At 50.0% G+C, this 68810-nt stretch overlaps 1 protein-coding gene, 1 long non-coding RNA gene and 1 other non-coding gene across 4 annotated transcripts; 1 reads left to right on the top strand and 2 right to left on the bottom strand.

The window, feature by feature from the left end:
* Positions 1-10057: 10057 nt before the first annotated feature.
* AACS (acetoacetyl-CoA synthetase) lies at positions 10058-68011 on the top strand. Of its 2 annotated transcripts, XM_055549889.1 has the most exons (18): positions 10062-12481; positions 20169-20272; positions 21645-21765; positions 23278-23391; positions 29948-30045; positions 40161-40275; positions 40481-40562; positions 44338-44485; positions 48793-48873; positions 49987-50111; positions 55024-55088; positions 55213-55335; positions 56983-57096; positions 57775-57900; positions 60605-60674; positions 61230-61288; positions 62088-62290; positions 66772-68011. In XM_055549889.1, the coding sequence occupies exons 1-18, from the start codon at positions 12349-12351 to the stop codon at positions 66907-66909; spliced, it is 2019 nt and encodes a 672-aa protein (XP_055405864.1). In that variant the 5' UTR covers positions 10062-12348; the 3' UTR covers positions 66910-68011. The 2 variants fall into 2 exon arrangements, with proteins under 2 accessions (XP_055405865.1, XP_055405864.1); XM_055549890.1 differs by lacking the exon at positions 62088-62290 and having other exon boundaries at positions 10058-12481.
* Positions 12493-13459, bottom strand: LOC129629709 (uncharacterized). Its single transcript, XR_008703318.1, has 2 exons — positions 13324-13459; positions 12493-12878 (listed from the first exon to the last, which is right to left on the bottom strand). It is a non-coding gene; the product is annotated as an uncharacterized LOC129629709 (long non-coding RNA).
* Positions 66635-66707, bottom strand: TRNAG-CCC (transfer RNA glycine (anticodon CCC)). Its single transcript has one exon. It is a non-coding gene; the product is annotated as a tRNA-Gly (tRNA).
* Positions 68012-68810: the final 799 nt, after the last annotated feature.

The following is a 68810-nucleotide window of genomic DNA, read 5'->3' as shown; positions in this document are numbered from 1 at the left end:
ATATGAGGTTATTGATATTTCTGAATCTTGATTCCAGCTTGTGCTTCATCCAGCCCGACATTTCACATGATGTACTCTGCATATAAGTTAAATAGTTAGGGTGACAATATACAGCCTTGACATACTCCTTTCCCGATTCTGAACCAGTCTCTTGTTCCTTGTCCAGTTCTAACTGTTGCTTCTTGACCTACATACAGATTTCTCAGGAGGCAGGTAAGGTGGTCTGGTATTCCCACCTCTTTCAGAATTTTCCACAGTTTGTTGTGATCCACACAGTAAAGCTTTGGCATAGTCAAAGCAGAAGTAGATGTTTTTCTGGAACTCTCTTGCTTTCTTGATGATCCAACAGATGTTGGCAATTTGATCTCTGGTTCCTCTGCTTTTTCTAAATCCAGCTTGAGCATCTGAAAGTTCATGGTTCACATACTGTTGAAGCCTGGCTTGGAGAATTTTGGGCATTACTTTGCTAATGTGTGAGATGAATGCAATTGTGCAGTAGTTTGAGCATTCTTTGGTATTGCTTTTCTTTGGGATTGAAATGAAAACTGACCTTTTCCAGTCCTGTGGCCACTGCTGAGTTTTCCAAATTTGCTGGCATATTGAGTGCAGCACTTTCACAGTGTTATCTTCCAGGATTTGAAATAGCTCAACTGGAATTCCATCACCTCCAATAGCATTGCTTGTAGTGATGCTTCCTAAGGCCCACTTGACTTTGCATTCCAGGATGTCTAGCTCTAGGTGGGTGATCACACCATCGTGGTTATCTGGGTCATGAAGATATTTTTTTTGTATAAGTTCTTCTGTGTATTCTTGCCACCTCTTTTTAATACCCTCTGCTTCTGTTAGGTCCGTACCATTTCTGTCCTTTATTGTGCCCATGTTCACATGAAATGTTCCTTTAGTATCTTGAATTTTCTTAAAGAGATCTCTAGTCTTTCCCATTCTATTGTTTTCTTCTATTTCTTCTTCAAAATGTACGTCAAATTCAACGTCTCCATGAAAGCTTTCAGTTCTGAAGGAAATCATGAAAAAAGTGCTTACCTGGCACTTTTACATGAGGAAAATACTGCAAAATAATATTACCAATTTCTTAAAAATGTGTCCTTCATCTGATATTATTCACAGTTTCTGTGGTCATTTTCAGAATAGTGATTTAATCCAACTACAATGCAGTTTAATAAAAATATTTAGAAAAAATTTTTTTGAAATTTAGGAATAGTTATGTAAGTTCCTAATAAATAGCAATGTATTATTTTAAAAATCAGTAATCATAGCAAATAATCATTCTTTGCATGAAGATTTAATTTTCTGGGAATGGAAAATTGTTATGAAAATTTGTAACGAATAAAAAGTGATCAAGATCTTAAAAAAAATCAAACAAACAGATTTTATGGCTTCATCTTCCTTTCCTAAAAAATACTTATTTATTTGGCTGCACTGGGCCTTAGTTGCAGCACACAGGATCTTTAGTTGTGGCACGTGGGATCTAGTTTCCTAAGCAGGGATCGAACCTGGGTCCCCAGCACTGGGAGTGAGGAGTCTTAGCCACTGGACCACGAGGGAAGTCCTAGTCTTCATGTTCTTTTTTTTTTTTTGGCAATATAAATACATTTATTTATTTCTTGAAAGTGAAAGTGAAGTCGCTCAGTCGTGTCCGACTCTTTGCTAATCCATGGACAGGTTCCTCTGTCCATGGGATTTCCCAGGCAAGAATACTGGAGTGGGTTGCCATTTCCTTCTCCAGTCTTCATGTTCTTGAATTAGCTTCAGTGAGTAAGAATATAGTCTTCTGATTTTTCCTTGAATATAGAAAAAATGCTTCATGAACATATTTTCATTTAGTCTATTGAGGAACATCCAGCCAGAGAAACTTGAGTGTTAGCCTTGAGGTTCCTCATCTCATTCTAGCCCCTGAGTCTTGTGTCAGGGGTGCTGGGATATGCTGTGATTGCCCTGTTCAGTATCTTCGCTCCTGGCCCATCCCATTCTAGGCTTTTGTGTGGGTCAAAACCAGTTTGTAGAAGACCTAATTCCATGTCCAATTGTGCCAGTGGAAATCTTCCTTTCTAGGCTGCGGGAAAGAGAAGGCTTGAACTGGAGGGTTCTGCACATGGATGGACATTTGGAATGGACATTTACATACACTATGATCCTTCATATATTTATTCTGTGTATCTTTATGGAGCATCCTCAGGGTGCCAGGTTATGATACTGAACAAATCTGACAAAGACCCTGACCTTGTGGAGCGAAGATTCTCAAGGGGAGCCAGATCATGGATGGGTAAACAAAGATGGTAAGGCTTTGTTTCTTTTTTTTTTTTTTTTGCCACGTCATGCAGCATGTGGAATCCTAGTTCCCTGACCAGGGATCAAACCCATGCCCCCTGCACTGGAAGTGTGGAGTCTCAATCACTGGACTTCCAGGTAATTTCCAAAGATGATACATTTTAACACTGCAAGCAATAACTGAATACATTCTCCCTATTAAAAGAGGAACACAGGAGACAAGATTACAGCGTCTTTCAACATCTCTTCTGTGGATTCCATCAGGTGACTTTCTCACTATTTACTTAGTCCTTTATCTGGTGAGAATCTTGGACTATGGCCACATCTTCTTCTCTCCTCTCTCCTGGGTGCTGGAGAGGAGGTAGAGAGGTTGAACTTTGGGTGATCATGTAAGGCACATCTGGGTACCATTTACCTGATTTCCACAGACCCATGGGTGGGTGGGGATGGTTGAGGCAATCACGCCATGGAGGCCTGAACAAGAACTCCCTTGGCCTGGTAAACTCTGCAAACTTGGCTGAGTCCCCATTTGGAATCATGCTTTCACCTCTTTTCTGGAGCAGCCTGGAAGGACCTGCTTTGCAGTAGTCGCTGGAAATGGAAATGTGCCAGCCTCTCAGGCCAGAAGGTATTCTTTTTTCTTCTTTGAGTCTTACTTCATGACTCCTTTGGTTAGGACTTGGGGAAAACCAGTTTCCTGTTAGACAGCTTGTTTTCATCTTCTCTGGGCTCCAAGGACTGCGTTAATTTTTTTTTTTAATCAGAATTAAAGCTCTTAATGAGACGTATGGACCATCTTCTTTTATTTATTTATGGCCACTCCACACAGCATTTGGGATCTTAGTTCCCCAGCCAGGGATCGAACCTGCACCCTCTTGCACTGGAAGCACAGACTCTTAATCACTGGACCTGCAGGGAAGTTCCTAATCCAGCAACACATCCCCTTGGTTCTTCCAAAATAGCTCTATGCATACAGACATTTCAGTTCAGTTCAGTCACTCAGTTGTGTCCGACTCTTTGTGACCTCATGGACTGCAGCACGCCAGACCTCCCTGCCCATCATCAACTCCCAGAGTTTACTGAAACTCATGTCCTTTGAGTAGGTGTTGCCATCCAACCATCTCATCCTCTGTCGTCCCCTTCTCCTGCCTTCAATCTTTCCCAGCATCAGAGTTTTTTCAAATGAGTCAGTTCTTTGCATCAGGTGGCCAAAGTATTGGAGTTTCAGCTTCAGCATCAGTCTTTCCAATGAATATTCAGGACTGATTTCCTTTAGGATGGACTGGTTTGATCTCCTTGCTGTCCAAGGGATTCTCAAGAGTCTTCTCCAACACGACTGTTCAAAAGCGTCAATTCTTTGGTGCTCAGCTTCCTTTATAGTCCAACCATCACATCCATACATGACTGCTGGAAAAACCATAGATTTGACTAGACGGACCTTTGTCGGCAAAGTAATGTCTCTGCTTTTTAATATCCTGTCTAGGTTAGTCATAACTTTTTTCCAAGGAGCAAGCATCTTTTAATTTCATGGCTGCAGTCACCATCTGCAGTGATTTTGGAGCCCAAAAAATAAAGTTTGACACTGTTTCCACTGTTTCCCCATCTTTTTGCCATGAAGTGATGGGACCGGATGCCATGATCTTAGTTTTCAAATGTTGAGCTTTAAGCCAACTTTTTCACTTTCTTCTTCCACTTTCATCAAGAGGCTCTTTAGCTCTTCTTTTTCTGCCATAAAGGTGGTATCATCTGCGTATCTGAGGTTATTGATATTTCTCTAGACAGTCTTGATTCCAGCTTGTGCTTCATCCATCCCAGTATTTCTCATGATGTACTCTCTTCATAAAAGTTAAATAAACAGGGTGACAATAGACAGCCTTGCTGTACTCCTTTCCCTATTTGGAACCAATCTGTTGTTCTTTTTTTTTTTTTTCTCCATGGACTGTAGCCCACCAGGCTCCTCTGTCCATGGGATTTCCTAGGCAAGAATACTGGAGTGGGTTGCCATTTCCTTCTCCACAGTCTGTTGTTCTTTGTCCAGTTCTAACTGTTGCTTCCTGACCAGGATACAGATTTCTCAATTGGCAGGTCAGGTGATCTGGTATTCACATCTCTTTAAGAATATAGACATGTAGGACACTTATTGAGCGACTTCACTTTTACTTTTCACTTTCATGCATTGGAGAAGGAAATGGCAACCCACTCCAGTGTTCTTGCCTGGAGAATCCCAGGGACAGCGGAGCCTGGTGGGCTGCCGTCTATGGGGACACACAGAGTTGCACAAGACTGAAGTGACTTAGCAGCAGCAGCAGCAGCAGAGGTGTATACACATTTAGAGATGTATATCTACCGATGCCGATATTTATATAGAAGTATATAGACCTCCGGGACTTCCCTGGTGGCTCAGGTGGTAAAGAATCCACCTGCAATGCAGGAGACTTGGGTTTAATCCCTGGGTCAGGAAGATCCCCTGGAGAAGGGAAAGGCATCCTACTCCATATATATATGGGCTTCCCAAGTGGCACTAGCGGTAATGGCACCATCTGCCAATGTAGAACACATAAGAGATCCAGGTTGTGGGTTCAATCCATGGGTCAGGAAAATCCCCTGGAGGAAGGCATGGCAACCCCCTCCAGTATGCTTGCCTGGAGAATCCCATGGACAGAGGAGCCTGGTAGACTACAGTCCATGGGGTCACGTCGAGTTGGGCACGACTGAAGTGAGTTATCAGGCATGCAGCACATACACACATATATATGAATAGAGACAAGTAAATGACGAGATAGTCATCCAGTGGAATCCATGGAGGAGATGTCAAAAGATGCTGTAATATTGTCTGCTGGGTTCCTATCCATGATATGTATATACAGTCTCCCCTTTTTTCAGCAGCTCCATGTTTCCACCAATATCTGTCTAACAGGTTTCTCTGCTTGCACTCCATCCTGCCCTCCCAAACCCAACCCTATTCACGCTATGACCACAGAACAGCTAGAATAATCCTTTGGAAATGTAGATCCCTATCCTACTCAGCACTTTCCAAGTGGCTTCTGATTGCACTTTGAATGAAATCTGAAGTCCTTACCCTAGAGCCCACCAAGGCCCTATACAGTCACTACCTTTTGACTGTGCCAAGCATGCCTCAGGGCCTTTGCACTTGTTAAGCCCTCTGGGAGGTTCTTCCCGAACATCATCAGGTGAAGAATCTTCAGTTCTCATTCTCTTTGTCCTTGTGGAATCCTGAGACACAGGAGCTGTGACAGAGGGTGTCCTGACTTGGGGATCTTTCCTTAGTTATTGCTGATGGCTTCATATGGTCTAGACTAGGGGGTCCCCAGCTTCTGGTGATCTGAGGTAGAACTTATGTAATAATAGAAATAAAGTACATAATATATGCAATGCGCTTGAATCATCCTATAGCCACTCCCCCGACATTTCACCATCCATGGAAAAATGGTCTTCCATGAAACCGGTCCCTGGTGCCAAAAAGGTTGGGGTCCCCTGGTCTAGACTATTGCACATGGGTGATGGAAGTACCAAAATGAACAGAAACCTTTCAGAGTGAAAAGTGAAAGTGATAAGAGAAACATGAAATTCATGTTTCAAAAATATATGCACTTTCCTCTGATAATCTTGGCTCCTATGTCAAGTGTGGATGCCACTTCTCTTCCAGATCATCGGGGTTTTTTGCAAATGCTCATGCCTTTCACATGAAACTGCTTTCAACATATTCCAGAGGACTCAACATAACTTATTCTATCGGTTAAAGGTCAAGCATTTAATAGTGAGAACTTTGAAACATGGAAAATCTACTTGAACACATTCCACAGTGGGAAAAATAAAAATGAACACAGGTGAAGTTAAGGGGAGACATAGGGAAAATTCCAAAGCAGTGACTGGAAGGTCAGCCCTCTGATAATAAGATAAGTGCATTTCGTCTGGCAAATGTCTATATTCTTTCACTTTTTTTTTTTTTAAAGCAGCTAGACTAGCCTGGAGAAGCACAGGTCAGGTGAGTGGTGTATAAATAGTATCCATCTGAATCCTTAAATCAAACATATGCAACTGATGGGACTTCCCTGGTGGTCCAGTGGTTAAGAACCCACCTGCCAACGCAGAGGACACGGGTTGGCTTCCTGGCCCAGAAAACTAAGATTCTACATGCCACTGGGCAACTAAACCCACGTGCCACAACTACTGAGCCTGAGACCTAGAGTCTGTGTTCTGCAACAAGAGAAGCCACCGCAATGAGATGTCCTCGCACCACAACTAGAGAGAAGGCCCTGCTCACCCGAACTAGAGAAAGTCCGCACATAGCAACCATGAGCCAGTGCAGCCGAAAAAGAAAAAAGAAAGCAACTGGTAAGATGGGGAAGATGGGAATTTCAGAGACCTAAGAGGGGTTACCCACAGAAAGTTTAAGATTCTTGGTAAAGGAAAGTCCTTCCAGCTCTGCTCCCGTTTTATTTATTTTTTAACTTAATTTTTATTTTACATTGAAGTATAGCTGGACTTACGATGTTGTGATTCAGCTAGTGGTTCAGTTATACATATACGTATATTCCTTCTTTTTCAGATTCTTTTCCCATATAGGTTGTTACAAATATTGAGCAGAGTTCCCTGGGCTCTACAGTAGGTCCTTGTTGATTTTCTATTTTCTATATAGTAGTGTGTATACGTTAATCCCAAATGCCTAATTTATCCCTCTCCTTGCTGTTCCCATTTTAGATGGGAAGAACTTTCTTGAATCTCTTCATTTCCCCCACTCCCTCCTAAGCTTGTTAAGAAGCTTCCCTGGCGGTTCAGTGGTTAAGACCCTGTGCTTCCAATGCAGGGGAGCAGGGTCGATCCCTGGTAGGTGAACTAATCCCACATACTACATGGTGTGGCCAAAAAATAAAAATATAAATAAATAAATTTTTAAAATTAAAAAAAGAAGACTATGAGGCAGCAAGGAGGGGCCTGAAAAGGCACAACCAAGGTGTGTCTGGGAGACAGTCAAGGGGTGAGGACAAATAGCCAGTTATTTTGACTGTAGCTTACTTCTCCCTTGGCTTCCCCTACAGGTCCTGTGCCTCTATGGGGGTGGGGGTGGGGGGCTCTGAGCTGAAAGAAATAAGAATGAACCAAGTAGCTGTCAGGTGTATCAAGCCAGCACCCCCTCTGGCTTCATGACAAATGGTCAACCTATGTGTTCAGTTCAGTTTAGTCGCTCGGTCGTGTCTGACTCTTTGCGACCCCATGAATCTCAGCACGTCAGGCCTCCCGGTCCATCACCAACTCCCGGAGTTCACTCAGACTCATGTCCATCGAGTCGGTGATGCCATCCAGCCATCTCATCCTCTGTCGTTCCCTTCTCCTCCTGCCCCCAGTCCCTCCCAGCATCAGAGTCTTTTCTGATGAGTCAACTCTTCGCATGAGGTGGCCAAAGTACTGGAGTTTTACCTTTAGCATCATTCCTTCCAAAGAAATCCCAGGGCTGATCTCCTTCAGAATGGACTGGTTGGATCTCCTTGCAGTCCAAGGGACTCTCAAGAGTCTTCTCCAACACCACAGTTCAAAAGAATCAATTCTTTGGCGCTCAGCTTTCTTCACAGTCCAACTCTCACATTCATACATGACCACAGGAAAAACCATAGCCTTGACTAGATGGACCTTTGTTGGCAAAGTAATGTCTCTGCTTTCCAATATGCTATCTAGGTGGTCATAACTTTTCTTCCAAGGAGTACGCGTCGTTTAATTTCATGGCTGCAATCCATCTGCAGTGATTTTGGAGCCCCCAAAAATAAAGTCTGACACTGTTTCCACTGTTTCCCCATCTATCTGCCATGAAGTGATGGGACCAGATGCCATGATCTTAGCTTTCTGAATGTTGAGCTTTAAGCCAAGTTTTTCACTCTCCACTTTCACTTTCATCAAGAGGCTTTTTAGTTCCTCTTCTCTTTCTGCCATAAGGGTGGTGTCATCTGCATATCTGAGGTTATTGATATTTCTCCCGGCAATCTTGATCCCAGCTTGTGCTTCTTCCAGCCCAGCGTTTCTCATGATGTACTCTGCATATAAGTTAAATAAGCAGGGTGACAATATACAGCCTTGACGTACTCCTTTTCCTATTTGGAACCAGTCTGTTGTTCCATGTCCAGTTCTAACTGTTGCTTCCTGACCTGCATATAGGTTTCTCAAGAGGCAGATCAGGTGTTTTGGTATTCCCATCTCTTTCAGAATTTTCCACAGTTTATTGTGATCCACACAGTCAAAGGCTTTGGCATAGTCAATAAAGCAGAAATAGATGTTTTTCTGGAACTCTCTTGCTTTTTCCATGATCCAGTGGATGTTGGCAATTTGATTTCTGGTTCCTCTGCCTTTTCTAAAACCAGCTTGAACATCAGGAAGTTCACGGTTCATGTATTGCTGAAGCCTGGCTTTGAGAATTTTGAGCATTACTTTACTAGTGTGTGCTGCTGCTGCTGCTGCTAAGTCGCTTCAGTCGTGTCTGACTCTGTGTGACCCCATAGATGGCAGCCCACCAGGCTCCCCCATCCCTGGGATTCTCCAGGCAAGAACACTGGAGTGGGTTGCCATTTCCTTCTCCAATGCATGAAAGTAAAAAAATAAAGTGAAGTCGCTCAGTTGTGTCTGACTCCTAGAGACCCCATGGACTGCAGCCCACCAGGCCCCTCCATCCATGGGATTTTCCAGGCAAGAGTACTGGAGTGGGATGCCATTGCCCTCTCCGTACTAGCATGTGAGATGAGTTCAATTGTGCGGTAGTTTGAGCATTCTTTGGCATTGCCTTTCTTTGGGATTGGAATGAAAACTGACCTTTTCCAGCAGTGACCACTGCTGAGTTTTCCAAATTTGCTGGCATATTGAGTGCAGCACTTTCACAGCACCATCTTTCAGGATTTGAAATAGCTCAACTGGAATTCCATCACCTCCACTAGCTTTGTTCGTAGTGATGCTTTCTAAGGCCCACTTGACTTCACGTTCCAGGATGTCTGGTTCTAGATGAGTGACCATACCATCGTGATTATCTGGGTTGTGAAGATCTTTTTTGTACAGTTCTTCTGTGTATTCTTGCCACCTCTTCTTAGTATCTTCTGCTTCTGTTAGATCCATACCATTTCTGTCCTTTATCGAGCCCATCTTTGCATGAAATGTTCCCTTGGTATCTCTAATTTTCTTGAAGAGATTTCTAGTCTTTCCCATTCTGTTGTTTTCCTCTATTTCTTTGCATTGATCGCTGAGGAAGGCTTTCTTATCTCTCCTTGCTATTCTTTGGAACTCTACATTCAGATGTCTCTATCTTTCCTTTTCTCCTTTGCTTTTCACTTCAACCTATGTGTAAAGCTCTGGAATTCCACTCCCCTAGAGGGCTGTGTGCATGCTAGATGGCTTCAGTCTTGTCTGACTCATTGTGATCCTATGGACTGTAGACCACCAGGCTCCTCTGTCCATGGGATTCTCCAGGCAAGAATACTGGAGTGGGTAGCCATCTCATACTCTAGGGTATCTTCCCAACCCAGGGATTGAACCTGCATCTCTTATGTCTCCTTCATTGTCAGGCAGACTTTACCACTAGCACCATCTGGGAAACCCCCATAAGGGCTGCTGCTGCTGCTGCTGCTAAGTCGCGTCAGTCGTGTCCGACTCTGTGTGACCCCATAGATGGCAGCCCACCAGGCTCCTCCATCCCTGGGATTCTCCAGGCAAGAATACTGGAGTGGGTTGCCATTGCCTTCTCCGCCCATAAGGGCTAGGTCTATGCTTTACACAGTGACCCCCCAACCCCCGCCCTTGCTAGCCAACACCAGTTACTTGCTGGACATTTCTGAATGAATGAATGAACATTTCTTAAGCTCCTACTATGGCTCAGGCTCTGGGGACCCTGTGGAGACCAGTTAGACAAGGAGTTTGCTCCCGTGGGATCTGCAGTCCAGTGTTAAAGGGATGAACATATAAACAAGAGTCCCTCCAAGATGAGCCTTCTGAGTTGAGATGGACTCCTACCCTTCTCTGGGCTTCCCTGGTAGCTCAGATGGTAAAGAATCCACCTGCAATATGGGAGACCTGGGTTGAATCCCTGGGTTGGGAAGATCCCCTGGAAAAGGGAATGGCAACCCACTCTAGTATTCTCACCTGGGAAATCCCCGGACAGAGGATCCTGGTGGGCTACAGTCTATAGGGTCACAAAGAGTTGGACATGACTCAGGTGACTTAGCACGGATGCAGCCGCTTTCACAAAGGAGGTGACTTGTGGACAGAGCTAGAATTGCCCCAGAACTTGGAGGTCAGGGGAAGGGGAAATTCTGGAAGTTGTGTTAACACAGTAAGCACTCTGTTCTAAGCTAGCACCTATGTTTATTTGTCGTGACTGGGAGATGGGAGCTATTTAAGATTAAGTGGTGGAGGGAGGGGGTTGCTTCCTAAAATGCCAGCACTGCAAAAAACTGTTACTTGGGAGAAGCTGACTGAGTTGCTGTCAGAATAAATAATGAGGAATATAGGAAGGTCCCCAGAACAGTGCCAAGGTGCAGTAAGAGTACAGCAAGTGAGACTTCAAAATAACTCCCATTGCAGGTTTCCCTGGCAGTCCAGTGGTTGAGGGCCGGCCTTGCAATGCAGGGGACATGAGTTCCAAAGCAGGTGGTGGTGGGAGGGCAGGATCCCATTGCAGGGCAAGTAGGCCTGCGCACCACAACTACTGAAGCCCACACGCCCTGCAGCCTGTGCTCCACAAGAGAAACCACTGAAATGAGAAGATCTCATGCTAGAGAGAGCCCACGGGCAGCAACGAAGGCCCAGTGCAGTAAAAACAAAAACAAAACCAAAACCAGATCCTATGGCAGTTTCCTCTCCATCTCCATAGCAATCATCATCTCTGGAAACATCACCTTAATCAGTCCTCCGGCTTATACCTTTGCTTCCTGAAGACTATTCTCAATGCTGCAGCCAGAGTGACTCCTTTGACAGTTATAGTCAAGAGTATGTCCCTCAGCTGACAACCTTGCAGTGGTCTCGTGTCACCCAAGGTAAAAGCCAAAATCTTCACTGGTCTCCAGGAACCCACCTGAGCTTCCCCCTCTTCCTTCATTGACCTTGTCTTCTACTCTAGGTCTCAAGTGAAAAGACACTGGCCTCTCAGCTAGCTCAGTAACCACATCCAACACTCTCCTGCCTCAGGACCTTAGCACCTGCTGTTCCCTCTGCCCGGAAACTTTCCTCCAGGTTACTAAGTAGCTCACTCCTACCTCAAGTTATTGATATAATTACCTTTTTAATGGGACCTTCCCTGACAACCTTTTTCAAATAGAAACACTCCTCCCATGTTTTCTACCCTTCCCTGATTTTTCATAGCACTTATTACCTTTTATTACGTGAATAATATTATATTACTTTTTTATGTATGATACTCATTGGTATACTGTTTTTTATTGTACGTATTCTACTATGTATGACATTTATATAATGTATTTGTTGATTGACCCCGCTCCTCCCCACACCTGTCCCCTACCCCTTATCTCCTGTTGACTGAGGGCAGGAATTACGCTTCGCTCGGTGATGTATCTGCAAAGCCTGCACGGTGCCCGGTACCCAGCAGGTGCTCAGTAAATACGGGTAGGACCAAAAGAAAAAAAAAAGAAAAAAAAATCAATCCTGAACGAAACAATACATGAACGAGCCTGCGGTCTCTACCTCGACTTCCGGCCCTGGTTTAACCCCTTCGCGCTCCAGGTGAGGCTGGGGAGCCGAGCCCAACGCGCCTGCGCAGCACCACCGGGTGGGCGTGCGCAGGTTGTAGTCCCGGAGCAGCGGCAGCACTCCTTTTCGAGGCGCAGCACCCGCGGAGGGTTACATTCGGGAGAGGCGGGGCCTTCGCAGGCCCGGAGATTTGGGGGGCGGGACTCACTGGGAGTCCGGGCGGGGCGGCTGCTCCGCGTGCAGTTGCTCCACGTCTGCCTCGCCGCTCGCCCGGGGTCCCGCTCCCCGGCCTCTGCCGCCGCCCCCGGCTCCGTCCCCGGCCTACTCCCGGTCCTCCGCGCAGCCCCGGCCTTCCCCGCCGCAGCCATGTCCAAGGAGCCGCGGGCCGGGCGGGAGGAGATCCTGGAGTGCCAGGTGATGTGGGAGCCTGACAGCAAGAAGAACACGCAGATGGACCGCTTCCGGGCGGCAGTGGGCGCCGCCTGCGGCCTGGCACTGGGTGAGTGCGGGGTGAGCGTCCCGGGGGGCTCCCCGGCCACCTCTTGGCTGGACCAGGGGCTTTCAGAAATCGGGCTCCTCCCTTGGCCATCCGAGGGGCCACTTGGCAGAGGGACATTGCTTCTGGAGTCCCGGGAGCCCCCTTTTCCTGGACGTTGGCGTCAGGGCCCATCTTAGTTGTTGGAATGGTCTCCTGATTTTCATCTTCCCGCCTCTGGGGGTTGGAGGAGCCACTGGACAGGGGGGGCCCCTCCCTAGTGGGTGGGACAACTTCTGACTGTGGGGTTTTGCCCGCGTGTCTGTGCGGGGTGTCACTTCCTTTCTTTTTGGGGAGCCAGTCTCCTCTTCTCTGCAGTATCCATCTCTCTGGTAGGGTAGCCCCTCTGGTCTTGGAACCCCTGTGGACCGAGAGATCCCTTGTTAGCCATTCCTACCTGTGAGGAGTTCTCCCTGGAGTCTTGCCCTCCCATCCCGGGGGCTTCTGTCTCTCTGACCCAGGTCTTCTTTGACCCTTAGCTCTTCCCTTCTGTTGAGGGGTGGGTCACTTGGCAGCCACATTACCTGGTGCTGACCCCTCACTGCGCCCCCCCCCCCCTCCCCCCACCCCCTGCAGGCTGACTCTGGTAGAGGCCAGCCTGGATTCTGGGCATCAAGGGGATGGATGATGCTCAGGCAGGAGACTGTCTCTGGGATTGGGGTGGAACTCCTTCCCCTTATGTGTTTACACTCCCAGCCCCAAACAGAACCTAGCCCAGTACCCCCCTTCCAGCTCCCTCCCTGTCCTCAGGAGCCACCTGGGTGAGATGGCCCTTTTCTGAGTGAGAAGCTTTCCCCCAGCTCTACCTGGCTGTCCACCTACTTCCTGCATCCTCCCTTCAGCGATTTTTCATCTCATTGTGACCCTTTCCCCCTCGTCTCGCCCCTCTGCCAGCTACGGAGACTCCTGTGTTTCTGTTGGTGGCATCACTGTCCTCAGGGAGCCCCACAGGAATGGAGACTTGGGTCGTCTGCCTTCCAGAATGGTCCCCTTTCCACCCCAGTGCCCGCATCTCCCTGGGGGCCCTGGTTTCCTCTTCCCTGAACACTGGCTGGTTTTCCTCCTTCCTGCTTCTCTTCTCTTTAGTACCTGCTGCCTGCGGGCTTTGCCTGAGCAGCCTTGAAGCGAAGGTCTGGTTGGTCACACCTGGGCTCTGAGACTCACAATGGCTCCTTGTTGACTGTGGATTTGCACATCCTGCCACCTGGCAGCTTCCATGTCCTCCACAGCACAGTGGGCGTCATAGCTTCCACAGGTAGCCCCTTCCCTTGCTCACCCAGCTCCCTCCCTCTCCCAGCTGCCTGCTCCCTGGAGACAGGTGTGGCTTATTACTCCCTAGGCCTTTTTTTTAGGTAATAGTTGCTAAGTTAATGTGTGTTGGATTGGGGGACAGAGTTGTTTCTTTTTGGCTACACCGCACGGCTTCTGGGATCTTAGTTCCCCCACCAGGGATTGAACCTGGGCCGTCGGCAGTGAGAGCACAGAGTTCCAACCACTGGACCGCCAGGAAACTCCCTGGGGCACAGACTTGATTCCCACCAAGAGCCAGGAGTGGAACCACATCCTTCTTTTGTGTTTCCGTGCCTTGATTCCATGTCTCTTTTTCTTCTGCCAGCTGTTCTCCCTGACGCTTTACAAAATGATTTCACAGAAGGGCAGTCCTGCAAGACGCATGAGGCTGAGCTATCACCCAACTGCTGGGATTCTGAACTGGCTCTGCCACTTACTAGCTGTGTGGTCAGAGGGAAGTCACCGGATCTCCCGAGCCTTGGTTTCCCTCATCTGTAAAATGGACATAATGAGAGGCCTGACATCATTGGGTGGGCGTGAGGGCGATCAGGCTGAGCGCTCTGCCACACCTGGCCGGTAGGGGTGGCTGAGCAGACACTGGCAGGCACCAATAGCCCCCAGACTGTCTGTCCAACTCCTGTCTGCCCTTCAAGGCTGGGACTGGTGGCCTGCTGGCCAGGGTGAAGCTGCAGAATTAGTTTGGGCTTCTCACACTGAGTTGCAGTCTCCTTGAGAGACTGCATAGGAAAAGCAAGATTTCCAGCTTCTTTGGCAAACCCACCGGCCCGTGATGATGGGTTCATGTCCCCACAGGCGGTATCAGTTGAGCTGAGTGGGGCTCCTCTCTTGGTCTGGGAGTGCTTTAGACCTTTTTTTTCCCCTCTTCCTCCTCTTCTACTCCTGATGATTAACCCACCCTGCTTCTCTGCTTTCCACAGGCCTGGCCCTGGACATCTTGGGCTTTGCTTTAGGAGCCAACTCAAATGCTGTCCTCTCTGATCATTCTCTTTACCACTTTCTTTTCCTCTCTCTCCAATTGCATATAATTTGGACTTTTAACCTGTCTTGCCTTTTCGTTTAGTCATGAGCATGTTTTTTTTTTTTGGCCTGTGAGGCATGTGGGATCTTTGTTTCCTGACTAGGGATCGAACCTGTGCCCCCTGCAGTGGAAGCATGGAGTCCTACCCACTGGACCATCAGGGAATCCCCTATTTGTGAGCCTTCTTATTTGCTTAAACACAGCACCCTTGAACTTGTGTTGTCTGTGCCATCAGCAATGGCTGGTGTGTGGCTGGTAGGCGGCACTGAGCAATGCTCTTGTCTGGATGTAGGGAGAGAGCAAGGGATGCATCCTCACAGGCTGGCTCAGCCCTACTGCAACCCTGAGATGGGACGAGTAGGGGGGCATTCTCCAGCCCCACCAAGACCACTGTCAGTGGGAGGATTCTATCCTTGTGTTTTGGAGGGGCAGGGCCTCCCTGGAACTATGCAGTCTCTTCCAGAACCAGAACCATAGGTTGGTTGGCTCTTGTCATGGCTTCCAGCAGAGTTCGTCTGGGAATCCACAGCATGCCCACCTAGACCTTGGGGTCCTCTGGGTGCAGACCTTGGGGGCAGCCTGCAGCTCTGTGACACTTGGCCTTGTTTTCAAGGCCCCAGGGGGCATACTACATGCACCAGCTCTCGGTCATTAGGGGAGGCCACCAGCTTTATGGTACACATTACTTTTTGCTTTTTATACACAGCCATTAAAAAAAAAAATATATATATATATATATGTATATATATTTATTTGACTGTGCTAGGTCTTTTAGCTGTAGCACATGGGGTCTTTGATCTGTGTTGCAGCATGTGGGATTTAGTTCCCTGACCAGGGGTCAAACCCTGCCCCCTTGCATTGGGAGCCCCAAGCCTTAACCACTGGACCACCAGGGAAGTCCCAGTACATGCTGTTCTGGAGGACTGGGCCAAGTATCTTTACATCACAAACTGCAACTCATCTCTGCATGCCAGCATCTGGGGGAAAACTGGCCAACACAAAGAAGGCTTGGTCTCCATTCTCAAACAGCTCAAGTGTCCTTGTGGAGAGAAGGCTCTCACAAAGGTAGCAGCGCTGAGCAGCAGGTGTAGGGGCATGTGCTGCACACCTTCTGAGCTCCAAGGCTATTAGGATGCTGCTAAAAGGGGCTGACAGGACCTTGAGCTGAGATGTGAAAGGTGTAGGCGGGTCAGAATTCTCACAGGTGGGGAGGAGGAAGCCAGTGAAGCTGCAGGCAGGGCTTATAAACTCAGAGGCCTGCAGGGACCAGGCAGGTGATGAGATATTAATAACAGTGAATGTTTAGTGAGCCCTTGCTACATGCCAGGCCTCATTTGGGAACTTTGCATGGATTAACTAACTTAATCCTTAGTAACCTGGCCAGATAGATGGGGCTCTCATCAAGTTTCCCAGCTGAGAAACTGGGAGTCTTGGCTAAGGTCTCCCAGCTGTGACCAGTAGGGCTGAAGCCAGCGCCCTGAGCTGTGGTATCAGGTTGCCTCTGGCATGTGTGTGCAGGGCCAGGTGGGGCGGCTGTTACCTGCTTTAGCTGTTTGTCACCATGTTGTGTGACTGCTGCCTGTTGCTTCATTGCGAATCACCCCAGGACTTGGTGACAGTAAACGACAGTAGACGTTTAGCATCTCTCAGTTTCCATGGGCCAGGCTTCTTGGGGGGCTTAGCTGGACAGTTCTAGCTCTGGGTCTCCCAAGGCTGCATCTGTCTGTTCTCATCTGAGGGCTGGACCGGGGCTGGCAGCCACACTATTCAGGGGCTGGCTCGCGTGGCAGCGAGTCATTGCTGGTTGTGGGCAGGGGGCCTCCGCTACTTGCCACCTAGGACTGCTTGAGTGTCCTCCCAGCATGGTCACTGGCTTCTCGCAGAGCAGGTGATCATGAGAGCAAGAACTGCAGCACCCTTATGACCTTCTGACCCAGCCTCACAAGGCACTCAAGTCGTTTCTGTAACAGCTGGTTGGTTGGTTGGTTGGATCAGCCTGGCTCAGCTGGGGGCAGGGAGGGGACACCTGTTGGCCAGCTCCCACAATCAAGACACCTGTCTTCTTGGGAGAAGCCAGAAATTCTGAATTTCATTTGGAAACCCAAATTTAGTATCAGCTGCTTCTGTTTCTTTCTGAGCATCGTGCAGACTGAATGAGACATGCCTGTGGTTGGTCACCCAGGTGTCCGGATTGTAGCCTCTGATCCCAGGTTGGGGTGTATGTGTACGAACAGAAGCCCTGGAGTCCCTGCTTGACTGGAGAGTTGTGGACGGTGGGAGAGTTTGGGCACAAACTCCACCCACTTCTCCATGGGTCATTGGGAAGTTGAGATGGCGTTGTGACCTCCAGCTCCGGGGTCGGCAGGCTGGTTACATTCCTCCACCCTGCTAGATGCTGTTGGGGATGCAGTTTGTGATGGGCTATCAAGGTCTTCAGGGGAGGCCTGCATTTCAAGCTCCGGCTCCATCTCTTGTGTCAGCCTGGGCGGGGTTGGGGGGGGGTGGGTGGTTTGGTGCCAGAGCTCTTTGCAATTTGTGAGGATCAAGATGATTAAAAAAAAAAAAAAAAAAAGCCTGGGAGAGGGAGGACCTGCAGGGCCTGTTTTTCTAGTGTGGTCTCCCCCAGGCCTCCCAGAGGCTCTGCTGCTGGAGAAGTGCCCTGGGCCTGGCACTGCCTCCCTTGACGGGGAACATGGAGGCAGGCTCCTGCTAACACGTGCTTTTTCATCCCTGTCTCCTTGTCTGAGCTCGTGTGATGCGGCCAGGAGGCCCGTCGTGTGTCACGAGTGATGCTCAGGGTAACACGCTTGGTTGGGCCCTCCTCTCTGACAAGCACTGTTCTTAGTGCTTCCTGTGCTTTGACTCACGCAGTCCTTGCAGTGACCCCACGATAAGTGCCATTATCTTACTTGGAAGAGACGGAGGCCCAGAGAAGATTAATGACTTGGGTGACATCAGCCAGTTTAGAGAGTGGCAGGACTTGCACCCGGACGGTCGGCCCTGAAGCCAGTGTCTGAGCAGTGTGCTCTCTGCAGTTGTCCTTGTGTCACAGGTGAGGATGCTGAGGCTCAGAGAGGTGAAGCAGCCAGCCCAAGGTCCCTGTCTAGTAAGTGACAAGAGCTGAGGCTCGATGCCGGTCATCCAGCCTGGCCCTGGGGGACAGATTAACCCTGCACTGTCATGGGAGGACCCGGGGCTGTCTCCAGCCAGTTTCCAGATGATACTCTAGAGAAACAGTCCCAGAGAGACAGCGTGGCCCACCTGAGGTCCCCAAGCACTGTATCGAGAGTCAGGGCTGTCTCCAGGCTCCCAGATGCAACCATCCCTGGTGTCTTTCCCTGTGAGCTTGGTTGACCTGGGCTGTGGCCCCTGGCTTGAGTAGATATAGGGCAGGGCTCGGGGGAGGTTCTCTTGCAGGGTTTGGAGGACGGGCAGGCATCGTTGCTGGGACACCAGCTTTCTTTCTTGAACTCAGAGTCCTAAGGCCCTCCCCCCCCTTCCTCTCATCACGGCTGTGCTGACTCTTACTACTTTGTCCCGATCTGTGCTGCCATAGATGCCCCACGGTCTGGGCTCTGGGCTTCCTGCCTGGTCCTAGTCCCTTGCCCCTGCCGCCCTGGCTCTCAGCAATTGCTCTCTTCCTCCACCTCCCATGTCCGGCATGACTGAGAACAGATACTGGATGCTGGGACTTCCCTGGTGGTTCCTGTGGCTAGGACTGAGCTTCCAATGCAGGGGTCTCAGGTTCGATCCCTGGTCAGGGTACTAGATCCCACATGCCATAACTAAGATCCGGTGCAGCCAAAAAAAAAAAGAACTCTTTTAAAAAAAAATTTACTGGATGCCACATGGAGGAGGGACACTGCTAAGGGCAGGGATCACTATGTCTCATCCTCTGGATACACCCCTGGTGAGGACGATGAAAGCTGTAGTTGAGGGATGCAATGAGAGAACATGACCTGTTGGTCAGCTTCCTGCTGAACTGTTAGCATCCCTGGGGGCACCAGTGGATGAATTTTAAGTCCTGTTGAAAACATACCGAGATTAAAAAGGCCCAAAGAGGGGACAGGACTTGCCCGTGGTCCCAGGATTAGAACCTGCTGAGAAGAACATGCCTACATTTGTGTAAAAGTGGGAGGCAGAGGAATGTATTTGCTGACACATAAAATCTGCAAGGTCACACACAAAAAAATCTTTCACTGGTTACTTCTGGACCAGAAAAGTTAGAGGGTTGTGGGGGTAAGAGAGAAGGAGGCTTTTTTTTTTTTTCTTTAACTATGTAACCTTTTATTTACTTTGTAACTTTGAATCGTGTGAATGTAAGTAAGTAAGTGAAGTTGCTCAGTCCTGTCGGACTCTTTGTGACCCCATGGACTGTAGCCCACCAGGCTCCTCCATCCATGGAATTTTCTAGGCAAGAGTACTGGAGTGGGTTGCCATTTCCTTCTCCAGGGGATCTTCCCGACCTGGGGATCGAACCTGGGTCTTCCGCATTGAGGGCAGACGCTTTACCGTCTGAGCCACCAGGGAATCGCTATAGACACTGTAGAATAAGTTTGAATGTAGCCCTTACTCAAAAATCAAAATAAGTAAATAATACAAAAAAATCCCCATAGCATTGTCTTGGCATGAAGAGTCATTGACAAGCTTCCAGTTTTGGACTGAATTTGCAAATCTATTTAGGTTTTCTGAGTTTATAGGGTCTAATAATGTGTTAAGTCACTTTAGTCGTGTCCAATTCTTTGTGACTCTACGGACTGTAGGCTGCCAGCTTCCTCTGTCCATGGGATTCTCCAGGCAGGAATACTGGAGTGTGTTGCCATACCCTCCTCCAAGAAATCTTTCCAACCCAGGGATTGAATGTGCATCTCCAGCATTGGCAGGTGGATTCTTTACCTCTCGGAAGCCACTAAGTATTTTATACCTGGGCTCATTGAAATCCTCATATTTGCCCTGTGAAGCAGGTGGTTATTAATCATTTCCATTTCACAGATGGGGAAACAGAGACATAGCACTTACAGAGCTTGCCTGAAGCCTCACAGCTAACAAATGGCCAAGCCAGGATTTGAACCCAGGCCTTCTGGGTCCAGAGTCCATGGTCTCAGGCATGCTGGTTAAGATAAAAAATCTGCCTCATTGCTTTGGTTCTTTTTGGGGACTAGGAGTGGTGAGTTTGCTTCAACAAAGACTAAGGTGCCCTGCTCTCCCAAGATCCTTTCTCATCAGATGCCTTTGAAGCCTTCAGACACATGTAACTCCATCTTGTCACTGAACTCAGTTTCCTTTTGAGATTTATCTGAGCTGTATGTCTTTTTTTTCCAGAAAATTATGATGACCTGTATCATTGGTCAGTTGAGTCGTATTCAGACTTCTGGGCAGAGTTCTGGAAATTCAGTGGAATTGTCTTCTCACGCATGTATGATGAGGTAAGTAGAGATTTCACTTACACATTCTTTTCTACGTAGCAAAATCATTAATTTGGGGGGATCGTGGTTATGATTCAAGATGAAGTGTTAATTTGGGGGAAGGCTAAATCCCATCTTATTTTAAATCCTCACAACAGTGGGAAAAAGTCATTGCCTCAGAGAATTGTTGGGGGATTGTTTTGGGGTCAAGGACCTCATGGGTACTCTGCAGACTTGGAGCCCCCCAGTGAGCATGGATCCCAGGCCCTGTCTTGCCACCCTGAGTGATCCTAAGAGTAGGGCATCACTTTGTTTTTATTTTAATAAAAATTGTTAGAGTTGTGGTAAAATACACATAACACAAAATTTACCATTTTATCCACTTTAAAGTATACATTCAGTGATGCTACATGCATTCACTTTTGTTTTTAAAATTCACAATTCATAAAAAACAATTCACAATTGTTTTTAAAACTATGAGTTTTGTTGTTAACTTGGATTTTATTTTTGACGGTGCAGCATGTGGGATCTTAGTTCCCTGACCAGGGATCAAACCCATGCCCCCTGCAGTAGAAGCTCAGTCTTAACCACTGGGCCAGCAGGGAAGTTCCTAACCTGGATTTTAGAGGAAAAATCCCAGCTCTTTATGCTCAATAAATATCCAGGAACTGGGAACTCTGTTATTCAAAGAATCATTTGTTGTGTTGTTGGTTTTATTGTGAGATGAGCCATTCTGAAAGGTTCATCTGCAGGCACTTGGGGAAGAAAACCAAGGTTCCAGCCCCTGACGACAGAGGCAGGGATCCGGCTTTCTGAAAACTGTGGTGGGAGGGTCAGGTAGGCCCTGCACTTTGACCCCCTGGTTTCCACACTCCTGGTCACACCTGGAACACTGGGCGGCTGCCATGTCTGTCTTATTTACTTTCTCTCATCAGCATCTTTCATAAAGTAGGGGCTTAATAGTTGTTGACAGAGTAAATTAATGGGGATGGTATTTTCCGTTGGCATTAAATTTTTTTAACATTAGCGAGGAATAATTGCTATGTATAATTATGTATTTCAAGTGTACGTGTGATGACTTAATATATATATACATATCTTGTGGAATGATTACCAAGCTAATTGACACAGCCATCACCTCACACAGGTACCTTTTTTCCCCCTTGGTTGGAATGCTTAAGATCTCTCAGCAGCTGTGAGGTACACAGTACCGGATTCGTTTCTATTTTCAGTTTCCAGACTTTGGGCCAGGTCAGCATTCAGTCCATAAAACGATCTAGTGTGGCTTTGGGCTGGTTGGTCAGTTGGCTTCCTGGGGCGCGGAGTCACTTGTGCGTATCCTTGGTGTTACCCTCTCGTGCACGTGTGTCTTGGTTTGCTGTTGCCCCTCTAGGTCGTGGACACATCCAAAGGGATCGCCGACGTGCCTGAGTGGTTCAAAGGCAGTCGCCTCAACTACACAGAAAACCTCCTGCAACACAAAGAAAACGACCGAGTGGCCCTTTATGTCGCACGTGAGTCCCAGCAACTGCTCGGGTTTTCCTCTCTTGGTGTGTATTTTTTGTTCTAATTTTTTGGCTGCACCAGGTGGCGTTAGAGATCTTAGTTCTTGGACCAGGGGTCAAACCCTGGCCCTCTGCCCTGGAAGCGTGGAGTTCTAACCACTGGACTGGCAGGGAAGTCCTGGTTCTGAAGCATTCAGAATCTGATATCTTATTTCCAAACAATATCTTGGGACCTTTGGGGTGTGTGTGTGTGTGTGTGTGTGTACACGTGTGTGATGAGAACATAAAATAGTAACTTCACCATCTTAACCATTTTTTGAGTGTCCAATTCAGTGGTGTTAAGTATATTCACATTGCCATGCAGTAGATCTCTGGAACTTTCTCACTGAGACTCGGTACCCACTCAACATTGATTTCTCCTTTTCCTCCCCCAGCCCTTGGAAAGTTACATATATTTAAAAAATCACAACCAAATCAAAGAATTCTTCACTTTATAAAAGCATTGCCAATAGTAAAAAGAGAAAATTCTTAACGGCAGATTCTGAGTGTGTCTCAGAGGTGCCCTTTCCCATGGCTTTTCTTTTCCGTAATGTTGGGTAAATCTGTATCTTGTTTTGCATTCTCTGCATCTGTGTAACGTCTCCCAGGCATGTTTTCTAACCTGTATTTGTACAGGTGTGAGTTTCATCCATGTCTGTGACTCAGAATCTCTCTCTCTTTTTTGAAAAATTTACTTTGTTTTTTGGTTGTGTGGAGTGTGGGATCTTAGTTCCCTAACCAGGGATCAGCCCCAATCCCCCTGCAGTGGAAGCGTGGAGCCCTAACCAGTGGACCACCAGGGAATTCCCTAGAATCTTTTTTTGTTTTTTTAACTAAAAAAAATTTTTTTTACCATGTCATGTTGGTTTCTGCAATACGACAACACAAATCAGCCATGATTCTACATGCATCCCCTTCCTCCCTCCCCTCCCCCCATCCCAGCCCTTCAGGTCATCACAGTGCCAGACTGGCCTCCCTGTGCTACACAGCCGCTTCTCACCAGCTGTCCGTCTCACACCTGATAGTGTATATGTGTTGATGCTGCCTTCTCCATTCGCCTCACGCTCTCACTTCCCCAGTGTCTGCAAGTCCATTCTCTGCATCTGCATCTCCTTTCCTTCCCTGCCAATAGGTTCATCAATATCATTTTTCTAGATTCCATATATAGGTATTAATACAGTATATATATTTTTCTTTTTCTAACTTATTTCACAGTGTATAACAGGCTCTAGGTTCATCCACCTCACTGGAACTGACTCAAATTTGTTCTTTTTTATGGCAGAGTAATATTTCATTGTGTATACGTACCACGTCTTCTTTATACATTCATGAGTCGATGGACATCCAGCTTGCTTCCATGTCCTGGCTATTGTAAATGGGGCTGCTACGCACACTGTGCATAGCAGTGTGTGTCTTTTTCGAAGATCAGAGCCTCTCTTTATAGGACAGTCCGTGGATGACCTATCCCTTTGCTCTTCCCAGGGGAAGGCAAGGAGGAGATCGTGAAGGTGACTTTTGAAGAGTTGCGGCAACAGGTGGCTTTGTTTGCAGCAGCAATGAGGAAGATGGGCGTGAGGAGAGGAGACCGGGTCGTTGGTGGGTATTTCTGGCTCCTGTCACTGTGGGAACAGGGGAGTGGCTGGGAAGAAATGCGGTGGAGTTGGGTCGGGTTGCCCATGGCCTTGTGTATATGTGTGCTGCGCAAACTAGACCAGGAAGGACGATCCCTGAAAGTATGGCCTGGCGGGAGTGAGCTGGGCTGTGAGGGTCCTTGGCTCCCTGCCCCAGCATGAGCGTGTCTTCATGCTGAGTGGGAGCCAGTGTTCACAGCTGTGTATTTTTTTTTAATAAAACATGGTCCTTTTTAAAAAAAATTTTTTTTTAATTTATTTATGGGACTGTGCCCACTCTTAGTTGCGATGCGTAGGATCTTTAGTTGTGGCGTATAAACTCTTACTTATGGCATGTGGAATCTAGTTCCCTAACCAGGGATTGAACCTGGGCCCCCTGCTTTGGGAGCACTGAGTCTTAGCCACTGGACTGCCAGGGAAGTTCCAAAATGTAGTCCTTAAATGAAACACAAGCCAGAGAGTTCATCAGTTGCATGCATGCTCAGTCATGTCTGACTCTCTGCAACCCCATGGACTGTAGCCCACCAGGCTCCTCTGTCCATGGGATTCTCCAGGCAAAAATTTTGGAGTAGGTTGCCATTTCCTTCTCCAGGGGATCTTCGTGACTCAGGGATCGAACCTGAGTCTCATGTGTCTCCTTCATTGGCAGTTGGGTTCTTTACCACTGACCCTTCCAAGGCCGGGAAAAGCTGGCTGCTGCATTTTCTGCGTCTGCCCACCTCCAATGCAATGGTTTCTGGAGGAATTTCAGAGGGTAGTTTCCATGCTGTGATTTCTGCTGCTTGTGTTGACATGGCTGTAGACTGATCCCGAAAACCCAGCAGAGGGAGTTTTATCTGTGGAAACTCACCTGACCTATTTCCTCCACCGCACAGATGTCAGGGGTGGTGTCGCCAACCTGCTCGTTTCCCAGATGAAAAACCGAGGTCCAGGGGAGAAAATTCACCAATTCATTTTTTTTAAATGTGGAAAGAATTTCATTATAAAACACTGGGTGTTGATTTAAATGAGAGGGCTTCCCAGGTGGTGCTAGTGGTAAAGAACTCATCTGCCATTGTAGGAAATGCAAGAGACTCGGGTTTAATCCCTGGAAGAAGGAAATGGCAACCCACTCCAGTATTCTTGCCTGGAGAATCCCATGTACAGAGGGGCCTGGAGGGCTATAGTCCATTAGGGTTGCAGAGTTGGACACAACTGAAGTGACTTAGCATGCATGCATGCAGACAGCTTCAGTTCACAAGGTTGTTAACATAAAGTATGTGAAAATACTTGGCTTCTGGAGATTATTTTAAATAAGGAGTTAACTTTTATTTTTTTATTTTTGGGCCATGCTGCTTGTGGGTTCTTAGATCCCTGACCAGGGCTTGAACTTGGGCCCTCAGCAGCAAAAGAGTGGAGTCCTAACTGCTAGACTGCCATGGAAATCCCCGAGTTACTTAATAATGAGGCATGAAATTTCATGGCCAGGACACCTCATCACAGATCTGTTAAACAATCGATTGTAACTGTTTGGTGCTACAGCATAGGAGCAGGACCCCTGGGCTCTAGCTTTCCCATGCCAGGCTGGTGGCCACACTGTCCCTGGGGATCCTCACCAGGGTTTTCTCACTCAGTGTGGCTTCTCCCATGTAGTCCTTCCTGGTGAGAATTTGTTTAGCATCTTCGAAGGTACCAGGCTCCCTGGAGTCAGGTGGCCTTCTTTCTGTACTTGGTGCTGCCTGTGGGCCTGTGGGTTTGAATGAGAACTTCCTCCTTCCCTGGGCCTCGAGTTTCTTCATCTTTAAACAGGGCAGCAGAGAGGCTGACCTGACTGGTTGTACAGAGTGTCTTGTGGGTGGAGAAGTCAGGTGTGCCTTCTCAGTCCTGCCCATCCTCCAGCATCCCAGGTGGGGCCAGTAACGAGGAGGCGTCCAGGGACAATTTCCAGTCCACAGCCAGCTGGGGTTCTGTGTGTTTTTTGCTGTGACGCTGGGGTCAGCGTTTAAGTCGTTCCTTCCGGGATCAGACATCAGATCTTGTTCATAAACCAGAAGAGAGAGCTTCTCTGTCCTCTGGTGACACGGCTTCGCTCAAGGCACCAACCCCCATGGCATTGAGGGTGTCTGTCCCCTGCTCAGAAGCTCACTAGCTCCTGCTGCCCCCCCCCCAGGGGCAGGTCTGCACAGGCCTTGCATTCTTGCTTCCTTCCCAGCCTCCTCACACCCTCACCTTTCCTCAGTCCTCCCCTGAATGCTGTCCTCCAAAGTGTCCAGCAGATACTTTGTGGGGAGCCGGCCTCCTCCCACTGGCTTGTAACTGTACCCGCAAATAGTGTCACTCAGGGAAGCCCCCTGGTTGCCCCCGTTGGACCCTCAGGAGTCACTCAGGGAAGCACCCCATTGGATCCTCTGTCGGCATCTCATCCTCTGTTTCAGAGAATGTGTCATTGGTATTGGGTTGGCCAAGCAGCTTACAGAAAAACGCGAACGAACTTTTTGGCCAACCCAAGTAATTTTCTGTTCAGTTTTTGTGATTATTTGATCATCGATCTCCTCTGTTTGGCTCTAAAGTCCACGAGGCCTGGAGGGGTCCAGCTGTGAGGCTGCCCTCCCTGCCCCCAGGGGTCATGGGACCAGGACCACAGGCCAGGGTGTCAGCAGGAGAAGCCACGGGCATGTTGGTATAACCGTTACCCATCTCCCCTCTCCCGGGGGTCTCACTGAAAGTTGGCGCTCGGCGTATGTTTGCAGAGAGGGTGGCCTTACCCTGGGGTAAGCCGTGTGAAAGGGCTGGACCCTGACACTCCTCCTCAGATGGTGGAGCCGGGTGTGCGGTGAGCACTCAGTAAGTGTTAGCTGACTGGAAAGGAATCCGTAGGAAGGGCCATGACTGCCATGTTGCTGCCTGTCTCAGCCCTGGATGGCATGTTCCCCTGTAGATCCAAGGGTTCGCCCTGGTTCACTGAGGTCTCTGCTCAGAGGCCGGCCCTGCCATCCTGTGCAGAAATCCATTGCCACCAAAGACAGAAATATAGATCAATGGAACAAAATAGAAAGCCCAGAGATAAATCCACGCACATATGGACACCCTATCTTTGACAAAGGAAGCAAGAATATACAATGGATTAAAGACAATCTCTTTAACAAGTGGTGCTGGGAAATCTGGTCAACCACTTGTAAAAGAATGAAACTAGAGCACTTTCTAACACCATACACAAAAATAAACTCAAAATGGATTAAAGATCTAAACGTAAGACCAGAAACTATAAAACTCCTAGAGGAGAACATAGGCAAAACACTCTCTGACATACATCACAGCAGGATCCTCTATGACCCACCTCCCAGAATATTGGAAATAAAAGCAAAAATAAACAAATGGGACCTAATTAACCTTAAAAGCTTCTGCACATCAAAGGAAAGTATTAGCAAGGTGAAAAGACAGCCTTCAGAATGGGAGAAGATAATAGCAAATGAAGCAACTGACAAACAACTAATCTCGAGAATATACAAGCAACTCCTACAGCTCAACTCCAGAAAAATAAATGACCCAATCAAAAAATGGACCAAAGAACTAAACAGACATTTCTCCAAAGAAGACATACAGATGGCTAACAAACACATGAAAAGATGCTCAACATCACTCATTATCAGAGAAATGCAAATCAAAACCACTATGAGGTACCATTTCATACCAGTCAGAATGGCTGCGATCCAAAAGTCTACAAGTAATAAATGCTGGAGAGGGTGTGGAGAAAAGGGAACCCTCTTACACTGTTGGTGGGAATGCAAACTAGTACAGCCACTATGGAGAACAGTGTGGAGATACCTTAAAAAACTGGAAATAGAACTGCCTTATGATCCAGCAATCCCACTGCTGGGCATACACACTGAGGAAACCAGAAGGGAAAGAGACACGTGTACCCCAATGTTCATTGCAGCACTGTTTATAATAGCCAGGACATGGAAGCAACCTAGATGTCCATCAGCAGATGAATGGATAAGAAAGCAGTGGTACATATACACAATGGAGTATTACTCAGCCATTAAAAAGAATACATTTGAATCAGTTCTAATGAGGTGGATGAAACTGGAGCCAATTATACAGAGTGAAATAAGCCAGAAAGAAAAACACCAATACAGTATACTAACGCATATATATGGAATTTAGAAAGATGGTAACAATGACCCTGTGTACGAGACAGCAAAAGAGACACTGATGTCTAGAACAGTCTTATGGACTCTGTGGGAGAGGGAGAGGGTGGGAAGATTTGGGAGAATGGCATTGAAACATGTAAAATATCATGTATGAAACGAGTTGCCAGTCCAGGTTCGATGCACGATACTGGATGCTTGGGGCTGGTGCACTGGGAGGACCCAGAGGGATGGAATGGGGAGGGAGGAGGGAGGAGGGTTCACGATGGGGAACACATGTATACCTGTGGCGGATTCATTTTGATATTTGGCAAAATTAATACAATTATGTAAAGTTTAAAAATAAAATAAAATAAAAAAAAAAAAAAGAAATCCATTGCCACTCTCTCTGCACCTCATTTACATTTGTCGCCTTACTGGCTCCCTGAAATCACAGGATTATTTGTATGTGTGTGTGCACATGTCTGTCTGTCTGTCCTCCAGGACTAGAGGACGGGGCTTTGTCTTCCGTTCATGGCCCCACCTCAGTCCACGGGGGCCTGGCACACAGTAGGCATAGAATGAGTATTTATTGGATGACTGCGTGAGAGTACTGGGTCAGAGCAGGCATTTTGTGGTTGAAACCACAATGTCTTGGGCTTTTCTTGGTCTAGTTTAATCTGCCTAGAAAAGGAACTCAAGAGGCTCTTCTACCCTCCAGTGATTTTTCTTCCCTCCTATTTTTATTAAAAAAAAAACAACAACTCCCTTTGAAGCGAACACTTCTGAGAAGGAGAACCAGAAAACAGGGTATATGGGGGCGCCTCTTGGCCATGCTTTTTTGGGGGATGCCTGCTCCCGTGTTCTTGGCTCCTCAGCATCAGGCTGGTCCTGGGTGGCACCCCACCCCCCCAGCCACCCTGCTTCTTGAGTGTCCGAGTAAAGTACTGATTTGACCTGATGACAGTTACCAGGACTGGGGACTGTGCTTCCCAGAAGCGAGTGTGAGGAAGCCTCAGTGCAGAGGGGCTTGAATGGGGAAACGCTTGGAGAGCTTTGCGGATGAAGTTAGAGCTGCTCACGGCTCTTCCTCATCTGTGGATTGGGTATCTCCTGGCCATGTGTCAGAGCCAGCAGGGTCACACAACCTCCCTGGGTGGTGAGTCTCGCCCTGCCTCAGGCAATGGCATGGTGGAGACACTTCAGTTACATTCAAAGCCAACTGTTGCCTCAGCAGCAGATGTCTGTCAATGGGCCTGCCATGTGCCAGGGCTGGGTGGAGCCTGGGTGCTGAGTGAGCGATGTAGGGCTCCTGTCCCCAGGACACCCAGCCTGGGAGATGAGGTGAACGCATAGAAATGGAGGTTCCCACCACTGTTGTCAAATAGGCAGTTCAGAGCTGCGGGAGGAGGAGCAGGAGGAGAGCTGTCCAGGGCGCCTGGGTTGCTGAAGCAGAAAGGGTTTTTGTGTAACCAGGGAGCCGTGCTCGGGGGAGGCCCTGGCCCTTCTACTCCTGGCTGCCTTGTGCACAGATCCTTTTCTCTGGAGCATTTAAGACAATCTGTTTAATCGATCATAGTCTCTTTGGCTATAAGGGTTCTCCGCCTTTATTACTGTAGAAGCCCAGCCTCCGGCTTGAAGACGGGCCTGAGCCCCTTTCAGGCTTGTATATGTCTCTGCTCTGTCTTCATTCCCCCACAGCCTCTCCTCTCCTCCCCTCCCTCCATCCAAACTTCCACCCACCAGAGGGCCTTGATATGCAGGGTGTGACAGAAGGCATTTGGTAAAGCAGAGAACAAGACAGTCAAAGTCCCAGCCCTCTCAAGAGAACCAGTTATAAGTTGCCAGTTATGATTTTCCTTAGGTGAATATTATGGTAAATCTGGTGAGGGAGAAATATGGCATGCTTTGTGGGTGACTGGCCAGGGCACCTGAGTTCATGGAGTGCCCTTGGAGAAGGCTTCCCTGAGGGAGTTTCATTTGCATTCAGCACTGAAGGATGAGTGTGTGCCCAGTAGGGAAGGCTGGTGTGGGTGGCAGTGTCCAGACAGCTCATGCAGCCTGTGCAAAGGCCCTGAGGCAGCAGAAGCTTCAAACAACTGAAGAACTGAAGGCAGGCTATTGTGACTGAGCCCAGAGTGAGTGCCAGAGTGGAGGGAGAAGAGGCCAGACCGGATCTTGGTGGGGGCCACTGATCGGAGTGGGTTGGAGGGGGTGATGACAGGAAGCGGTCAGGCTGGCAGCAGGTGATTGCAGCATCTGAGCAGGAGCTGTCCAGGTGGCCCTGGCCCTGCTCTGTGAGCCGTTCACAGCCAGCCCCTCTCCCCACTCCCGCCCTGGCTCTGGGAGGTGCTTTTGAAAGTCTGCATCCTCGCACCCTGACCAAGCGTTCTCCCTGTGTCCTCTCCACAGGCTACTTGCCCAACAGCGCGCATGCCGTGGAGGCCATGCTGGCGGCTGCGAGCATTGGGGCCATCTGGAGTTCCACGTCCCCAGACTTTGGCGTGAATGTGAGTCAGGGTCCCCTCAAGTGCCCTGGGTGTGCTACCCCTGCAGGGGATCATTCCCTGTGATTTCTGCCTGATATCTTGGGTCAGGGTGTGGGCAGCTGCAGGGTGGGACCAGCAAGATGGGAAGGAAAATGGCTTTACTATGACCTCCCATCTCCCCAGCCAGTGACTTGTGATCCGTGGGAGAGAAGGAGCCAGAAGGAGCTTAATGTTTTTTTAAATTAATTAATTAACTTACTGGGTTAACCCGCGCTGGGTCTTCATTGCTGCCCTTGAGCTTTCTCTAGCTGTGGCAAGCAGGGGCTGCTCCTCTATTGGCAGTGCGCAGGTTTCTCATTGCAATAGCTTCTCTTGTTGCAGAGTAAGGGCTCTAGGGTGTGTGGGCTCAATAGCTGAGGTGCATGAGCTAAGTTGCTCCGCAGCATGAGGGATCTTCCTGGACCAGGGATTGAACCTGTGACCCCTGCATTAGCAGGTGGAGTCTTAACCACTGGGCCGTCAGGAGAGTCCAGAGCCGAATCTTCTCTTAAGCCTACAAGTAAATGATTCTTCCTTCCTTTCTTTAATATTCCTCACGTCCAGCCATGTGTAATGGCTACATTAGTGTGTGTTACATGTGATGGGCAGTGTTCTGAGCATCCAGTAAGAAGTGCCTGACCGCTGCTCTGGTGACTTCATGCTCACATGAAGTTTTCTGATGTTTATCCTCTGCAGACTATTTTCCAGATTTGCTCACAGAAGTTCCCCCAAGGCCTCCAACATTGCCATTTCTGATCTCTTTTTAAAAAGTATCTTAAAAATTATTTATTTATGTTTGACTGCGCTGGGTCTTCATTGCTACGTGAGGGCTCTCTCTAGTTGCAGCGAGTGGAGGCTACTTTGTTGCTGTGAGCAGGCTTCTCATTTCGGTGGCTCCTCTTGTAGAGCACGGGCTCTAGGTGTGCAGGCTCAATAGTCGTGGCTCATGGGCTGTGTTGGTTTGTGGTGTGGGGGATTTTCCAGACCAGGGAGCAAATCGGTGTCCCCTGCGTTACAAGGAGGATTCTTAACCACTGGGCCACCAGGGAAGCCCTCATCTCTTACTTTGAGTCTGAGCTTTGCACCCTATGTGGGAGCGGGTTGAGCCTTTTTATTCCCTTAAACCTGGAGGGTACCAGGGACCAAGGTGCACCAGCTGTAGAGTGACCCAGGCAGGGGCAGGAAGCTGAGCCCCACATGGGGAAGGAAGAAACAGTAAGCAGGACTTCTGGGACTCTCCACTTCCCGATCAGGGACCTCTCCTGGTTGCAGAGCCTTGGGGCTGAGGGACCCTCAGGAGCCACGAGCACAGTGGGCTCTTCCCAGACTGCTCTTCTTTTGCCCTGGGCATGGCCCCAGCTCTGGGCATCCGTCAGAGCAGCCCAGGGGCTAAGGGCTGGCCTGGCTTTGTGGCCTGTGCGTCTCTGGGCGAGTTGTTGATCCTCATGTGTGAGGCAGGGGCAGTGGAAAGAGAGTATCTCATGAAACGAGTATAGACCCTGTGGGCCTGTGATTGGCATGGGAGGGTTGATGCACTTGGACATGGATGCAGTGGTGGTGCTTTTCCAGCCTCGCTCTGTGACCCGTGTGCCTGGTCCCTGGGCCAGGCATTTCGGGTGTGAGCTTGACACCGATGTCTGTCCTGAGGCTCACTCTTCTGGAAAAGATTTCACAGTATTTCTTATTTTCCCCTGCACCACGCAGAGGAGGGATAGACGTGGCTCTGCAACATGGAGGCCTGGAGCAGTGAAGTGATTGGCCGAGGCCAGTCCTGGCCCCATGGGGTGAGGACTGAGCCCTGCTGAGTTCAGGGTGAGGGTGGTCATCTCGGCCCTCATCACTGGTGGCCGTGATTGTGCCTCCTGGGGCTTTGCTGGGCCTCTGCCAGATCACCTCCCGCCAGGACCGACTTGAGACTGAAGCTCCGGGGTGACTTCTTGATCCCCAAGGCCCTCTGTGAGGCCATGAGAGCTTGGGACTGGGCCAACCTTGTGGGATCCAGTCCCTGGGCACTGTTGTCCTTGGGTCCCTTAGCAGCCCTTGAGCTGTGTTGCCCGGAAGTGGTGAAGGTGCCTCGGGCTTGGAGAAGGCATGTGGCGTGGAGGAGACTGGCAGGCAGGCTCCTGCCTGGGTTTGAATCAGGCTCTGCTGCTTCCGGGTTCCCATTCCCGGGGCACACGCAGGCGGCTTGTGAGGACAGCAGCAGTGGCTCCCGTCTAGGGTTGGGACAGCGCCAGACCCACACCTGAGCTCAGTAAATGTCAGACATTCCTCATGTGGGATCTGCTTCCTTGACCAGGGATTGAACCCAGGCCCCCTGCGTCGTCAGCGCAGGGTCCTAGGCACCGGGCCTTCAGGGAATTCCAGAGGGGTGGGTCTTTTTGAGTGAATTGGAACCTGTAAGCAGTTGTAAAGATGTTGGCAGAGCTCTGTGTGGCAGGAGGATGTGGCTGTGGCCTTCTAGAGCCTGACTGAAGCTCGTGCCTGAGGGCGTCACAAGCTTCAGAGAGTGGAGGTCCTGAGTTGGCCTCTGGAGGCAGGTCTCAGCCACCAGGTGCAAGGTGGAGTGGCATTAGGGGACAGGTCACTCCCCACTTGTTTGTAGCGTCAGCAGCTGGCCCTGACCCCGTGCCTGTTCTCATGAGTCTGTCCTGTGCGGGATGTCACCACCACAGGCCACTCTGGCTGACTCTGGTCCGAGGTCCTGTAGTGTAGAGGACGCAACCCGTGGGTCCCGCTGGAGGGCGTCCCAGGCATTCCTTGCCTGGGTTGAGGCTGGTCTGGGTTTTCTGACGTGGCGGCTGTCGTCGGACGCACGTGCGCACTAGATGGGAGCCTGGCTCTGCTCTGACCTCGACCTTCAGCACATATGATTCAGGGAAATTTTTGCCGTGCAGCGGCCTGAATCTGGGGAGAGCCCTCTGTTCCATCAGAAAATGACAGGGCCAAATATCTTTCTACTAAGATGCTTCACTTTGCCCTGAGTTCTGGGAGGTGGTCCTCATTTTGCTGAGCCCCTGGTGTAGAGCCAGAGGCAGATGGTCACGCACACAGTCTTCAGGAGTGAGTGTTGAGCAGCTGACAGGTCATGTATCAGCCTGGTGACTTCAGGGTGCCCCGGCTGCTGGTACCACCTGTCAGCTCCCGAGGGTGAGCCCTGTGTCCGGGAAGCCCTGGTCAAGTAACGTGGACCATAGCACTTCCTCATGTGGGCATTGATACCTGTGGGCTTCCCTGGTGGCTCAGACGGTAAAGAATCCGCCTGTAATGTGGGAGACCTGGGTTCGATCCCTGGCTGGGTTGGGACGATCCCCTGGAGGAGGGCGTGGAGACCCACTCCAGTATTCTTGCCTGGAGAATCCCAATGGACAGAGGAGCCTGGTGGGCTACAGTCCATGGGGTTGCACAGAGTCAGACAGGACTGAGCAACTAAACACAGCAAGGACCCGATAGAAAGCAGTGACCCCAGAGCCTCAGGTATCTTCTCTGTCCTCTTCCACTAGCTAAACCTACAGGAAAGCCCTGAGAGTTAATGATGAGATGGGGCCTGGGGTGGGAAAGGGGAGTCCCATGGGCCTGCGACGGCCCTCTTCAGCAGTGTGCAAATCTCTACTTAAAAAAGAGGCTCCTGGGGACTTCCCTGGTGGTCCAGTGGCTAAGACTGTGCTCCCAGGGCAGAGGGCCCGGGTTTGATCCCTGGGCAGGGAACTAGACCCCACATGCTGTAACTAAAGATCCTGCGTGTCTTAACTAAGACCCGGTGTGGCCAAATAAATAAAAAAGAGGCTACTGTTCTCAATTTCTGGCATTGCCACATTTAGATGATCCTCCCAGTGTCAGTAAAGGGTCTGTTTCTGAAATTTGCAGTGAAGTATAAATGTCTTTCCTTCTTTGACTCATTTTCTGTTGCAGATCACTGAAAATCCCTATAATAAAGGGAAAATTGCCACTCTCTTGCAAATGCTGATTTTAACTTTTTATTTTTGTGACGGGGTTACATTGTTAGTGACTATGAAGTAGGTTCTAGTCCTGTGGCACATGCATGGGGGAGAGTTACTGGGCAGTTTACAGGTATGGGGGCAGGGTCTGCATACATGTGGACTCACCTGTCCATGGATGAATCCTCCTCGCCTAGCCAGGCTGGTGATGACAGGACCCCCTCTGTTGCCAAGCTGTGTGCCTGTCTGCATGGGCTGTTCTGGGGCAGGGTGGGGATGCCGCTTTTGCTCAGGGATGCTGGGGGCCATTTCTCATCTCCCTTGACACCCCTTGGCTCTGGTCTGCCCTCCCCCTCACCCTTCCTCCCATCCTTTCCACTTCTCCCCTCCTCTGTGCTTGGATACCCCCCACAGTGGGCTCAGGGACATCTCCAGGTGGGTGGGGTGCTTGTTCTTCAGGTCCCCAACCTTCCAGCCTCACCAAGACCTCCAGGTCCTGTGTGTGTTGACATTTGGTTTTTCCTTTGTGTCACTGTTTACCTTTGAATGGGTGGCTTTTTCAGAGACGCTGGGGTAGTCCAACCTTTGATAGCCACGTATCCAAGAGCCAGGCCAGTAGCTTGTAGCCCTCCCTCTTACAGAATGCTTTTCAGGCTGCTGCGTGTGTGTATGTGTGTACCTGTGCACACACGTACGTGCGTGAACATAAATAGGAGAGCTGTTCTCACTCTGGGTGGCTGTCCATGTGATCCAGCACTGGCCTGGCCGTTGGTTACAGCACTGGGTTGGTTGCTAAGTGCCCTATCAGGTCAGCTGCACGATCACAGGTGTGTTCGTTTCATTGTGACATGAGAGCAGTCACGACTGAGCAGCCCTCTTCTGGACTGGAATAGGCCAACAGCTGGTTTCTGATGCTCAGAGATCCCAGCTCGACCCACCAGGAACCTCACCACCATGTCATGGGGTCTCTGAGTCTGTCCATGGTGCCCCGTTCTGACCCCTGGTTCTGAAACACTTGTTGTCTTTGCTGTCTGCTCTCTCTCCCTGTGACCAAGGGTCACTTCCGTGATGTCTGAGTCCCAGGTCACTGCTCTCTGGTCCATCTACCTGTGTGGGCTAGTCCACCAGAAGGATGCTAGGTGTCATGGAGAAATTTCTGCATCCTTCCAGGGCTCCTATCTGGCCCCATCCTGCTCCTTCCTGGCCCCAGACTTTCTAGAAGTTCTTTACCTTCCCTGGGCTGGCTCCTCCTGCCTTGGGCCAGCTCCCCCCTGCCCTGGGCTGGCTCCCCCTGCCCTGGGCTCTTCTCGTGGCACCCTCAGCTCAGAACGGCCGCTCCCCTTCCACCTGACTGCGAAGCCTGCTCCCATGATGCCCCTGAGTGGAGGTGCTCTCCGGAGGCGTCCTGGGATGCTCTGGCTGTGGTTCTTGCTTCCTCCCCCTATTCAGTCTGTGGGGACCCCAGCCCTGGCTCTCTGCTGCTGCCCGGTGGCTTTCCTGTCCCGAGGGTCAGCCTTTCCTTAGTAGAGGCAGTGCTGTGGTTAAGAGCACCAGCCCCCGTGGCAGATGGAGCAGGCTGCAACCCCAGCTCTGCTGCTGGCAGGTTGTGAAGCTTTGGGCAAATGATGCTGGTCCTGCCTCAGCAAGGATGTGGAGCTGATCACAGCCCCAGCCCGCTGCTGCGGATGGGAAGTCAGATGCGTGAGTGCCTGCCACCAGCTGGAAAGGTGGATGTTGAATGCTCAGTACATGGAGATGTTTTCATTGGCAAAAATTTTCTTCCCAGCTTAAGTGAGGACTCTCCGCCCCTCTTAAAATCCTAGGGTCCAGGAATACTGTTTATTTTGCTATGTGGAGCTTGCTGTTGTTTTCTCTCTCTCTCTGTTTTTTTTTTTTTTTCCATGGCCTGCTTGGCATGTGGGATCTTAGTTTCCGACCAGGGATTGAATCCCGTGCAGTTGAAGTGCAGGGTCTTAACCACTGGACCACCAGGGAGGTGCCGCTCTGTGGAGTTTGTACATGGCCACCTTGCCTAACCCAGTTCTGTTGGTTCGCCTGGTGGTTCTCACTGGTCTGTTTCAACATAGCCATTTCTGTCATCTGCTGCTTGGCTCCTTTCTGCCAGCTCCTGGCTCCTAGCTTGGCTGGAACTCCAGGACACCGTGGCAGTCTGGGCATGGAAGCTGGTTTCTGCTTTTTGCCAGGATGCTTTTTTTTTTGTCCACGCTGTGGCATTCTGGATCTTAGTTCCCAACCAGGGATTGACCCTGGGCTCTCTGCAGTGGAAGTGCGGAGTCCTAAACTGGACAGCCTGGGATGTCCTACCAGGACTCTCCTCCATCGAGAGCAATGTATTTGCCATAGATTTCGGTGAGACACTGTTTGTCAGTGAGGAAGTATCCAGTTTAGTAAAGCTTTTTGTGAGGAAAGCAAAAGCTTTTAAGATAATCACAAGCTTTCCCCCCTTTTAATCTGTTAGTGTAGTAAATTACATTGGTCTGTCGTCTCTTTCTGTCTGCTTGTTCTCTGTCATATTCTGTCTTCTGAATGGTTTGTATAATGGGAATGTTCTAGTTCTTGAGGATGTGGTGACACGTGCCTGCAGTTCTGTCCCTCCCTGGTGTCTGTGTTAAGAGGTAGACCTTTGACTGCTTTTTCTCCCGTGGTTATTGGCTCTTCGGGTGTTCTACTGCTTCTTGGATCATTTTTGATAAATTTATGTCTCTGTGGGGAATCATCCACTTCATCTGGCTTTTGGCAATTTGTTAACAACACTGAACATAGTGCTCTGTCATTGATTAATCTTTCTGTAGTTGCTGAGGTTCAGCCCCGGCTGATCCAGGGTATTCGAAGGAGCGACGGCGTAGGCGACCTATTCAAATGTTAATTAGAGATACAAAGAGTAATAGAATGAGGATAGCTCAGTAGGAAAATTCAGTGGAGAAAAGAAGCTGAGTGGCTTGGTTTACGCGGAAAATCAATATAACCCGTGACACCAGGTTAGCTCTGACCACGGAGGCCGCAGGCGCCCTCTCGAATAGCGGAAGGTGCCCCACCTTAGACACCTTCTCAAGTGGGTCTTAGAAGCCCAGGCAAATAAATGGTTGCAGAGGATATCCATGCTCCAGATGGAGACTCAGCTGAAAATTGAGGAGAAGAATGACATGGGGAGACCAAGTGTTGGTGAGCAAGGCCCGTAGCTTTATTTTCAACAGGGGCTTATATACCCTAAGGTACACATAGAGGATAATAGGGGATGCAAAGTCAGCAGTCTTTGATCCTTATCAAAAACCAGGGTTTCATTCCTGCAAATTTATCGTATACAAATGGTTTAGGTGATTTACATCATCTTCTGGCCAGAAGGCCTATTAACATTTTATGACTCTTGACAAAGACTTATCAACCGTAAGACTTATTTTCTCTAAGAGTAATTATTTTAAGGTTTGGCGCCATCTTTCGAAGATAAAATTGCATTCCTATAGGGTGGATGTGTAATGGGTTTACAACAAAGGAAAGAATGTATTACCTTAAGGGTCTAAAGTTACTAACACCAAGGCCACTACTTATTTTTTCTACATACCAACTATATTAATTAATACACATTCAAGGATACAATTCAGGGGATGTGGAAACTTGGCAACAAGCATTGGTTCATCAATGAAATCTTTTACTAGTTTTATTCTGACAGTTTCTAACTCTCTGAGAGGCTCTAAGCTATTTGAATATCTTAAGCTTCCCGTGCCTCTCGAGGCTGGGAGACTGTAAACAATCGTATGCATAGCTGTAGGAGTCCGGGTAAACTTGTCAGGTGAGTTAGAGAGCCATCTGAGGGGTTTGGATTTAAGCACTCCTAATTGCCCAGGAACTTTATTAATTGGAGCTGTAAGTTAACTCTTTGACAGAGAGAGCGAGATGGTGGTGGGGGACAGCCCCCAGTAAAGTCAGAGGTGAGAGCACAAAGCAATAAAGTAGGCAGACTCTGGTTTTTGGGGGTAGATGCTTGAGAATATCCCGGGGGACTCCCGAGGCTCGATCCCGCCTTTGCGTATGCTGAGCCTCCTTCCTCATGACCTTTGTCATGAGTGGAATGTCTCTCGCCGGCTCCCGGCATGTAGTAAAGTGTGATTTCTGACTTTGGGTGATTGCAGGCCTCAGTGTATCCATCTGTAATGTGGGGATAATAATGCTGTGTCAGAGCACTGAATGAGTGAGTATTAGTGAAGTGCCCAGGACAGTGTCTGATACGTAGTAAGTACTGTGTAAGTGTTCGCTAGAAATATTATCTGTCTTCTTGATCACATTTGTCAAGAGGCTTATTTTATTGATCTTCTTGGAAGAAAGATTTTGGTTTTATTGATCAAATCCATCACTAATTTTTCCTTATGGCTTTATTCCTTCCTTTCTTCTCTCTCTTTGTTTTCCTGGCTATCTAAAGGATGAGCTTAGTTCACTGAAAGCAATTGGAAATTAGAAACAGTAACATTTAATTGCTTTGCTGCTTTTCCCCCAGATAGATTGTCTGTTCTAAGGACAAGGAACTCTGCTTGCCTGGCACTGTGTCTTGAAAATGGATGACATTGAAAGTAGCATCTCAGTTCTTCACTCTGTAGTCCAGAGAGTCACAAATTTTATCATGCGTTAGAATCATCTGAGGGGCTTGTGAAAGCCCAGATTGCCAGGCCACCTCCACACTGTTGTCACCAAGACCATTCCTAGGGGCCCTGGTTTCCCCTTGTCTTAAGCACGTGCTTTGCTGACTCCTGGGGAACTCTGAGAAGCAGCGCCTGGCCCACCCCAGGCCAGTTAATTAGTTATCTGGTGAGTTTAATCGTCCTGCCACAGGTGGCCTGTGTCCTGCAGCCAGGGTGGAGACCCTGTCCATCAGATCCTCACACAGAGGTTCTGACATCCCTGGAGTAGCCCCAGGCATTGACCTTGAGCTGCTACATTGGGCTTACATGCAAGGGACCAGGAATGCTGGTTCAGGAGTCCAGAGTCCGGTGATGCCTTCCCAGATGCTGTTTTTGTGAATGAAGGTGGCTGTGCCGTAGTCTGAATTTGGCAGGCTGGAAGGGGAGCCGGAGGGGAGACTGTGAGAGCTTGTGCCTGCCACCCTCAGGGCTGCGTGCAGGTTGTCTCAGTGTGTCTCGAGGCTATACATGTCAGTTTTGTGTGTGCACGAGAGGTGTGCTTTCTCTCAGTGAGAAGGATGTGCTTGAGGGGGATGGTGATTCATGTGTGGTGTAAACACTGCTGGGTGTGGAGAACCTGCTTTTTCAAATGGGCTGGTTTACGAGTGTACATGTTTATGGGTTTATCCATTTGCTTGGCAAAAAGTGTCATTTGGAGGACTCAGGTACCTCTGTCATTGAAGATCAAGGAGAACCGAACTTTGGGACCGCTTTGCATACAGAGCTTCCTTTTGGGGAGGTGAGCCTTCCCTTACATACGCCAGAGGAGCCGTGTTGGAAGGTTCTTTCTGTAAATGGGGGACCATTGTGGTGGTGCAAACACCATGCTGTTTTCCCATTTGATAGACTCAGTGTGTGTCTGTGAGTCCATCGGGTGTTTCTTTGCACTGATGCTTTCTGTGAAGTGATGATCCTGTCTCAGGTGCGTGTCTGGTTTGCTTGGCTGTCTTTCTTGGCCTCCAGGTGACGGGAATGCAGGGACATGGCTGGCGTGGTGGTCATGCTCCGTTTTCTTTCCCTGAAGATATAGCGGTCCCATGGGCTACTGGGAGATTTTGCCTTTTGGATGAGCAACAATGATGTTTCCTTGAGCAATAATGATGTTTTTTTTTGCAGGGGTGGGGTGGGGTAGGGGTTGTGCTACACAGACTCAGAAGTTTGAAGCGGGTGGTCTTAGCTGCCCCGAGGCAAGTGGGATCTTAGGTCATCAGTTCAGTTCAGTTTTGTCACTCAGTTGTGTCCGACTCTTTGTTACCCCATGGACTGCAGCACGCCAGGCCTCCCTGTCTATCACCAACTCCTGGAGTTCACTCAAACTCATGTCCATTGAGTTGGTGATGCCATCCAACCATCTCATCCTCTGTCGTCCTCTTCTCATAACCAGGAACCATATTCGCCTCTCCTGCATTGGAGGGCGGATTCTGAACCCCTGGACCTCTGCAACAATGGGTCTCTCCTTCTCCCCCAGGGCGTTCTGGACCGGTTTTCTCAGATCCAGCCGAAGCTCATCTTCTCTGTGGAGGCCGTTGTGTACAACGGCAAAAAGCACAGCCATATGGACAAGCTGCAGCGGGTCGTTAAGGGTGCGTGGGCTGGCGTGGGGGGCCGGGCGGGACGCAGGGGCAAGAGTCCCGCCCCAGGGCTCCCAAGAGCCCCTGGTAGCTGTGAGCTACAAAAATGGAGTAGTCCCAGCCCTAGGTTGTTTTACATTTCATAAAAAAGAGAAAGATCAGTGACTAAGTTTGTTGGGGTCTGTAAGCTTGTGTGTTTTTCTCCCCCTGCTTTTAGGACTACCAGACCTAAAAAAAGTGGTATTGATTCCTTACATCTCCTCCAGAGAGAAGATAGACATCTCCAAGATTCCAAATAGGTGAGCCAGCCACACGCTGATCACTAATTGCATATGGAACACAGTCAAGGACCCACTGGGCAGCAGGTTCTGTGACTCTTTCCAGTGGGAGTGGGAGCATCTTGGAGGTGCAGGGTATCTTTGTTAAATGTCATTCCATAGGGACTTCTCTGGGGGTCAGGGGTTAAGAATCCACCCCGCAGTGCTGGGGACTTGGGGTCAATCCCTGATCTGGGAACTAAGATCCCATATGCTGCAAAGCAACTAAGCCCACGAACCAGAACTAGAGAGTCCGTGCACCACAAGGGAAGATCCCAAGTGCTGCAACTGAGACCTGATGGAGCCAAAAAAAATCATCATTCTGTAGATGGGCACTGGAGGGCCCAAAGGGAGTCCCTTGGGGTCACATGGTGACTTAGTGGCAGAACTGAGTCTGTCCCAGGCATCCTCACCCTTCCTGTCTCTTGTTCCTCAGAAATGGTGGTGGGCTTGGATGGGGCCAGGCCATTTGGCCACAGCAGTTCTGAATAGTGTCTAAAGTGTATGCACATGTGCATACGTGTATGTATGTGTGTATGTGTTTACACACATGTGTGCACTTTTGTGTATATGTATATGGTGTCTATGTATGTATATGTGTATGCACGTGTATATATATGCATATGCATATATACAAAGGAATGGTGGTGTTGGTGTTAGTCACTCAGTTGTGTCTGACTCATTGGAACCCCATGGACCCCACCAGGCTCCTCTGTGCATGGGATTCTCGGGCAAGAATGCTGGAGTGGGTTGCCATTTGCATGCTTAATATATTTTTTTCCATTTTAGAACCTGTTTTTTGTCCCCCTTGTTAATGGCATCTTCCTTTCCTCTTCTGACATTCATAAACTAATAGCACTTGAATAAAATGGTGAGCACCTTAATTCTGACTAGGCATCAGTAAAATGGATTATGATTTGCTCCAAGTAGAGGTTCTTCCTGGAGGTCTTTCATCTCTCTTAAAGAGATCACTGAAGAGAGGTAGGTTTTTTTGGGACACGCTTCTTGGCTTGTGGGATCTTAGTGCCAGGTCAGGGATCTAACCCTTCCCCCCTGCAGTAGAGGTGCAGAGTCCTAACCTTTGGACTGCCAGGAAAGTCCCAAGGAGAGACTTCTGAGATCAGACGTGTTTACCTGCACAGGTAAACCTATCCATTTAGCCTTGTGTCTGGGCTGTGGGCAAGAGTCTCTGAGCAGCCTCAGAGCCACAGGTGGGGTTCCTATGTGTGCTATATGCAGGAAGCGAGGGGGTGTGGAGGCCTTGCTCTTGGGTGGACATGGCTGAGTGGTTCTATCCAGGCACCTCCTGGGGCACTGAGCAGGATAAAGCTCATGTGCTGTCCCCAAGGTTACAGTCCAGCTCGGGGGTAAGGCACACCTGCAGGAAGGGTGAGCTGTGACCACGGATCCCAGTAGACACAGCCATGCTCGCTGAGTCAGGGGATAGGCGGTGCCCAGCAAGTGAGACATGAGCACAGTTGCTTCTTTGTGGGAGGGGGAGGCGACACCTGAAGTGACCTTGAGAGGTGGCCCAGATCGGGGGACAGCTGCAGGTACCGGGATTCTAGAGGCTGAAAGGAGCTGCAGCAAAGTGACTATTCCCTGACGGCTGTGGCCTCCAGCCAGACTGCTCTGGGTCATACGTGAGCTGTGCGGCCCTGGGCTAGCGATCAACCTTGCTGTGCCTGGGTTTCCCCATCTGTAAAATGGGAATAATAGTACTTTCTTATCAGGCTTAGCCGTGTGCACAAAGTTAGCTGTCAGTAATGTCTGTCATTAAGAGGAGGTGACAGCCCAGTCAGGAGTGAGCTGTGTCCTCTGGAGCCCCTGGGTCAGGACGTATAGGTCCTTAACAGGCCAGCCCTGGGGCATGGACTTGTCCCTGAGACTGTGGGAACCCTGGCGACTTTGATAAATTACACCCAGCCTTAGCTCCCTTTTAAAAAAATTTATTTATTTTCAACTGAAGGATAATTGCTTTATGATATTGTGTTGGTTTCTGTTATACATCAACACGAATCAGCCATAGATATGTCCCCTCCCTCTGAACCTCCCTCCCCTCCTTGGTTTTATTGATGGGGCCATAACACACAGAGGCCAGGAGGAACACAAGATGGTTTGCTGGTCCCACAGTGGCCCGGCTTTTATTTTTCTGTATGTGTTTATTGGTGATTGATGTAAAATGAGAGCATCCAGGAGAATTAACATCCAGCACTTCATTTGGCTCCAGACAGTGTGGAGAGTCCCTCCTCCCCGCGGGTCCACCCTGGAACCGGGCCCTGTTGCTGTCCAGCTTTCAGTTGCTGGGCGCCATGGATACACTGAGAGCATGTCTGCGCCTGTGTGCAGACACCTGTTACAGGACCGCCCTTCTGGCTTCTCATCTTTAGAAGAAACAACAAAAGTCATCACTATTTACTGTGATTTATAGACTAGTGGAAAGAAGAGGTTTTTCTCTGTGTGAAGCATTTGATTAGATCGGGCTCTTTATATAAATGGGGTTCAGATGGGAGGTGGGGGCTTTCATTAGCTGGAGGGTTCCACGGTGAATAGTTTTCCTGACACTCTGGAGAGGAGGACTCTGTTTATTTACTGCTCAGAATTGAGTTGTTTGGGGTGCCCTTTTCAAATGGCCACGCCTCCCCCAGGAGACAGGCTCGTCTTTAAGGAGGCCTGCCCACGTGAGCCAGCACACCTCTTCACTCTAGTGTGCATGCGTTGGTAAATATTTCAGAGTAATCATCGTTGGCAGTTTGTTGCCAGCCAAGTTGAAGTGAGTTCTCCCATTTTCTTGAAAGCAAGTTCCATTTGTCAAAACGGTAGCTTTGTTTTCTTCTCTCTCCCTTCTAAATCAGTGGAGCAACAGGTCTGGGGCTCAGGGATTGATTTTTTCCTACTGATCTCAAAAGAGAGAAATCACCTGTCTCCCAACGTGGCTTTGCGGCTTCCGCTGTCCTGTTTCTGCTCAGGAACAGCCCCTTCGGTGGCCCTTAATCACACGTAGTGAGGCTTTGACTCAGCTTTGGGGGCACAGTTGAGGACAGGCTGTTTAGGCCAGAGCCGACAGCTGGGCTGCATCTTCTAGTTCCTGGACAGATGTTTGTATCTGGCCATTGTAAACCTCAGAATATAGGCAATCAGTGAGAACAGGATCATTGTCTGGCAGGATTTCTGTCATAGAAACTCTCGTGGGACCTTCACGTGTCAGAAGAGATCTCTAAACCTGTCGCCTCCTTCCCTCCCTTCTCCTGGGGGCTGGGGAGATGGGGGTCGGGGGACGGAACGATTCAGGCCCACTTGGCTCTCACTTCCCCTTGGGGGCCCTGGGGAACAAGGCATTTGCTAATCAGATGGTGAGTAGCGAATGGGAGGCACCTGGGTTCTGAGGACTCCAGCATCAGTTCAGACCCCCTCCTCTGCAGAATTTGCACATAAACAGCCGGGTGTTAATTGCAAGCGATCCCTCTCCCCTGTGTTTAATATTAAAGCGCTTAGACTCTCGGGAGAAAAGCCCTTAGTTCCTGTCAGTGGCACTAATAAAGCAAAAATTTTACTGAGTTTTCCTTCAGTTCGCGTAGTCCATGAGCCCTGACTCTTCCTTCCCTCACAAATCTTTCAGACAAGGTGGGTCCCGGAGTCCAGGCTGTCATCCAGGTAGACATGGAGGGGAACGAATGGGAGGACTCGGCAGATTGCCCTCCACCCCCCAATGTTCTAGAACCTTCACCGTTGTTCTCCTGTGCCTTTCTGCCCACAGCGTGTTCCTGGAGGATTTCCTGGCCACCGGGCAAGGCGACCAAGCCCCCCAGCTGGAATTCGAGCAGCTGCCCTTCAGCCACCCACTCTTCATCATGTTTTCATCAGGCACAACAGGAGCACCCAAGTGCATGGTGCACTCGGCCGGGGTAGGTCTGCTCGGGGACTCCCTGGTGGTGAAGATGGCACCCCATCCTCGCTTTCCTGGTGGGGTGCCACATGGAGATCCATGCTCAAGTGAGATGAGGGAGTCATGCTGGCCTTGCTGCTGTGACCCCATCACCATGGGGTCAGGGGTTCTGCAGCGCCGCCCTGGTCCCTCTGCACACAGTGATCCCTGAGAGGACCATGAGCCCAAGGGATGGGTCTTGCCACATTTTAGACAGAAGGAAACAGGATAGATGAGAACAGGAAATATCAGCACATCACAGGTCTTAGGAGGGGTTGGTGTGGTTTCTCCAAACTGTCATGTAAGTGCAGGTATGGATGGGCAGGTGCAGGGCAGCATCGTAAAACTTCTGTCTGACAGTGGGTTGGGGTCAAAAAGTTTGAAAGTCATGGGGTTGTTATCGAAGCCAAGCTCGATCTGCTCACTGCATAGCAATCCAGTAATCAGGAGACGAGATGATGAAGCAAGGAATAGCGACTTCATTCAGAGAGCCAGGCGTCCGAGCAGGCTAGGGCCCTAGAGCACCATGTTATCAGGGTCTGGATGCCAGTTTCTTTTATAGAACAGAAGGGGGAGGAGATGAGAAAATAAAGTAAAAATTAGGCTGAAAATCTTGCGAAATATTTCCTGCTTAGCCAGCCTTGGGGAAGGGATGTGTTAATTTTTTCTTTCCTGTAGCCATTCACAGGTAGACTAGGTCAGAATGTCATCCTGTGAGCTCAACAAACGCTCTTTGGTTTAACATTCAGGCAGAGGGGTCACGTTCCCCAAGGCAGGCCATTATGTATGCTCACAGCTATAGACAGCATCTTTTTAGTGATTATAGTAACAAGCAATGGAAAGCAAACTTAAGTAAGAGAAACAGATCCATCATGGAGTCAGATTTTGTTCTTCCCTGTTAACAGGTTACATTACAAAGTACAACTAATTGAAGGATTTCCCAAGCCGCATTAGTCAAAAGTCCGTGCTAGCAAAATAGGATGGACCTGAGGGGCTTAAATGACAAAGATTTACTTCCTCCGTGTTCTGGAGGCTAGAACGTCCAAGATCGGGGTGTGGGCAGGGTGGCTTCCTTCTGAGCCTCTCTCCTTGGCTCACAGGTGGCCGCCTTCTCTCTGTGTCCTCACAGTGTCTTTCCTCTGTGCATATACATCCCTGATGGATCTCTTTAAAAAATATTTATCATTTATTTATATGGCTGCAACAAGCCTTAGTTGTAGCATGTGGGATTGAAGCCGGGTCCCCTGCATTGGGGGCACAGCATCATAGCAACTATATCACGGGGGGAGTTGTTCCCCCTGCCATCCCCAGTGTCTCTTGGGTGTCTGCATTTCCTCTTTCTGTAAAAACATCAGTCACAGTGGATGATGGCCCACACTAACGGTCTTACTTCCTCCCCTCCTGGAGGCCCGAGGATTATCTGAGTGGAGAGCCCTCACATTCTCAAACAGCTTTCTAGTTTTGCTTGGTCAGATTGTGGTATTTGAAGATGAAATATAAAATTTCTCTTATCCTAGCTCATTTAGCTTTTACAGATGTTCTCTGCACCTAGAAGCTGTTTGAATCCCTGCCTTAGGAAGGAAACATTTACACTGGAATCACATTAACACCTTATACAGCTCTTTACACAGTGTTTTCATTATAACGTGGAAAGGAGTTAACACATAACACAGCTTTGTTATTACCTGGATTTGGTTCCACGGACAGTCTGATGGCAGGTTATGAATTATAACCACCAGATGCACACAGCCTGTTCATATACAGCGGGCAACTTCCCAGAAGCCCTGGGGCGGGAGGGAGGGGATATCAGGGGCCAAAGGCTTGATTTCTGGAAGCAACACTGGCCAAGCCGAGTGGCCTCTAGGAGCGAGTTCTTCCTGTTGCTCAAACCATCCTGTTTCATCACACGGAGTCTGGAGTGCCCACTCTAAGGTGTGGCTGCTGGCATCGTGCTTCCCCTGGAGGGGGCGCCCCAGTCCACCTGGTCAGAAGCCTAATACCCAGCCAAAGAGATGAGGGTTTTTAGAAACCTTGCAGGCGAGGGCGGGGTGTATGTGGCAAAACAACACATCTTAGGAGAAACTGAAATGTCCAACTGTACTTCTATTTTTAGTGCTACTTGCCTAGTGAATGTCACTTTTTTAGGAGTGGAACATAAAAATATATTAGATCTAATGTAGTTGGCTCATAAAATCATCGTGCCTGGTATATTTAGAGTGTGGAAAAGTCAGGAAAAGTTATCTTAATTCTGGCTTCACTGAGCTCTTGCACGTCCAGAGAAGTGACTAAGCATCTTGCCTGTTTTCAAGAGTGATCTGGAGAGGAAACTTGAAAACAGCAAGATGGGACTGCCAGCACTGGCCGCCCCTGGGGTGTTAGGGGTGTGGCCCTGGTTTGCTGGTTTGTGTTTTCTAAGCCCATGAAAGAGCCAGAAAGCAGCTTCCTTCTCTTCCCTTTTTAAAATGAATCTTCTTGCCTGAGTTCCAGGAAACCATGTTGCTTGTATTTCCTGACCCTCAGGGAAAGTGTTCAGACTTGCCATAAATATTTAAAAATTAAGAGAAGAACTATTAATTTGACTCCTTAAGATTCATACTTTGGTCACCTAAGGCAAGGAGCCGACTCATTGGAAAATACCCTCATGCTGGGAAAGATTGAAGGCAGGAGAAGGGGATGAGATGGTTGGATGGCATCACTGACTCAATGGACATGAGTTTGAGCAAACTCTGGGAGATAGTTAAGGACAATAAAACTGGTGTGCTGCATTCCACGGGGTTGCAAAGGGTCAGACTCAACTTAGTGACTGAAAAACAACAACAGCAAAAGGTTCACACAGAGAAAAGCTAAGGACAGTTTTGTGCTGTCAACACGGCGAGGGTATGGGACTTCCCTGGAGAGCCAGCGGGTAAGACTCCGAGCTTCCACTGAAGGGGGCACAGGTTCAATTCCTGGTCAGGAAGCTAAGATACTACAAGCTGCATGGCACGGTCAAAAACAAACAAAAAAAATGGGGGTACTGAGCAAATGAACAACATGTGATGTGTTATGGATAGGCTGGGCTTATAAAGGCAGACCATCCAGGCAGAGATAAAACTTAAATGCTGATTTAAGTACAAAGGGAAATGGGAAGGGGATTTGCCTCAGGTTTGTCTGATCTGGGAGCTCTGAGTCCTTTCCGAGAATTTGCCATGTGAACAGTTGGCGTTCATCAGAAGAGTTCCCAAAATGTGTACTCACCCACTCTGCGTGAGAACAACGTGTACTGTGGGACTTTGCAAAGAAGCCTCTGACTGTCCTGGGTTGGGGCCCCTGAGCCCACGATGCATGTGTGGTACAGCTGAGGGATCTCAGCTCTTGCAGACCAAGGGTGGCCTTGAGGAACCCTCCCAGCAACCTTTCTACCACCATCTACCCAACCCCCGTGTGGCCCATCCCTAGGCAGGTTGCCTTCACTGCGAGCCTGGTGACAGGGTGCTGTCCAGGACAGACTCTGGAATAGGGGCTCTGGCCTTGAGTTAGAGAATTTGCTGGGCAGGATTTTTTTTTAAGTTAATTAATTTGTCTGCGTCAGGTCTTGGTTGTCACCTGCAGGATCTTCGTCCTTCATGTGGGATCTTTTTGACGCGGTGCACGGACTCTAGTTGCGGCACGCAGGTTCAGGAGTCATGGCACATGGGCTAGTTGCTCCAAGGCACGTGTGATCTTAGATCCCTGACCAGGAGTTGAACCCACGTCCCCTGCATTGCAAGGCAGATGCTTTACCACTGGGCCACAAGGGAAGTCCCTTGTGGGTAGGATTGTTTCTGTTGTGCCTTCAAAGGGGTCATTTCCTAATGGCTTGTTTTTTTATTTGTCTTGGGTCCAATGAGGGTTGCAAGGCTCATTTTAATATGTGAGTCCCAAAGGTTCCTAAACATCCAGGACTATCATTGTTGTCGGCCAGCGGATGCTGTCTGTGGCCAGACTGAGTGCAGTGGTCCAGCCTTTTCAGGGGTTTTGGAGGGGCTGCGTCCCTGGTCTAGCTTTAGGATCTTGTGTGAGATCCCTGGGTGCCTGGTCACCTGGCGCTCAGAGCCTGCAGGTCAGCAGGAGAGGGTCAGGGTTTCCTCTCGTGTCCTCTGGGAGTCTCAGGGGTCACGTGACAGAGCGATGGGAGATTGCTTGTCACGGGAAGGCTGTCAGAGCTCTGCCTCTTCCTTGACCTCTCCTGCTCCGGGGCCAAGTGTCTATTCCGTGCGAGCCTTTGTGCCCTGGAGGAAGCTGCTTGGCTCACTCGCTTCTCCCCAGGGGACGCTCATCCAGCACCTGAAGGAACACATTCTTCATGGCAACATGACCAGCAGTGACATCATCTTGTATTATACCACGGTGAGTGCCCTCCCAGGGCGGGCTCTGGTTTCCTCAGGTAGGGGGTCGTTTATCATTACTCTTCTTTTCACTTCTCCCCCATGGCATGTGTCAGTAGTCAGAAGTACAGCTCAAGCTGCAGGCTGCGTGTTTGAGACCCCAGGCTGTGTGCAGCTGACCCCAGGCTGTGTGCACGAGACCCCAGGCTGTGTGCAGCTGACCACAGACTGTGCACAAGACCCCAGGCTGTGTGCACGAGACCCCAGGCTGTGTGCAGTTGACCCCAGGGTGTGTGCAGCTGACTCCAGGCTGTGTCAGCTGACTCCAGGCTGCGTGCATCTGACCCCAGGCTGTGTGCGTGGACCCCAGGCTGTGTGCACGAGACCCCAGTCTGTGTGCACAGACCCCAGGCTGCATGCAGAAGTGGCCTTTGCTGTGGGATCCTTCCCTGTTGATCTCCATCTCTCCCTCTGCCACTGTCTTCTCCCCCCAGGTGGCTGCCTCCTTGAATTGGCACCAAGGTCCCTCCTTACCTTGGCCCATCCTCCTATGTTGACCTTGGTTGCCACTGGGGAATTCCAGAGAAACAAAGGAGACTGACTGTTAGTTCAGTTTCTTGAGCCTATAGAGGTGGGGAGGAGAGTCACGTGACTGAAATCTGTGGCTCAACCGGGGGCAGGGGGCAGGAACTTAGTAGAGACCGGCCATGAGGCTGGTCAGTCCTTAGCCCTGTGGAACATAAAGGGACTCTGACTTGTTCAAACTGAAAAGGAATTTATTGGAGGTTGTAGGGTGCTGCAGGTGCCAGACACTGTTCCCTATGTCCAATGTGGATGGGCCACTCCAGCACCCAGCACGTGACCACTCTCATCTCTGTGACCTTCAGTCCCTCTTGTCACCAGCGAGGCTGCAGATGTTCTCTGACATGTCTTCGTGTACATGTGTATGTTGATCCATGCTGTCAACTCTTGATGGGCAATTGCCGGTTCAGGGCATCTCATATTTGGACAGGCAGTTCTTGGCAACTTTGGCTCAGCATCAGATGGCTTCTAGGGATGTGAGAGGCTGAGTGACAGGGCCGAGAGGAGCCCGTCCAGCACTCAGTTGACACGTGTTCCTTTCTGTCCACCCCAGGTTGGCTGGATGATGTGGAACTGGGTGGTGTCTGCTCTTGCCACGGGGGCCGCTGTGGTCCTGTATGACGGCTCCCCGCTGGTTCCGACACCCAACGTGCTCTGGGATCTGGTCGACAGGATCGGGTAAGTACCTGGGACCTCAGATGTGGGGTGGCCGCTGTGAGGGTCTGCTGCCATCTCTGGAATGCTTGACAACCCCCCTCCCCACACCCCACCCCTGTCTGTCCACGTTCCCCTCTTGGTGGGGGGCTGTGTGAGGACGTGTAGGTGCTGAGGGCAGGTGAAATTGTCAAGGAGGTGGGAAGGGGTGGGCACCCCAACAGGGACCGACCAGTCAGATCTGTGTAGTGAGGAGGGGGCTGCTCCCTCCCACTTCAGGCCCAGGGGTGAGCTTTGGAACCTCAGACACCAGGAAAGGGAACATGGTCTTATTTCTGGAACTCTGGATTCTAAAAACTTACAGAGCACTCAGAAGAGAGGCAGAAGAAGGGTTTATTAGAGCCGCGTTTCACACGGGGGTGAGAGAGAGAGTGATCCAGGCTGAACGTACTAACCTGGTCAGGGGATAGATAGCATGGATCCTCTCATCCAGGGAAGGGCAGATCGTCCCTGGAGAGCTCCCAGTGTTTGGCCTTGCCAGCCGCCTCGCGGCACACCCTCAGGGCCGGCCAGTGCCTTGAGGGTCTCCTGGACTCAGCGGGGCGCTCAGAGGCCCTGCTGCCAGCGCTGCAGGCGGCATCTCCGCCTCCCCGTAGTCCTGTTAACAGAGTGACAGGCACACATCCTGACGACTGGGGCAGAGCCAGCTAAAGTGGAACATCAGGGGAAGGGCAAAGTGGCCCCATTTATCCCCCAACCCCCTCCCCATCTAGAAACTGTCAGAAGACCCTGTTTCATTAGCACTTTGTTGGCTGATGAATTAATCATCACCGGCTGATGCATTCTCGCCGCTGTGGTTGGTGGTCACTGTTGGCCTAATGGTCGTGTTTCCAGGAATGAGAATACAGCAGCTGGCAGAGCTCCTGGGGCCCGGAAGTCAGCCACACTCTGAAACGGTCTAATTACGTTACATTTGAGTGCTTGCGCTGGGGAAACAGAATGAGCCACAAATGTTCTTAAATCCTTGGCCATTAATATTTTAAATATAACTTTGGCCTGGGTAATATTTAAATTCTGACATTTGGCTCACGATATGAGCAAGGAAGGTTATTTCCTAATGAGATTGTTTCCAGCAAAAGGTTAATCAAATCCCTGGAAACTTAGGCGACTTGAAGATTTTCGCCCTTAATACCTATAAGCCAGGTGCAGGTGGAGGCATTTCTGAAGTGTGTGTGTGGGTTACAGGAAGAGATTGGAGGGACAAATGTACCTCCACAGGGCTTAGAGCTGATGAAGTTGAAGGCTGAAGGACCCCGGGAGATCCAACTTTGAGTGTGAGTAAGTGTATGGATGTGAAAGTTGGACTGTGAAGAAGGCTGAGTGCCGAAGAATTGATGCTTTTGCACTGTGGTGTTGGAGAAGACTCTTGAGAGTCCCTTGGACTGCAAGGAGATCCAACCAGTCCATTCTGAAGGAGATCAGCCCTGGGATTTCTTTGGAAGGAATGATGCTGAAGCTCAAACTCCAGTACTTTGGCCACCTCATGCGAAGAGTTGACTCATTGGAAAAGACTCTGATGCTGGGAGGGATTGGGGGCAGGAGGAGAAGGGGACGACAGAGGATGAGATGGCTGGATGGCATCACTGACTCGATGGACGTGAGTCTGAGTGAACTCTGGGAGTTGGTGATGGACAGGGAGGCCTGGCGTGCTGCGATTCATGGGGTCGCAAAGAGTCGGACACGACTGAGCGACTGAACTGAACTGAACTGAAGTGTATGTTTGTGTGCACATGTGGATAAGGGAATGTGTATATGTGCAGAAGTGTGAGCATATATGTGTTTAAGTATATGCAATTGTGTGTATATCTGTACAAGTGTGAGCATATATGTACTCGAGTGTAAAAGTATGTATATGCGCACAAGTGTGAGTCTCATGAGCTTGAGTGTGAAACTGTGTATATGTGCACAAGTGTGAACATATATGCACTTGAGTGTGACAGTGTGTTAGCATGCATGTCCGTGAATGAATGAATGTGTGCATCTGATTGTGTGCAGGTATGCATGTACGTGCCTGTGTATATGCATGTATGTGTACACATGTGCCTAGGTAAGTGGGAGTGGGAGAGCACACACATCTGTGAGTGAGTGTATATGTGCTGGCATGTGATCGTGTGCAGGTGTGCACACGCGAGTGTGCATGTGTTCATAGCCCTGTGGACTGTTAGTAAGCACGTGCCGGGCCTCTGCCTTCCATCCTGGTTTGATCTGTGCCTTGGACACTGGCTGAGCTGTGGCCTCGGTGGTCCTCCGGGCCCCTCTGACCTGGCCTTTCTCCTGGCTGGGAGGGCTGACTTGCTGGGTTCAGCAAGGCAGGTGCCACCTGGCAACCTGTGAGGGGTGTGTGAAGGACACCCCAGTGCTCCAGCCGCCTACATGGGCGAGAGGGTAGGCGAGAGGGGAAGAAATAATGTCCATACATTTAGAGATAAAATCTTTGTTGATTATCATCATGGCAGCTCACAGGCTTACTAACACGTTTCATAACTGAGCAATCGTGTTGTCGATGTGAACAAGACTCTTAAAGGATGGATTGTCCTCTTTGGGGTGTTTCTAGGCTCCCTGAATCTAGCCCAAGGAACATTCTGATTGGGGTTAGGGTAGAATTCTGAAGTCTTTGTCCAAGTTTTAACTGAGCAGGCAGTTCATGTTTAGGACTGGGAGACCCATGTTCCAGGCTGAGGGAACAGCAAGTGCCAAGACCCCGAGGACAGAAAGAAGGGACCAAGATGGGGATGTTGGGTAGGCTGGAAGGAGGCCCTTGTGGTCCGGATATGGGAGGCAGGGCGGGAGGTGATGCACCGTGATGAGAGGTGATGAGTGATGAGGGCGGGAGTCTGAGCCCCCAGGGCTTTCCGGGCTGTATCTGCAGGGTGGGTTTTTTCTGAGTGAAACGAGATACCACTGGGGCACTTGAGTTGAGGGAGCTACATGATCCCCCAAAAAACCATGGAGTTGAGGGCACCTGAGAGGAGACAGGGCTCAGGCTGGTGGCACCTTGTCTGCGTATGGCTCCTTGCAGGGCTCTGGGGCTTGGATCCTGACCCTGCGAGCTGGGAGCTGCCTTGTTTTCTCGTGGGGTGATTCCCAGCTTCACTAGCTAAAAATACAGTGTTGAGCACCCACGTAAGGGCGCCTGCGCTTTGTGAACTCTGTTTTTTAAGCCATCTTATGCAAGCCCTGGAGACAGATGGGGAGGCCTTGCTGCTTCTTCAGGCAAGCAGGCCTGTGGGCCGGCCCCGGGGACGCTGTCTCAGTCTCTACACATAACCAGGGTCATGGTTTGCAGGCACTCCTGTGAATTAAACACCCTTCAGGACCACAGAGAGCCCTTGGTTTTTGGGCAGGGGGCAGATGGGGGATGAGCTGAAATCTATGTGTGGTTGGTGGTTGGAGATCTCTGTGCGTGTGGCTGGAGGTGGTCCCTGGTCTTCTGTTAAAATACAGATATTCCTGAAGTGGCTGAGACCTTAATCTTCAGAGGTGATCTGGAATTAGTCATACTATCTGAGTTTATGAAATTAGCTGGGATGGGGGGCTGTGGAGGGGCTTGAGTATGTTTCCTGCTCCCCACAACTTCACAGCTTCCAAATTAGCCATCCTTAGGGCGCAGCAACCCAGGAGGCATCTGAGGTTTTAGTGGCGGCAGGGTGTCCCCGAGAAATGAAGAGAATAAGGGAGAGGAGGCGTGAAAGACAGTAGCTTTGAGACCCTCCTCACCTCCTCCTGCCCCCGTGGATTCTGCACCTCCCAGCCCAGTGAGTCCTGAATCACCCAGCATTCTATGTGTCTCTACCTCTGAACGTGAAACAGAGCGTGGCTGTCTCCTTGGGATGAATCTTGCCAGCCAGGTGTAAAGGGATAGGTTTTACTGCCCAGAGAGGAGAGGTGAGACCTGGAGTTTTTTTTTTTTTGGCCACACCACATGGCATGTAGGATCTTAGTTCCCCGACCAGGGATCGAACCCTTGCCCCCTGTACTGGAAGCGTGGAGTCTTAACCATTGGACTGTCAGGGAAGTCCTGGGACCTGGATTCTATGGCCTCCTTTGGCCCCCAGGAGAAAACATCCTTTACCTAGGAAGCTAGAGCTTTCATGTTGAGGGCTGCCTTGCTGGAAGGAAGCAGAACATTAAATAACAGTCTCTCCTAGAAAACACAATACTTAAACTCACACAATGTGTCATTCTCAGGGAAGAATAAAGGAGTGTAGAATTGAAATGTTCAAAAAGAAGGGGAGCAGTTTTGTAAGTTTCATACGAACATGAGCTGATTTAAGGGAAGAAGATGGGTCAGCAATTCCAAGCATGGCACCTCTTCTAACAAAAGCTCCTGCAGCCCTCTCCATTTCCTTGGAAGATGATCTTGTGAGCTCAGAATTTGAGGGGTTTTGATTCTGTGACCTCCTTTGATCTCTGAAAGAGATCACCCTACGGTTAGGAAGATAGGGATCTTTTTTTCAGAGTCTTGCAGCACCTAGGCTTCTCTAGTTGTGTAGTGCAGGCTTAGTTGCCCTGCAGCATGTGGGGTCTTAGTTCCCTGACCAGGGATTGAACTCTTGTCCCCTGCACTGGAAGGCAGATTCTTAACCACTAGACCACCAGGGAAGTGTCCCCAAAGATAGTGGGTTTATGTACAAACAGTTGTTTTAAGTAGAGCCAGAGGTTAATGAGAGCCCAAGTGCTCTGTCACTGCTGGCCCCAGAGTAATACAGGTATCGTGACTTGCTTTCAACTAAATATTAAGTATAAGTTTAGTCCAGAAAAATGATGTGTTTGGATTTTGCAGCCTTGTTCTAAATGGGTCACTAATAGGAGAAAACTTTGGTTACCTGCAATATGGAAGAGCCTTGACGGGTTTCTGGTGTTTTCTTTCCGTCAGCATCACCATCCTTGGAACGGGAGCTAAGTGGCTCTCTGTGCTTGAAGAGAAAGACATGAGGCCAGGTAAGCATGCCTCCCTGTGCGTCCATCCCTGGAAATGAAATCAGATCTGCTGTGTTACCCATTTCCTGCAAGCCAGCACAGGGCATCGGATTTGGCTCTAATCTCTCGATGCTTCTGGCTCTAGTGGAAACCCACAGTCTCCAGACACTGCACACGATCCTGTCCACCGGCTCCCCACTGAAAGCCCAGAGCTACGACTACGTCTACAGGTGCATCAAGAGCAGCGTCCTGCTGGGCTCCATCTCAGGTATGAGTCCATCATGCGCCTGTGCCATAGAGAGGGTTCTGGAAGGATCAGGGGACTTGGGGACCAGGCTTGGCCGCTCAGTGTGCTTACCCTCTGACCCAGCAAGCCCACCAGCTTGAATCTGTTGGGATAAACAGTCAGCAGGGTGTGCTCAGTTGATGCTGCTGATTCTTGATAGTTATGTTCCAGGGAGAAGCTGCAGACATGGAATTAGCAGTTCCTGAACCTTTGCCAGGGTGGGAAATATACACACGCACCTCACATCGGTTGTAACCGTAGATCCTAAACGACTGATTCTGGTAGAGCCTATTTTCTTTACAAAAGAGAAAACGAAGTTCGGGCATGCTAAGTGACTGACCCAGGACCACCTGCTAGCAAGGGTACAGAGTAGGATTTTAAAAAAAGCGAAATTGATTAGTTGGGCTGTGCTGGGTGCTAGTTGCAGCACGTGCAGGATCTAGTTCCCGGCCGGGATCGAACCCGGGGCCCCTGCACTGGGAGCGCAGTCTTAGCCCCTGAACCACCAGGGAAGTCCCAGTGTGGGATTCAGACCTGGTTCTGTTGTTCCAGAGCCAGAGTTTCCCCACCATCCCCATCCCATCCCCTGGTCCTCCCCAGATCCTGCCTGGTGGGCAGGGATGTGGTGGTCGTGTGGGCACAGGGTCATCTTCCCAGGCCAGCCCAGCCCATCTCAGGGCAGCACGCCTATTAGGATCTCAGTTGGTCCTCCCACCCCTGTCCAGTGAACCCAGCTCTGATCCTGAAGCAGAGGAAGCAACACTTCTGCTCACGCCCTTGTGCCTCCTTGGGGCCCTGGGGGCTGGTCCAACCTTGCTGGTCACTGCAGTGAACACAATTCTCCGTTTTTGTGAGAAGCATCAGCCAGTGTCTGGATCGTCGAGTCTAGGAAGGGACAGAGTCGTGGGCTCCTTGGGTGACCCCCTCTCACACCCTCCCCACTTTCCTCCCTGGGCTGCCATCTGCCTCCACCGTGCACCTGGGTGGGCCCCTTGCATGTCTCTGCCCTCAGGACATCCCGTCCTGCAATCATGTGGGGCCCTGCCCTCCCCGGGAGCCCGCCCTAGGGGACAGTTGTCAAGGGGGTGGTTGTCCAGGTCTGGGGGTTAATGCCATTCCCTCCTGATGGCACCCAGAGTCTGACTCCCTATCAAGCTCCTTTCTGAAATCAGAGTGTTTCCCATCCGGCACATTGCCTCTCACGTGAGACTCACCCTCCTGGGACCGCAGGCTTTCTGCTTCTCGGGTGATTAAGTGAATGTGAGCCACAGCAAAGAGCCTTTGCACATGACCCATCTCCGCGGCAGTGCCTGCGGGCGGTTCTAACAGGCCACACTTCAATCTTCCATGAACCTCAGTCTCAGATTTCAGTGTGACCACAGGAGGTCGTTCACTGGTTTCTCCTCCAGCAGGAAGTCCTGGTCAAAAATAAATAAATAAATAAACCACCCAGACCCAGGAGGTTTGTGCCAGTTTCTGAATAACCTCCCTGTTCTTTCCCTGAAAAGAAGCTCAACTGTCTGGAGACAGAGTCGGAGAGGTTGTCCTGCAGGCTCTTTGCTCCTGGAGGGTTCACCGATGAAAAATTGGTCTTGGTCTTGTAAATCCTGGATCTCCTTTCGCTGGCAGGTGGCACCGACATCGTCTCCTGCTTCATGGGCCAGAATCCATCCATTCCTGTGTACAAAGGGGAGATTCAGGCTCGGAACCTGGGCATGGCTGTGGAGGCATGGAATGAGCAAGGTGATGGCCCAAACCCTTTCTGTCTTTGTGACGAGGCGTGAGTGGTCACCCGGGTGCACTTGGATGTATAGCTTTGCTGGGGGACAGTTCTCCAAAACTGCCCCCTCTGAGGGTCTGCCCCTCCCCACCAACACTTCCAGACTGCTGGCCTCTGAGCCTGGTTTAACCCCCACCGGCCCCCTATCTGCCTTCAGCCTGAAGCAGAGGAATAGGTGTTGGTTTGGAGCATAGACGGAGGACCAGGTGCTCGGCACGCAAGGTGGGCATCTGAGTTTTGGAAACACTGCTGAGGCCGCCCCACCAACGGCCTCACATCCTGACCTTGATGAGGACACAGGGTCAGATGCAGCACAAGGGGCAGCGTGCCGCCATCCGTGCGGAGTTTGGAAACACACAAAATGACGTTATTCAGACGCACGTGGATGTAGTAAAAGTATTAATACACACAAGGGAATAATACAGTGTTCCAGAGAGAGAGATTTGGGAGAGTTGTGTGGGGAGGGATTAGCATGGCTTTCGGTGATGTCGGAGGGATGGGCAGGGTGGTGGGACCAGCTCTGTAGCTTTGTGTGTGTCTAAAATACTGCATAATAGCTTGTAGTTTTAAAAAGGAGAGAAGGAGCGCCGAGGTGTGGCCGTGGTATGTGCTCAGTGTTCCTGTTGTGCCTCCCCAACCAGGAAAGGCCGTGTGGGGTGAGAGTGGTGAGCTGGTGTGCACCAAACCGCTCCCCTGCCAGCCCACGCACTTCTGGAATGATGAGAATGGCAGCAAGTACCGGAAAGCGTACTTCTCCAAGTTCCCAGGTGGGTCGAGGATGCAGGCGGAGCCGCCCAGATTCCCTCCTGGGCTGGGCCTTCGGGGTCTAATTCTGGATGCACCCTCCCCCTGCCAGCCCTCTCCCTGCTGAAACCTGGTGAGGCCGCTCCTGGCTCCTTCCACCAGAGGGGTGATGATGAATTTTTGATCAGTATCTTGTCACTTTCATCTTGAAGCCATCATACGAAACTCTGATCTGGGTTTAGTGTACTCTTAACATTCTCCGTGCCCACAGCCACTTGGCCCTGAGCCCGGCACCTGGGAGCTGGCATGAGCCGCTTGTTTGCCTGTGTAGGGCCAGGGCTGGGGGTGGGGGTGGTGGTCGCTGCTCGCTTACCCTGACTTGTGTGCCTATTCAGGGAGAGATGCCTGTGCAATAGGTGTCTGGCTGGGGTCTCCGCTGTCTCACACCCCATCATCCAGTCCTTATGGAGGTAATGGGAGAAGAGAGCTTTTGCAGTGGGATAATTAATTTCAGGCCCGTCACTCACTCAGGCTGCCCTCTTCGCTCATCTTTGGAGCGGGCGCCCTGCCCCTGAGCTGGGAAGTCTCTTTATTTAAAGCTCTGATCCCTGCCTCCTCCTTATTTTATTTCATAAGCAACCTTGAGTTATTGCTGCTATATAATTCATAATTTAGCAAGCATTCTGCTCCAGAGTTATATACCAAGTACTTGCTCTCTTCAGTGTCTAGAAAGGTGATTTGATTTTGTATAAACCACATGTGGACTATCAGAAAGTGGCAGGTGACTGTCAGGGGTAGAAAGTGCCACCGATCCCTCTTATTTCTCTGCTCAGCCTTGCGTGTCCCCATGTAACGTCCCATCTGAAAGCTATTGTACCCAGCATAGCACCTCCCATGTGAGTTAGCAGGAACATCCCCCGCCTGTGTGGCCTGGTCCTTACTGGATGCCTGCTGTGTTTAAGCCCCACCTCGGATCCTGCCAGGGTGTAGCTGTTGTGACATACTAAGGCAGAATAGAGAGGGAGGAGGAGGGAGAGACATGTTCCTCATGATCCTGAAGAGTCAAAGCTCCTGTCTAAGGGAAGGATTAGAACCTCAGCTTGAAGACTCATCTAAGAAATGACATCTCTTCATCTTCTGCTCAGTACACTGCTCCCTGAAAGCTGTCTTCACTGTCACTTTTTGTTACGTATACAAGGGTTTACATGATAGATGTCTCTTCAGGATTAATTTCATAAAAAGCCTTTTTTTTTTTCCTTTTGGCCACGCCGCATGGTTTGTGGGATCTTAGTTCCGTGACCAGGGATGGAACCTGCTCCCTTTCCAGTGGAAGCACAGAGTTTTAACCACTGGGCAGCCAGGAAAGTCCCAGAAAAATCTTTATTTTTGAGCGTTGAAATTCCTTCTTGGGTAAAATGAAGACCCTGTGACTTGTGATATTTCCATTTTTGCCTTGGCTGCCAGGAAGCTCAGAGCTGCCATCATTGCTTTGTTGGAGCCGTCCTCTCACCCCTGTGCAGTTTCGGATTCTTTCAATCATCCCATCATACAGTTGGTTTGATAGGTAGCTTCCTCAAATACTTTCTGGAAATAGGCGGGATATATGAATAAATATGAAGAAACAAGGGCAGATAAGATAAAGAGATCTGAAGCTACAGGTCACGGTCAGGACGGACATAGGTTGAACTTCAGTCATTTCATTCCAGTCTCAGGCTGATTGGGTTAGCGCTTAAGAGTCAGAAACTGTGCTAAGAATTGGGAGGGATGAGATGGTGTCCGTGAAGGCCCTGAGCCAGTTTTATCTGCTGTTTTCTCTTTGTGGATCACAGGAACTCTGGGGCTTATTTCAGGAGGCCAGGCTGCTGCCTGCAAGCTGTGCAGAGCCAGTGGGGCCATGCTCTCAGATATTCACACCTGGAGCGCCACCTCTACTGTGGGGCCGGTCCTGGGCTGGCTGTGTTAGCCCAAGGAGGGAGGCCTCTTCCTGGCAGTTTCCACATGAGGCTTGGCTTCTCTTTGACCAGCCCCCTTGGGTCTGTTCTTCTGCTGTGCCCAGGACGAGGGCCTCTCCTTGAACATCACCAGCCCAGGGCCCAGGTGTACACTGCCGGCCACATGGGACGGCTCAGGGCACACGGTGTCAGTGTCCCCCTGTTCCTCCTCTTCCGCCCTCTGTGCACCCTGGGTTTTTCTGCAGGTTAAGTCTCTGTCCACGTGGCTGGTGCCTTACTTCAGGCTTCCATTACTGGGACTGGAATAGTAGCCCCCTGCCCAGTCCTGCTGCTTCTCTTTATTCTGTTCCGAGATGGGCCCTGACTCCTCCAGACCTGCTCCGTCAGCCGCCCCAGGCTACCCTCTCTTCCTACGCTGGGGCTTGTACTTTCCCACCCTCTTCTCAGAGGCCCGCCTTGAAGCTTCACTGACCTGCTCAGTGTCCCCTTCACATTCTCACTGCTGGCGTTGGTCTCAGCCCGTCAGTTCCTCAATGGTGCCTGCAGGAGGGGCGTTTCTCACGCACCGCTGCATCTCAGAACTGGGTGTAGGGTGGACTCCACTAGGAGGCGTGCCTTTGGGGGTGAGAACTGTTAGTTCAGTTCTGCCCCCAGCCCCACATCACACCTGTTTTTGGGCCTCGGCTCTGTCGATAAGAGTTACATTTCTGTCATACGTACCTCAGGCGTCTGTCCATGCCTCCCTCAGGGTGACCACCCCTCTGCCTCCCCGCAGGTGTCTGGGCACACGGTGACTACTGCAGGATAAATCCCAAGACCGGGGGAATCGTCATGCTGGGCCGAAGGTGAGGGGTCTGCAGACCTGGCTTCTGTCCCCTGCAGACCACCTAGGGAGTGGGGGTGCTTCCTGCATCCTGGGCTCCACTGGCTCAGTCTGGGAGTGGGCTGACTGTACCCCATCTGGGCCCTTCCTGTGTCAGCTTCCAGAGGGCGGGTCTGGCCTGATCCGCATTTCTGAGCCCCAAAATGGTGGATTGGGGGGCTTTGCAGGGTGGGGACGAGGGCTTTGGCAGATGTAAAGCCTGCATCTGTCTGCAGAAGCTATGGCCCTTCCCAGAGTGGGAGTGTGGGGGTGCTGCGGCATCCACACCTGGGAGAGGGGTACTTGTACAGGTGTGAAGGGCAGGAGGTGGCGGATGCTCGCACACAAGGGGACCCCTTGATGTCTAGCTTTGAGTTTAGAGGGAGAAAGGTTGGTCAGGATCAGAAGCTGGGGAGGCAGCCGGCAAGGACAGGGTGGACATGGTGGTGTCGTGGGAAGGGGCTGACTGTCCCCCAGCCCCCACAACTGGCCTCACTCAGGAGCCACCGTGTGTTCATGACCTCCTCTTTCTTTGCAGCGATGGCACGCTCAACCCCAGTGGAGTGCGATTCGGCAGCTCGGAAATCTATAACATTGGTGAGCATTTTCCTTTCTCCTGAAATAATTCTCAGGTCTTCCAGGAGGGAAGGAAGAAGGGTCCTAGCAGGGAGCCTGCTCTCCAAAGATCCCACCTTTTGGCATAACTGGCCCATTTGCCTCTGGTTGTGAGAGTAGGCATGTATGAGCTTGTCCTTCTTCCTAGAACATGCCTTGTCCTACGCTGCCTGTAGCTTGTAAAACCTCAAGATGGGCTTCTTAAGGTCCCATGGCCCGGCCCCATTGCATTATGTCTTAGCCTCATGGTGAGCTCTGTGGGGTTGGTCGTTTGTGTCTACTCTTTGTGGCTGAAGAAAGATGCACAGAGAAGTTGTGTGATTGTTGAAGGTCACACAGCACTATTCAGCACCAGATAAAGACAGTGCACAACAGAGTTACCCATGGGACTTCAAAATGCCCCCACCAAAGCCACGGAGTCAGCCTCCCAGGGAGGCGGCCTCATAGGGATGTCAGAGCCCCAAGGTCACGTCAGGGCTGTGCAGCCAGGATGGAATCTTGATCCCTGTGATTCCAGCCTTTCTTCCAGAGCTGGAGTCCCCACCAAGGTGCTTGCTTCCTTTTCTTTTTAAATTTGTAATTGAGGAAGTAAGCGTGCACAGCTCCCTGTAAGACGTCAACCCTTCCAGCATGAGCTGCGGCTCTCTGCTGGTGATGGGTGTCCTTCCACCTGTTCCCCAGAAGCTCTTCCCCAGGGTGGGGGCTGGAGGAAGCGACGGCGGTCCCTGTCAGGGTGGGATGGTGTGAGAGCGAGGCCCTGTCCCTCGCCCTGTCTCCACAGTGGAAGCCTTCGAGGAGGTGCTGGACAGCCTGTGTGTCCCGCAGTACAACAAGGACGGGGAGGAGAGGGTGATCCTCTTCCTGAAGATGGCTTCCGGCCACACCTTCCGGCCTGACCTGGTGAAGCGGATCCGTGAGGCCATCCGCCTTGGCCTGTCTGCCCGGCACGTGCCCAGCCTCATTCTGGAGACGCAGGGCATCCCGGTAGGGCCCCCTAAGAGCTCCCCTGCTTCTGTAGCACTCAGCTAGATGCTTGCTCATGTTTTATATATAGTTGTTCCATGTTGCCTGGCAACCCCGTCCCCATCCTTTTTTCTTTTCTGCCATCCCTCTCTCTTTTTTTTAACCCCTCGTAAATTGCATGTAAGGCAACTTCTGCTAAACACTGGTTTTCAGAGGGTAAGCAGGCCCAGCCCGGCCTGACCAACTGGTTTTTCCCCAGTGTGGTTTTAGTGTGTTCTCAAATTATTAATGCGAAAATTAATTTTAACTTTTTAAAGAGCCGCTGGGGTGCTGTTGCTCTTGCCTTTTAATTTTTAGTTCTGGCCTGCAGAAAGAAGATTTGAATCTATTTAGAGGCACATCTCCAGAAAGCAGCCCTCCTCCCTTGCCTTGTACTCTGTTTAGGCTCTCAGTGGGGGAGGAGATCAGATCACAGCTTTAACTTGCCTTGCTTACAAAACCAATGCCTCTGTCAGCATAGAGAGGAGACTGCCCTGTGTGTGTGCACACACCTGTATGCATGGGTACACACACAGTACATCAAGTGTACAGGTGAGCCAAGCTTGTATTGTTCATGGGTGTTCATGGGTGTAGGGGGTGGGAGCAGGTTAACAGGGTCCCCAGGGGATGGAGAGTCTTCACGTTAGGAGTGGGGATGTGCTTGCTTGCTTGTGGGTGCTCAGTTGTGTCCAACCTTGTGAGACGACATGGATTGTAGCCTGCCAGGCTCCTCTGTCCTTGGGATTGTCCTGGCAAGCATACTGGAGTGGTTTGCCATTTCCTCCTCTAGGGGATCTTCCCGCGTCTCCTGCATTGTAGGTGAATGGTTTACCCACTGAGCCATCCAGTGGGGATGTGAGGTACGGTTAGAACCAGAGCTTTTTATACCATCCACACATTTATCCTCCACTTTGGTAATGTGTAGGAAGGGCCCTGTGACCTGGAAGTTCTCTGTTTCTCTCAGTGGGTGACTCTTTTCTCTCCTTAATATTTATTTTTATTATTTATTTATTTGGCTGCACCAGGTCTTAGTTGCAGCGTGTAAGGTCTAATTCCTTGACCAGAGATCAAACCCAGGCCCCCTGCATTGGACGCATGGAGCCTTAGCCACTGGACCACCAGGAAAGTCCCTCAGTGGGTGACTCTTGGTGACACAGTGGGGACAGTGGTTCTCAGGGAGAGAAGAGACTTCTTTTTTCTTGTCTTTGGTTGCACCTTACAGCATGTGGGATCTTAGTTCTCCAACTAGGGATCAAATCCCCACCCACTGCAACCTTGCACTGGAAGCACAGAGTCCTAACCACTGGACCGGCCAGGAAATGAGAAGGGACTTCTTGAGTCAGTGTCACTCACTGACTTTCCCTGGTGAGGGTCTCAGGTATCCCTTCAGCGGATCAGGTTCTGTCTGCATCCGAAACACTTTGGAGAACTAGACTCTGATCATCCCCTTGGCCTTTATTTTGTTGAGAATGAAGAAAAGCTGTCAGAATGGTGAACTTGCTGTCACCATTGCTGTCAGAATGGTGAATTCCCATTCTGTATCTGCTCATGCAGCCTTTAACTGTGTGGCTCACAACAAACTGGAAAATTCTTAAAGATATGGGAATACCAGACCACCTGACATGCCTTCTGAGAAATGTGTATACAGGTCAAGAAGCAACAGTTAGAACTGGACATGGAACAGACTGGTTCCAAATTGGGAAAAGAGTACGTCAAGGCTCCTTGACGTATATTGTCACCCTGCTTATTTAACTTATATGCAGAATACATCATGTGAAATGCCAGGCTGGATGAAGCACAAGCTGGAATCAAGATGGTAGGGAGAAATATTAATAACCTCAGATATGCAGATGACACCACCCTTATGGCAGAAAGCGAAGAACTAAAGAGCCTCTTGATGAAAGTGAAAGAGGAGAGTGGAAAAGTTGGCTTAAAACTCAACATTCAGAAAACTAAGATCATGGCATCTGGCCCCATCCCTTCATGGCAAATAGATGGAGACACAATGAAAACAGTGAGAGACTTTATTTTTTGGGGGCTCCAAAATCACTGCAGATGGTGACTGCAGCCACGAAATTAAAAGACACTTGCTCCTTGGAAGAAAAACTATGAGCAACCTAGACAGCATATTAAAAAGCAGAGACATTATTACTTTGCCAACAGAGGTCCGTCTAGTCAAAGCTATGGTTTTTCCAGTAGTCATGTATGGATGTGAGAGTTGGACTATAAAGAAAGCTGAGAGCTGAAGAATTGATACTTTTGAACTGTGGTGTTGGAGAAGATCTTGAGAGTCCCTTGGACTGCAAGGAGATCCAACCAGTCCATCCTAAAGGAAGTCAGTCCTGAATATTCATTGAAAGGACTGATGCTGAAGCTGAAACTCCAATACTTTGGCCACCTGATACTTAAAACTGACTAATTTGAAAAGACCCTGATGCTGGGAAAGATTGAAGACAGGAGGAGAAGGGGACGACAGAGGATGAGATGGTTGGATGGCATCACTGACTTGATGGACATGAGTTTGAGTAAACTCCAGGAGTTGATGATGGACCGGGAGGCCTGGCGTGCTGCAGTCCATGGGGTTGCAAAGAGTCGGACACAACTGAGCAATTGAACTGAACTGAACTGATCTGCTCATGAGACTAGGGGAGCAATTTATTGGAAATGGAGGAAGACCCCAGCCTATTTTTCCGTCCTCAGCCAGGCTCTTGTCTGCTTACTCTCAGGCACCCAGCTCAGCTCTCTCCTGCTCTGTCTTCCTGTGGGGTCATGACTCCTGGCCCATGAGGTCATGTTTAGGGTCCCTGGAGATTTTACAGGCACCCTCATATTCTCAGATCCCTGTGGTCCAAACTACTGAAGCACTTAGGAGAAGATTCATCCTGTGTCGCCGGGCTGGTGTAGAGGATCTTGCTGGGCCATGGCACTTGGGGCTGGCCATGGCCAAAGTCCCAGCTGGGGATCTGGTCGCACCTAGGGGAATGTAAGTGGGCATCTGAAGCCCTGTCTGGCTGGAAGGCCCGGTCCCAGCAGGTCTTCATCCCTGGTCACGGCTGACGTACTGGCCCATCCTGACTGGAGGCTCTGACTTACCTCCTGCGTGGGGGAGAGGAGGGGTTCCAGCAGGAGCTGGGGGAACTTCTGCTTCCCTCCTGCCCTTCTCACCAGGAAGCAGGAGCGGAATTTCTTCTAAAACAACACCTTGTTTATTTTGTCAGCCGATGGAAGATGTAAGTTGTTAGCTCCCATGAGCCGTTATTGGGGCTTTAGCGTTTAGAAGCACAGAAAGCGCACGAGACGCTTGCATTTCTGGGCGAGAGGGATTGACGGCACTCCAGTGACAGGCAGTCCCTCGTAAGCCTACATTCAGATCCGTAATTAGTTCACACGTTGACAGAGGTTTTCAGTGAATAAATTTTAATTACATTTCAGGTTAAAAAGAAGGAAACGTGCCAGTGCAGGGAGAGATCAGAGCACTGGCAGCTTTATTAAAGAACTGTATTTGTTCCAGAATATTCTTGGCCCCTAAACATGCCAGCATGGCTGCCAAATGCCCATTGGAGTTAAAGATGAAACACACATGCTATGAATATCGGAGGGAGCTTTGAACGTTTGGAGAGAGTCTGATTATAGGAAAAGCAGTGTCCCATTCATTCAGATGACGGTTCTGGGGGAAGATGGGGTGGAAGTTTCTAGAGGCTCTTGGATGACGCTCACTTTTTAGTGATTAGGGATGGAACCACAGGAAGCCAGTCCAGTCGTGGAATAAGCTAGCCTTTATATTATAACACAGTATAAGAAGCAAATACAAATAATGAAAATGCAGTGTTATAGTCACACCCAAGAGCCGTGTGCGCATGAACTCACAGACTGGGCGGGGTGCTGTGGTCCCATTCTACATTTGAGGAGATAAACCTGGGTTAAGGAACTTGCCCAGTCACCCCCTGAGAAAGACTTGCTTTCAGAGTTTCGGGTCATGGTCTTTTTGGCTTGGATGTACCCAGATATCAGAGCTAAGGAATTTTTTTTCCCTTTTGGGTTCTCTTTGTTTTTCCTTTAAGATTTTTGATGTGGAGCATTTTTAAAGTCTGTATTGACTTTGTTACAATATCGCTTCTATTTGATGTTTTGCTCTTTTGGGGGCCTGAGGCATGTGGGATCCTAGCTCCCTGACTAGGGATTGAACCCACACACCTTTCATTGAAGGTGAAGTCTTAACCCGTGGACCACCAAGGATGTTCTAGGATTCTTTTTTTTTTAATATTTATTTTTAATGATTGATTTATTCAGCTGTGTTGGGTCTTAGTTACAGTATGTGGGATCTAGTTCCCTGACCAGGGATCGAACCTGGGTCCCCTGCATTGGGAGTGCAGAGTCTTAGCCGCTGGACTGCCAGGGAAGTCCCTCCTCTTTGGGTCTAAACAGTCTTTCTGTTTGCTCCCCTGCCTACTCCCCACTGGCAGTACACCCTCAACGGCAAGAAGGTGGAAGTGGCTGTGAAGCAGATCATCGCTGGGAAGACGGTGGAGCACCGAGGGGCCTTCTCGAATCCCGAGACCCTGGAGTTGTACCGGGACATCCCTCAGCTGCAGGACTTTTGAGCCGAGCTGGCCAGCATGTCCCTCAGCCACATGCACCTGTACCGTCATTTTTGTACATTCAAGAAATTCCTTAGAAACCTACGACTCTTTGGAAAGGGGTTCAAGCCAAGTCCCTAGGCCCAGGGAAGAACCATTCTCTGTCCTGCAGGTTCATTTGGTGCATTTGGTGGGTTCCCGAGTCTTCCCCCACCGTTGCGGGATCCTGACCTTCAGTGATCCTGGAGGGTGTGTGTTTTTGCATACTTGCAGGGATGAGCTGGGGTCACCTGTGTATGTGCCATTACAGCTGATGCCCGGTCCCCTGTCCAGGGCTGGTGGGCATCCTGTGTCAGCTCAGCTCTGGGGATCAACCAGCTTGCAGCCTTATGCTGTGGTCCATTTTGATCTCTTTCTCCCCTTGATCTTCTCCCAGCTCTGGCTGCCGTCCTTCAGGGCCCGTCTGGCTACTGTGGTGTGTTGCCCATCAGGGGACCCGTCCCAGGGTGACTTTACAGCATCTCACAGCAGACCATCAGCACCTGGGCCAACCGCTGTCCCACCTGTGTGTCACAGATGGAATCCCGGCAGCTCCTGGGGCAGCCGTGTGTTACCCCAGCCCTGGCACCCCTCGGCAGACAGAGAGCTCCAGTTGCCTTTAGAGAATGACTGGGTTTCATGTTTTAATAGGATCTCTTTATTTCATGGATTTTTGAGTGGTTTAAATGTTTTTAATGTTAATTAAGTGTGTGGTATATGAGCGTTTGAAGCTGTGGGTAATGTCCACCCCATGAGGGGTGTCACTCAGGAATGTGGGCAAGTCCCAGGTGGTGGGTCACCCAGGTCCTGCCAAGGCAGAGCTGCTGGGCTTCGAGGGACATGGCTTCACTGCACAGCCCCGTCCGAGGGCCCAGGACCCGCACACCAGTAGCCAGATGTACTTTTGAATGTACTTGTCAGTTCGGCCTCTTAACACTCTCCAGTCATCATAAGGTTCATTTTTGTATTTTTTAAAACTGAGCACAGTGGAAAACTTTCTTGAACCCTTTTTCTCTTGTGGATTATAAAAACAGGACAGATTGCTACGAGGCATTTAATGCAATAAACATATATGTATATATGCACACACAGGCATGCTCGTGTGTTCTCTGCAGTGGGTGCTGGATCTGAGGGTGTCAAGCTGGTGTTGATGGGCCAGCAAGATGTTTGGTCCAGATGGTGGGAGCGTGTCCTGGGCCCCTGGTATGTAGTGGACCTGCCTGGTGATCAAATGGCCCCAGAGCCCTTCGCAACATGAGGTCACACCCCAGAAGGGAGGACATGCTCACCCTGGACTCTGCTGGAGCTCAGAGCCGCCGGGGTTCTGGTTGGCACTCCTTCATCTTTTCAAGACCACACGTGTGTCCCTTGGATGGTGTCTGGCTCTGTGCCATAGCATCCAGGCCGGGCCCAGCAGGGCTTATGTTTCTCATGTCATGGGAGGTTGAAAGCAGGCTGTTCTTGAGTGGGTGTAGGGGCTGAAGGGGCCCAGCTGCTCCATCTGCTGGGCTCCACTGTCCTCCATGGGGCTGCCCACCTCCAGCCTCCCATCTGTGTCCCAGGCAAGATGAGGACTGGGTGAGAGGCCAAAAGTCTGTCCCTTTTCAGCCTTTATCATCAAAACAATGGTTTTTCTGGAAACAACACCCAGTGCATACCTGCGTATGTCTCAGGGGCCAGAACTGGCCCCAGGCTGCCGCTTGCTGTGGGGGAGGCGGGTGTTGCGCTGGGGGGGTGGGGTGAGTCTGTGGCCCCAGGCTGCCGCTTGCTGTGGGGGAGGCGGGTGTTGCACTGGGGGGGCGGGGTGAGTCTGGAGAGCTGGGGGAGGCGGTTGTTGCACTGGGGAGGCGGGGTGAGTCTGGAGAGCTGGTAGAGTTTTTAAGCGA

This window comes from Bubalus kerabau, chromosome 16 (genome assembly GCF_029407905.1).
Source record: "Bubalus kerabau isolate K-KA32 ecotype Philippines breed swamp buffalo chromosome 16, PCC_UOA_SB_1v2, whole genome shotgun sequence".
Lineage (NCBI taxonomy): Eukaryota > Metazoa > Chordata > Mammalia > Artiodactyla > Bovidae > Bubalus > Bubalus kerabau.
The sequence above is the reverse complement of the archived record's forward strand: the minus strand, read 5'-3'. Positions and strand labels throughout refer to the sequence as shown.

Coding starts and splice junctions, on each gene's coding strand:
- AACS (XM_055549889.1), top strand. CDS start 12,349: ATGTCCAAGGAGCCGCGGGCCGGGCGGGAGGAGATCCTGGAGTGCCAG. Junction 57,097..57,774: donor GGAGGCATGGAATGAGCAAG/GTGATGGCCCAA, acceptor CTCCCCAACCAG/GAAAGGCCGTGTGGGGTGAG. Junction 60,675..61,229: donor ATCGTCATGCTGGGCCGAAG/GTGAGGGGTCTG, acceptor CTTTCTTTGCAG/CGATGGCACGCTCAACCCCA.